This window comes from Saccostrea cucullata, unplaced genomic scaffold, assembly GCF_032062105.1.
Source record: "Saccostrea cucullata isolate Sc308-1 unplaced genomic scaffold, CSIRO_AGI_Scuc_v1 ctg1126, whole genome shotgun sequence".
NCBI classification, from domain to species: Eukaryota; Metazoa; Mollusca; class Bivalvia; order Ostreida; family Ostreidae; genus Saccostrea; species Saccostrea cuccullata.
In genome coordinates this window covers 144,782-212,828 of record NW_026923405.1, presented here as the reverse complement: position 1 = coordinate 212,828, position 68,047 = coordinate 144,782, and the positions used below count along the sequence as shown (strand labels likewise).

The following is a 68,047-nucleotide window of genomic DNA, read 5'->3' as shown; positions in this document are numbered from 1 at the left end:
GAAAGACACAAACAATAAAGTGCAAAAAGGTTTGTTATGTTAGTAATGTAAGTAAGAATGGGAAGGGTGGACAAGAGGAAAGGGAACAAAAAACACATAAAAAAGAACAAATACAGCTCACCTTATGTCTGGCTTATATGGTCAAAATACAACCTTTACTTGGACTCTCTGGGTACCACTGGCTCCATTCTGTCTAAATTACATTTGTAAAATATTTAAAAAAAACAAATAAATCTAATTTCTAAAAAAAAAAACGTTTCATTGTGCTTTAATATATGTTGAACCAACAAACTCATCTAGGTCAAAGTTTTGTTTTTATGAAGTTAAAGTTATTAAAAAAAAACACAGAGATTTTTATCACTTATATCTGTTCAAATTCCTGTTAATGTATGGTGTTTTTTTTGTCTTAGAACATCTAATGATACTATAATTTTAAACAGAGAATGTCTTGGAAAATTGTGTTTGTCACTGGTTAACCAGGTGCTTGTTGACAACATTAGTTCTAAGACTTTGTCAAATGGCAAAGTAAAACAAACTTTCAGAGAGTCAAAAAATAATTAAAAAAAATAAGTGTTTGCATCTTACCTTCCCTTCTAGGTAAAAATACAGTCTGTCCTCCTTCTTGGTTCTTTGGTCCAAGCATATTGACATCTCTAAAGCCTGGTAAGAAGCCAAGCCTAACCTTCTTTCCTGTCAACACAAGGTATAGAGATGTTAACAAAACAAAAAGTTATAATTATCAGAATTCATCTAATGGAAGTTATGAAATTTCTCAAAGTGAGTGCTTCACCCTGCACTAGAAGGAGGCTTGCAGTCAATCAATACTCATTCTTTGTGATGGCAAGTGATGCACTCTGGTTCAATAAAATCTTGAACATACACTTTAGTTCAGGTCATTAATCTGTTCACTATAAAAATGTAGGTAAGTAAATGTTTTTTTGAATCAAGTCTGAAAAAGAGTGATGCCACTGATTCATCATTTGAAAGAAGTTTGGCTTTTGTCTTACAGTTACCTGGGAATGATTCCAATAAAGGTCATCCAGCTCTGTGCTGGTAGTGTACATGAAAAGAGCTGCATCTTCAATTCAAGTTTGGTATATATTCCTTATGTTACTTGGGAAGGAAATTTTGGACCCACCCTCAGATCCAGCATCATGTTTGAACAAGTACTTAGTATCCATCTATGCAAGTTTCATCTTTCCTGTTCTGTAGAATTTTTACTTTTTCCTATATAGAAATCCTAAAATTTTGGCCATTTCTTCCACCCTTGCATCCGAAGCAAGTCTTGTAGTGTCCATCCCTGAGATGCATCCCATGAAATGGTTCAGTGGATTAAGTTTTTTGGGAGATTTTTCCTATATATTCAGCATGTAAGCAAGTCTGGTAGTGTCCATCCCTAGATGTTCATCCATGAAGTTTGGTTCAAAACTACCTGATAAAATTCAAATGAAAATATAGGTATAAGTGGTTCAAAGAAGAAGTGTTAAAGATTTTTCCTATATATTCATATGTAAAACTTTGGTTCAAGCAGGGATTATAGTTACTTTGCCCCGGGAATCTTGATTTAGAAAAACTTCCGAAGCAAATCTACACATTTTAGATGCATCATCCATACAAGTTTGGTTCAGGCAGGGCTTATAGTTACTTGGAGAAAATATGTTTAATCCAGATTTTTCCTATATAAGTTATATTTAAAACTAGATGCATCATCCATGCAAGTTTGGTTTGGGTAGGGCATATATTCCTTGAAAAACTTGAATCCTGCTCCAAAAACTTTAACCTGAGTCACATTTTCTGGAAAATGTAGGTTCAGAAGAAGCATTCATTTTTCCTATATATTCTTTCTATGTTCATCCCTAGATGCATTATCAGTGCAAGTTTGTATCAACATCATGAAATTTGATAACACTCATATTGAATGGTATGTTCAAATGAGCTTTCATAATTTAAGCCCAAAAGTGAAGGTTTTTCAAAGGAAAGGTCAATCCAATGTAAAAAAATTTGATGCAGTTGCATAGCTCTCATCAATATCTATTTATATGAAGTTTGATGAAAATATCTTGGATGTTTCCTTGAAACTTAGCATTAATCAAATAAATGCAAAGTGTGACGGAAGAAGAAGAGATGAAATTTACGGAAAAAATGGACAAATTTTGACAAATTCACTATATGCCCTGGCCATATTCATGGCGGGGCATAACAAAAAGTTATAATTATCAGAATTCATCTCATGGAAGTTATGAAATTTCTCAAAGTGAGTGTATCTTACCCTACGCTAGAAGGAGGCTTGCAGTCAATCAATACCCATAACTCTTCTATAATATTAGAAGCCTGACTCTTGAACATACACTGTAGGATCTAGAATTGCCTGTGAACAATGTAGTAAGTAAATGTTTTTTGAATCAAGTGATGAAAAAGAGTGATGCAACTGAAATACTAAAAGAAGTGCAGCTTTTGCAATACAGTTACCTGTAGAATAGCCTCACTCAATTTCAGCTCTGTTGTTATGGTGGATACCCTGTAATTTTAGTATGGGTATTGTCTCTGCATGGTTCTGCAAAATGCAAATTTAAGATCAAAAGAGGGTCATATCTATATTATGTATGAAAGCACAAAATAAATGGAGTCTGTACAAGAAAAAACGAGTAAATGTTTGCATTTCTTCTACAGTTGGATGCAGTTGATCCTTGCTTCCCTGAATCATGTTGACAAGTAATAAAGTCTTTTTTGTAGGTTCAAGGCTTGTCAAATTATTAATCTGTTAACACAGAAAATCAAGGGGTCAAAAGAGTCCTGCAGTTTCAAACAAGGATTACATATTAAAATTAAAATCTAGGTCAAAATAAAATGTATGTTTTAAAGGCATTTTTAGCCTTCGGACAGCCTTATCATAACTGCGTATATCATTTTGAACACAATGCAAAGTGAACAAGGAGCTATCATAAAATTGCAACCCCTCTTACATGTGTACAGAGGCAAATCCATGTTTTGCTATGGAAACCCCCAAATATTTGCACAACCAAAATGTAAAATAATCTTTATAATAAGGATTCTGTGGAAGTCTCAAATTTTATTTTTGGTTATAAGTAGCATTGTGAATCAGAGATGTGTTACTTCAAATATTAGGAAAGAAAGGCAGTGTCCTATGTGACCAATAAAAGGTGCATACTATAAACAGGGTTATTTTTGCCCCATGTTATTTTCTGTCTTTCACACTTACAAATTTGTACTATTTTAAATTCGCCAAGTCATAGAATTGTTAATTATACTGTATTCTTTGAACTCGCCATGTTTTAAATTTTGCCCAGATTATGTCAGGAAGGGCAAAAGGGTTGAATTTAAAATGGGGGCGAAAATTTCCCTGTATACAGTATAGCAAGACTCTCTGAAAGTCTTGCCGAATTTTACTAATTCAGAAATTATTAGAGGAGTTGCAAATAAGAGATAGCTTCCTCAATATGTAATGGATAGAAAAAAAGGATAGACATGATAAGCCTCACTTTTCAAGCTGTGGTTATAATAAGGAGGTTGTGGTACAAGAAAAGAGAGAATCTTACCAGGTCTTTCAAGGTAGGCCTCAGTTTATAGGGTAACTCTTCATCACTGCAGTGTCTATAGGCAATCCAACCTCTCCTCCTGCTAAGACAGATCAATAAATAATTATATTGCTGCAACTTTTGTCTTATAAACACAATGTGCAATAAATTACGGAAGAGATAAACAAGAACTAAACAATGTATATTACCCAAACATGGATGGTTGATGCAGTGGATCCTTCTGGTCTGGACTCTTTTTCTGTCTAACTGGCCAATGTAAAACTGGTAATGGAGGACAATTTAATACTCTAAAAAAATAAATGAAGGTTAATAAAAGAAAGGAAGATTTCAGTGAATGAAAAGAGAAATATAAAATCCCACACATAAACAGGTTGTTTTTCAAATACAGAAACCCAGTACAGGATAAATTTTTTAAATGTTGGTACCCAAAGAAAAGACCTTAACAAGGAGTACACGTGAAAAAAGAAAGCCCTGCTCCAACTGTTCACATATTATGACTAAAAATTCAGTTTTTCAAAAGAAAATCAAATTACAAGGTCAAGACTGGTCTAAAATATCCAGGAACTTAAAGAAAGGACTTAGCATAAGGAATTTACATGTGAAAATTAGAGCCCTAACTACAATCATTGAGAAACTATGGCTAAAGTTACAGTTTTTCTAAAGGATGTCAAATTCAAAGGTCAAAAGCATGAGGTTTTGCTTGGCATTAGAGAAAGGGATTTTGGCACAAGAAAAACAAATGTGTAATGTGGAAGCTATTGAACCAAGCATTCAGACATTATGGACAAGATTATTTTAAAAAGTTTTCAAATAAGCCACTCCAGGCCAACAGGTCAGAGATATTGATACCGTTAAAAAGGGCTCCTCACAAGAAATACAAATCAAATGCAAAGGCCATGGCACATACTTTTCAAAGTAAGAGTCAAGGTTCAAGTTTCTGCAGACAAACAGACAGAAGGATAGACAAGAAAGCAATTTACCCTGAATCTCAGAAAATGGGAACATTAAAAGAGAATTTTTGTGTCTTACCCTTACCATTAGGTCAGGCCACTGTTTATCCTTCCTCCTAGCACTCTAGTTGAAGCATGACAATCTGCTCTTAAACATGGTTTCCAGTCTTACTCTACCTGTTTAAACAAGAGGTAAAATCAGACTTAATCAAGTGAGAAAGTTCTTGAATCTCTCAGAGTGTATGGAGTAAAGAATGTAACTTAACTCTTTTCAGCTCTCTGTACTCTTGCTAACATCTTAATCCAAGTCTTTACTTAAATAGAATTGTTTGTTGATGGTCTCTGCATCTGTAGAATTAGGTGTTGCTCATCTCTGCTTCTGTAGAATTGTGTGTTGCTTGTCTCTGCATCTGTAGGATTGTGTGTTGCTTGTCTCTGCTTCTGTAGGATTGTGTGTTGCTTGTCTCTGCTTCTGTAGGATTGTGTGTTGCTTGTCTCTGCTTCTGTAGGATTGTGTGTTGCTCGTCTCTGCTTCTGTAGGATTGTGTGTTGCTCATCTCTGCTTCTGTAGGATTGAGTGTTGCTCAGAATTGGGTATTGCCTGCCTCTGCTTCAGTAGGATTGTGTGTTGCTTGTCTCTGCTTCTGTAGGATTATGTGTTGCTTGTCTCTGCTTCTGTAGGATTGTGTGCTGCTAATGTGTCTGCTCCTGTAGGATTGTGTGTTGTTTATTTCTGCTTCTGTAGGATTGTGTGTTGCTTGTCTTTGCTTCTGTAAGACTATGTGTTGCTTGTCTCTGCTTCTGTAGGATTGTGTGTTGCTTGTCTCTTCTTCTGTACGATTGTGTGTTGGTTGTTTCTGCTTCTGTAGGATTGTGTGTTGCTTGTCTCTTCTTCTGTGGGATTGTGTGTTGCTTGTTTCTGCTTCTGTGTGGATGGTGTGTTACTTGTCTGTTTCTGTGGGATTGTGTGTTGCTTGTCTCTGTTTCTGTATAGGATTGTGTGTTGCTTGTTTTTGCTTCAGCATAGGATTGTGTGTTGCTTGTTTTTGCTTCTGTATAGGATTGTGTGTTGCTTGTTTCTGCTTCTGTATAGGATTGTGTGTTGCTTGTCTCTGCTTCTGTATAGGATTGTGTGTTGCTTGTCTCTGCTTCTGTGGGATTGTGTGTTGCTTGTCTCTGCTTCTGTAGGATTGTGTGTTGCTTGTCTCTGCTTCTGTGGGATTGTGTGTTGCTTGTCTCTGTTTCTGTATAGGATTGTGTGTTGCTTGTCTCTGCTTCTGTAGAACTGTGTGTTGCTCATCTCTGCTTCTGTATAGGATTGTGTGTTGCTTGTCTCTGCTTCTGTGGGATTGTGTGTTGCTTGTCTCTGCTTCTGTGAGATTGTGTGTTGCTTGTCTCTGCTTCTGTATAGGATTGGTGTTGCTTGTCTCTGCCTCTGTAGGATTGTGTGTTGCTTGTCTCTGCTTCTGTAGGATTGTGTGTTGCTTGTCTCTGCTTCTGTAGAATTGTGTGTTGCTTGTCTCTGCTTCTGTAGGATTGTGTGTTGCTTGTCTCTGCTTCTGTAGGATTGTGTGTTGCTTGTCTCTGCTTCTGTAGAATTGTGTGTTGCTTGTCTCTGCTTCTGTATAGGATTGTGTGTTGCTTGTCTCCGCTTCTGTAGAATTGTGTGTTGCTTGTCTCTGCTTCTGTGAGATTGTGTGTTGCTTGTCTCTGCTTCTGTATAGGATTGTGTGTTGCTTGTCTCTGCTTCTGTATAGGATTGTGTGTTGCTTGTCTCTGCTTCTGTATAGGATTGTGTGTTGCTTGTCTCTGCTTCTGTATAGGATTGTGTGTTGCTTGTCTCTGCTTCTGTAGGATTGTGTGTTGCTTGTCTCTGCTTCTGTAGGATTGTGTGTTGCTTGTCTCTGCTTCTGTATGGATGGTGTGTTGCTTGTCTCTGCTTCTGTATGGATGGTGTGTTGCTTGTCTCTGTATCTTTAGGATTGTGTGTTGCTTGTCTGTCTGTAAGATTGGCTACTGCTTGTCCCTGTGTAAGATTTGTGTGTTGCTTGTCTCTGCTTCTGTAAAATTGGTGTTGCTTGTCTCTTTCAGATTCTGTAAAGATGTGTTGTGTAATTTCTTGGCTACTGCTTGTCCCTGCTTCTGTAAGATTAAATAAAGCTTGTCCATTAGATCAAATACTGCTTGTCCCTGCTTCTGTCACATTTCTTACTGCTTGTCCCTGCTTCTGTAAGATTAAATAAAGCTTGTTTGTTAGATTAAATACTGCTTGTCCCTGCTTCTGTAAGTTTGGTTACTGCTTGTACCTACTTCTGAAAAACTGAATAAAGCTTGTCCCTGCATCTATAAGATTGGCAACTGCTTGTCCTTGCTTCTGTAAGATTGGCTACTGCTTGTGCCTGCATCTGTAAGATTAAATAAAGCTTGTCCGTTAGATTAAATACTGCTTGTCCCTGCTTCTGTAAGATTTCTTACTGCCTGCCCCTGCTTCTGTAAGATTAAATAAAGCTTGTTTGTTAGATTAAATACTGCTTGTCCCTGCTTCTGTAAGATTTCTTACTGCTTTTCCCTGCTTCTGTAAGATTAAATAAAGCTTGTCCGTTAGATTAAATACTGCTTGTCCCTGCTTCTGTCAGATTTCTTACTGCTTTTCCCAGTGCTTCTGTAAGATTAAATAAAACTTGTTTGTTAGATTAAATACTGCTTGTCTCTGCTTCTGTCAGATTTCTTACTGCTTTTCCCAGTGCTTCTGTAAGATTAAATAAAGCTTGTTTGTTAGATTAAATACTGCTTGTCCCTGCTTCTGTCAGATTTCTTACTGCTTTTCCCAGTGCTTCTGTAAGATTAAATAAAGCTTGTTTGTTAGATTAAATACTGCTTGTCCCTGCTTCTGTCAGATTTCTTACTGCTTCTTACTGCTTTTCCCAGTGCTTCTGTAAGATTAAATAAAGCTTGTTCATTAGATTAAATACTGCTTGTCCCTGCTTCTGTCAGATTTCTTACTGCTTGTCCCTGCTTCTGTAAGATTAAATAAAGCTTGTCCGTAAGATTTTATACTGCTTGTCCCTGCATCTGTATGATTAAATACTGCTTGTACCTGCATCTGTAAAATTAAATAAAGCTTGTCCGTGCATCTGTAAGATTAAATAAATGTATATACATTAATATCTATACTGCCAAACCTCATAATCTCGAACTCATAGGGACAATGAAATTTTTAAAAAATAAGTTGGGATTCCAAATACTAGCATTCAGGGTACAATACTTTAAGAATAGGGGTTATAAAGGACTTCCAAATCACTTAAACTTATCCATGATATTCAAGATATTAATGTTCGAGATACCAAAGTTCAACTGCATATCTAATTGTTTTTGGTTTTTTGATTTTTGTATTTTTTTTTTTTTTTTTTTGTATTTTTCCCCATATAAGATGAATCCCAACAGCATGATGCTATATATACACCTAAACATCAATGAGTTGGTGCCCATCTCAAAGGGCCTCGCTATACCTAAAGGACATCAGGATGAGAGGGCATTGTAAAGGACCTTGATATTTGACTTGCACCTTCAATCCAAAGGCATCCTGGAAGATGTATGAGATGAAGCTAAAGGGAACACAAAATAATGACAATGATTTCACACCTCTCCTATGACCTTGAAACCTGACCAAAGACTTGGTTTGTACTAGCTGAAGTACACCTTTACACAAATATATTGGAATTCTATGGGTAACTGAGTAAATATAGGCTGAATAGAGCCAAGGCTTGGTTTTAAAAAAAAAACCTTTGGGTAAAAATTATATATCCAACCATAAACCCTAGGACATTTTATAAGGTAAACATGTGTTGTTTACTACTGACCTTTAGTTCAAGAACTCCGCAGAGGGGAGAGAAATATGCTCACAATGATAAAGATGACAAGACCTTGACTTCTGACCTAGAAGCTGTTCGTTACTGTACATCCTTTACCACTTGACACTATATAATAAATCTGCAGAGGGGAGAGAAATATGCTCACAATGATAAAGATGACAAGACCTTGACTTCTGACCTTAAAGCTGTTCGTTACTGCACATCCTTTACCACTTGACACTATATAAAATTACACAGAGGGGAGAAAATATGCTCACTCAATAATATGAAGATGACAAGACCTTGACTTTTGACCTAGATGCTGTTCGTTACTACACATCCTTTACCACTTGGCGCTAAATATATCTGCAGAGGGGAGAGAAATATCCTCACAAAGATAAAGATGACAAGACCTTGACTTCTGACCTTGAAGCTGTTCGTTACTTACATCCTTTACCACTTGGCACTATATATAGGTGAAACATAAGCCAGAAAGGGCCAAATTGAAGGAAAATATGCTCCAGATAAGGATTACATGCAGATGTGCTTTTTCCTTTGACCTTTTACTTAGAAAACTGGTTCATTGCAGGCAGCTGCAGTTTGAACCAGATTAAGCCAATGGGAGATATTCTGGTAACCAAAATCAGACAGACGGACAAACTGATCATTATCATAGCGAGGCCCCAAATATTGAAAACAAAACCACTCACTTTACATCTACGTCTGGACAGAGCTGCTGAGGCGAGGCAAGGGTTGTGGTGGACGGAAAAAACATAATGTGTGTGCAGATGGGAAATTCAAACATTATATTGAAAACAATAAACATTGAAAATTAGACATTGAACACAAAACAAATACATGCAAAATACAAAAAATGCACTTGACAGAGATGAAAAATACAAAAATTGTACATACATTCAAACAATGTATAGAGAATTCTTTTTATGTTAAAAGAAAAAAAAAGCACCTAAATCTTATCTTTCTCCTGATAACACCTAAATGTAGGTTAAATGTAGCATTATGCAGCAGATGCAACATTGTAAGAGGTAGCATGAGAGCAGACCAGGAGACTGTGCCAGGGATAGGCAATACACTGTACAAGTGTAAAATGTAGGTCAGGTGCAGCATCCAACTTAAGCATCAGAGTCAACATCCTAAGATACACGATAAAGAACTAGATCAGTTTGGAACCAATCTAAATAATGAAAATAATCTGAGCTCTGAGCCAGTAAAGCAAGAAATGTAGGTCATATACAGCATCCAAAGTAAGCATCAGAGTCAGCATCCTAAGATACACGATAAAGAACTAGATCAGTTTGGAACCAATCTAAATAATGAAAATAATCTGAGCTCTGAGCCAGAAAAACAAGAAATAATGGGCATATACAGCATCCAACATAAGCATCAGAGTCAGCATCCTAAGATACACGATAAAGAACTAGATCAGTTTGTAACTAATCTAAATAATGAAAATAATCTGAGCTCTGAGCAAGTCAAGAAATAAATCAAGAAATCCTAGGCATCGGATACAGATAACAGCATCAGAGTCAACATCCTATAAGATACACGATAAAGAACTAGATCAGTTTGTAACTAATCTAAATAATGAAAATAATCTGAGTCAATAAATCAAGACATGTACAGATACAGCATCAGAGGAAGCATCAAGTACAAATTTGGTTTAATCATTGCTTGTGAGAAACTGAGGATAAATCAAAATTTAAGTTCATTAACCAAAGTCACTAAAGCATGAAAATACTATTCATATATGCATAAGCAAAGGAATGCATCAAATGAAGGATTGGTATGGACTCAGACTGACACATACAGACATAGTGATCATAATGTTACACATCAATGCATATAAATACAAGTGTTGAACAATATGGAAATTTTCTGAATTGATCATCGCTTATAATCAGTAGATTTAAAGTGAACAATAATACGAAGCATCAGAATTCGTGGAAAATTCATGGCGAGCGAGCGCGATGCTGTGAGCAAATTGAAAGTACATACGAATTGTGTCCATTTTATTTTGGGAAAACAGGAACAAAACAACGCGTAAAGAAGTATTCATTATGCAAAGTAAGGACACTAAATTTCATTTTCTCTGCGATGGAATTCATAAAATTAAATCCTAACCAAAAATTTGAATCGGTAAGCGCATGTTGATGGTCTATAGCTATCAATTATCAGCGACAATCTTTACATAAATAATCATAACTCAGTACAAAATACATCAACCACAATTAAATCAAAAGTGAAAAGAAATGGGACCCCACCTGCAATCATTAACATTTCAATTTATTTAATTTTTACACTATTCATCTTACTCCTAATCAAAAGATTTTATGAGGGAAATTTAATTATGAAATTTATTTTCTGAAATTTATTATTGATGTCTTAGACTTAATTGTTTACACAAAGAAGAAAAAAGAACCTTTTAATGAGCGTTACTTAAATTACAGATAACAGTAAAGAGAGGGAAACTGATACCTGTTTATATTTAAACAATGACAAAATACTTATAATTACTTAAATCTTACAAAAATAATTAATTTATGAAATAATCTCAGTTAAACAAAATAAGCTTCAAATGTGAACTGAACCTTGGGGGTAAGAAAACTTTATAAGCTATAAATTATATATGGAAAATAAAATGAAGAAACTAAATTGAGTAAAAATTAGAAATTAGATTTAGATAATTCATAATTCTAAGATTTTAATTACTCTCACGAATGCATGTGGCTAAATAACGGTGTGTGCATGAGTTGAGATATTTAGCCACTAGCCTTCATGAGAAATTCGCGATAGAGGAAAGGGGCCTTATTTTTATCTTAATTAATTATAGATATCAAATTTAAAAATTTAAGGAACTGAAATAAGGAGAGGAAAAATCAGAATACCCCATGCATTTAAGAAATATGAAATTTTAATCTAATTTTCACAATTACAAGATCACAAGTCCTATTTAATAAACCAACAAAATACTTAGATTAACAGGGGATATACATAAAATGAATATACAGTACAAAATAACACAAATTACAAAACGTCCACACAAAAAAACTGAACCCATCATGCACACACAGGAAGTAATGAAAATAGAAAAGAACCTTTCTTTAAAATGAGAACAGATTTTACCTCTTTATAATATTTAAAGAATTTTAATTTAACTTTTAAGAAGATTTGAATAATTTTAATAACTTTACCATCTGAAAAATTTTAATTAATGGAAATTTAACCCTATTTATTAATGAAAATAAGAAAGGGGGGGGGGGCTTAATCTTAAAATCAATATAAGCTTTGATATTTACTTTTATCTTTCAAGCAAATTTAAATAATTTTAATTATTAATAACTTTATGTTTACCCTCTGAAATATTGAAATTAATGGGAAATAAACCCTATTTATCAACTATTTAACAAGAAAGAGGGGAGACTTCGTCTTGAAATGAATATAAGCTTCAATATTTACTTTTATCTTTTAAGAAAATTTAAATAATTTTAATTATTAATAACTTTATGTTTACCCTCTGAAATATTGAAATTAATGGGAAATAAACCCTATTTATCAACTATTTAACATTTAAATGAATATAAGCTTCAATATTTACTTTTATCTTTTAAGAAAATTTAAATATTTTTAATTACATTATTTTTAAATTACTATTTAAGAAATTTAAATTAATGGAAATTTAATGTACCTATTTATCAATTAAAACAAGAAAAAGGGGACACTTAGTCTTGAAATGAATATATAAGTTTATATCATTTTATTTAATATCTTAATTTACAGGAAAATTTCAAACTAATCACTAGTTACTATAGTTTTTTGTGAAAATCAAGCTTATCATTTAAATATTTTTGCTTAAGTAATTGAAAGTTTAATTTAATGCTAGTAACTCGAACAGTTGAATTTTTAGTTGCAGAAAAATTTAAACTTAATCACAAGTTATTGTAATTTAGGAAAATTCATAAGTTCATTAATCTCTCGTTTAATGTTAATTTTATTTTAAGCTTTATTTTTTGTTTATTTTATTTTATTTTTACTTTTAGATTTGTTTATATTTTTACTTAAGTTTTAGATTTGATTCAAATTAAAGTTTAGAGAGAAATGAAGCCCTCGGCCCTAATGATATACTAAATTAATATTTACTCTTAATTACTCTCTTGAATAACAACGTCTAAATAACGGTGTGTGCTTGCATTGAGATATTTAGACGAAGTATCCATGAGAAAATAAGGACAAATTTATTTAACTTATTTAAACTCTACTTAATATGGTTTTTAACAAAAGAAAATTGTAAAAAGTGTTTATATTTATGTTATTTACAAAATTCAGATTAACTTATTCCTTAATTATTATGTGTACTGAGATTCCTAGTTGCAAATTACAATATATTAAGTAATAAAGCTTTATTCAAGTTGTATCCTTTAGAAATTGAACTGAAAGGGGATGAATGTTTACATTTATAGTAACAAAATTTAGGAAATTTAGAGATAAATTAATCCTATTTAAACTTTAGTTTTATATTCACAAGAAACTTATAGAAAAGGGGGGATTTAAATTAGAGAAGAGAAAATAGGGAAAATAATACCACCTACTAAAGTGGCCTCCACATTCCTAAACAAATGCCACACCACCCCTTCTCCTAACGCTGCAAAGCCTCGCCTCAGAGGGTCCCTCATAGGTGATGGCTGCCTCACAGGTGATGGCTGCTCAGGAGGGATCTCTGCCACTGGTGACCCAATGCTAGAAAGCCGAGGATGACCCACAACAACCTGAGGAGACGGCAGTTCCACCTCCTCAGTCTGTCCAGCCTCCTCCTCAACTAGAACCTGAGCAGGCTGAGGCGATGGCAGCGCCATCTCCACAGTCTGGTCAAATTCTGGCCAAGGAAGGGCTATGACAGGCTCAGGGGATGGCAGACACTCTTCCTCAAGCTGAACAAGCTCTACCTCTGGATTGGCCATCACAGGTTGAGGAGATGACTCGGTCACCTCTTCAGCCTGCCTTAGCCTCTCCACAGGCAGCTCCTGTAGAGGCTCAGGAAGAGGCAGCACTGCCACCTTCTCAGGCTGCTGAGGAACATCATCAGCCTTCAACATCGGCTTCACCCTGGACTTTCGCACCTAAAAGAAAAAAAAAAGATCACATCAAAACCTACAATAGAAATATGATAAATATTTTTGAGATTTTAATGACATTTTCTGGATGATTATATGACTACCAGGCAGTTTGAAGTTTTTAGATTAGTCCATTCCAAAGTAACTGCAAGCCTTATTAGACCAAAATTGCCTAAATGTTGCATCTAGGGTGTAGAGACAGTCTAGATCTCACAAATATCCAATGCGCCACATAAGACATTTTTAAAATAAATCATGTCTTTCTAAAGTCATGCAATACAATACGTATTTAATTTTTTAAAAAAGACATAAAATCTAGATCTGAGAGATATTTAGAAGTGTGAAAATGGTGCAATCAGGTTGTCTTGTTTTCTGTAACATAGTTAGTCAAGTAATTCTCCCTATATTTTAGGACCTGCACAATAAAAATATTCCTAGATTCTCATCCCCGCCCACCCCAATTTATTTTGACAGCTAAAAAGACAGTTATTGCTGTAATATATATTAAACAAGGGTCATCGGTTGTGAAAGATTGGTGATGATGTGAAGTAAGAGATAAATGGACCTCTACTATGACTTTTATTCGGGTATTATAGATAAATCTACACCGAGTGACCAGGTCAATAAAAAATATGCTAAAATGGAAAAATATAAAATAAAAGCCGCCTGCCCACCTTGATTTTAAAAAAAATTTGGATGAGAATCTAGGAATTTTTTTATTATGGCCTAATTGGACATACATGTACATCATTCTTCAAAGTACACAATTAATTTTCCCTTAATTAATGTGTCTACAAGTTTTTATAAAAACCCTCATACATTACACAAATTCTTTTGTAATTCTTTTATTCAAATGAACTTGTAATGACATTATGTAAAGGGAGACAACTTCTTTCAGTAGAATAAAAATAGGGTCCTGTCGTCAAGCATGAGACCACTTAAGTGGTCCAAAATTCGCAATTACATGTAAAGTACACTCAAAAGAGAGTGGAATTATAACAAAATAACAATAAAGTAATTTATATTTATTCAGAGAGGGAGATGTACATCAAAGAGCAGTCTTATCCCAGCACTCTCTCTTTCTCCTTCCTTTCTTATAAAATTTGTTACAAGTGAATCTTTTATCACTTACAGGAAAGTCCACGACGTAGTCGGCGAACCAATGGGGGCGCTGTCGAACTCGTGTAGATCGTCTAGGCTCCATTCTATAATAATAAAAAAAACTTTATTACAAATCAAAGTTAACTTCCTTGAATTATAATATACAGTAAAACAATTAACCATAATTACCTTTCATATAATAACTTCTGTATAAGTGGAAATTTTAGTGAGACACAAAATTAGCGATTTGTCCTTAAAAATTGGTATTTTACAGAATTACAAGGGTAATATTTTTAGTGAGCTGTAATAATTTAAGTGATAAAAAAAAATCACTAAAGAAGTTATTACAATTAAAGTGCAATCAATTTTTAGCGATATTCAAGTTTACCTTTACAGGCACCCTCCCTAATAATGCCAAAAAACATAGGTACGAAGCTGAGACACCTCAATGAATGTTATCAGTGTAAGTAATGCAAATCTTACATCATATTTTCTTAATAGTTGGTATTTATCTCAACAACAATATTCTTGCAAGTTCTGTTTAACCCCTACATGGCATATACACATTTCCAGAGCTGCCAACATTCTGAAATGACAAATAGTAAGGCAGGGTCTAGGGACCACCTAGGCCCCCTGCCGCTGAAGATGTTTTGTAAATGGACATGCAATCTGAGGCATGTTTTCATTTTGTTTACTTTAAAACATTGACATGAATGTGATCGGCCTTCTAAAACCGAAACGATAATACAAGCAAGCGTTGTAAGAATTATGAAGATATTACAATAGTAGAAACTATAGACTGCCAGCTATGAAAATACTGGTATTATACACTTTTAACAAGAAAAACTGAAATCGGAAGAATATAGAGAGAAATCATTTTTGATACACGTAAGGGTTTCTGCATTTCTAAGCCTCTAGTGTGAAAAAGATGTATAGTGTAAACAAATATTCATAACTTTGTGAATACTACAGATATCTAGAACTACAAGTTCATTGGGATTGATCTGTTCAAAAAACTTTAACCTGGTCTCTTGTTTGGGAAAATATAGGTCAGATCTAGCATCCGAAGCAAGTCTGGTAGTGTCCATCCCTAGATGCATCATCCATGCAAGTTTGGTCTGGGTAGGGCTTAATTATAGTTCCTTGGGAATGGACCTGCTCCAAAAACTTTAACCAAGTCACTCATCTGTAAAATGTAGGTCAGATCCAGCATCTGAAGCAAGTCTCAGGTATTGTCCATTCCTAGATGCATCATCCATGCAAGTTTGGTCCGGGTATGGCTTAAATTCCGTGGGAATGGACCTGCTCCAAAAACTTAACCTGGTCACTCATCTGTAAAATGTAGGTCAGATCCAGCATCTGAAGCAAGTCTCAGGTATTGTCCATTCCTAGATGCATCATCCATGCAAGTTTGGTCCGGGTATGGCTTATAGTTCCTTGGGAATGGACCTGCTTCAAAAACTCTAACCTGGTCACTCATATGGAAAATGTAGATCAGATCCAGCATCCGAAGCAAGTCTGGTAGTGTCCATCCCTAGATGCACGTACTGGATCATCCATGCAAGTTTGGTCCAGGTATAGGGCTTATAGTTCCTTGGGAATGGACCTGCTCCAAAAACTTTAACCTGGGACGCCTGAACGTTGACGCCAATGCCAGGGGTATAGCATAAGCTCATCTCGACCTCGTCGAGATGAGCTTTAAATTATATCGTCGTTAAAAATTCTACGTATACGTTAATTACAATGAACTGATATTTTTACAACTTCTTATTCCATACTGCTTTAAAATTTTTTTTTTCAACTTAAAGGCTATAATGAGTTACATTTATAATGAAGGAAAATCTGCCTTGGTACTTCAATTCATAATAAGCCTGTATAATACCACATACATATATATATTGCTACATCAAACTTATATACACTAAGTTTTACCCTTGACTCCACAATTTTAGTGAAAGAACACAAATACCATATAACAGGTATTTTTTACGCCCTGCTAATTTTTACGAGTTTTATAAATTTGTAAAATTTAAATTAACACGTAAAATTTCACAGAAGTAAAAAACACCTGGCCTAAATTTTCAACATTGTACCGTATAGCGGGTTTTTTTAGCGGGGTGCTAATTTTGGCTTATTTTAGCGTTTTGATAGTAGCCCGCCAAAATTTTAATCGCTAAATTTGTACCCATCTGTATAGTACTGAACGCAAGAAAGATAACTCCGATCAGTCTGCCATAAAACTTATAGGGGAGTTATCCTTCCTGCGTATTTATCTGAACTCTCTAGTAAATAGGTATTCAGTCTGAGTGATATGTATTCACCACACAATACTACGTATCTGACACACAGTACTACGTGTGTGATAGAAGGATGAGCATTTTGAATTTTTTTAAGTTAAAGTCTCCTGTTCCAAAGGAAAAATCAGCAATCGCAGATCTGCTTGGACCAAGTGCATTAAATGAGGCTAACGAAAATGTTCGAGAACATTTGGTACAAAGTAGCGATTCGCCGAAATCAACTCCGAAAAAAAGAGGAAAATATATTTCCTATTCTCCAAAACATCGTGCCGACATAGGAAAGTATGCTCTCGAAAACGGCCCTGCAGCTACAGTTCGGAAATTCAAAAATGACTTCCCAACACTAAACGAAAGCACCGTGCGCGGTATGAGGCAGAAATATGAGGATTCTAAGAGATCTAGAAAACGCAAACTGGACTTGGATAGTGATGTTACAGAAATACATCCAAAGAAACGTGGTAGGCCATTCCTTGTCGGCAGTGATATAGATTCTAAGGTTAAAAAATACATTCATGTTTTACGGGAAAACGGAGCTGTAATAAACTCACAAATAGTATTAGCAGCGGCGAAAGGAATCATTAATGGCACAGATAAAACAATGCTCGCAGAGAATGGAGGGTCAATCGAGTTAACTAAAAACTGGGCAAAGTTTTCTAAATCGCATGAATTTTGTGAAACGGCGAGGTTCCACCGCATGCAAGAATGAAAAAGTAGAGAACTTTGAAGGTCTTAAAACAGAGTTTCTGGCACGGATTGAAAAAACAGTTACCGAGTATGATATCCCCTCGAACCTTATTATAAACTGGGACCATGCTGGTTTAAACATTGTACCAGTCTCTAATTGGACAATGGCTATGGAGGGATCCAAGCGCATTGAAATTTCAGGCTTGGGGGACAAACGACAGATTACCGCTGTTTTTGCCGGGACACTATCAGGTATGTTTTTTTTACGTCTATTTAAATTAATTACCTATTGATTAGTATCTACTGATCGAATCTAATTAGAAGTGTATATAATTTCAGGGGATTTCCTTCCACCACAGATTATTTACGCTGGTAAAACAGAAAAGTGCCACCCAAATTTCAAGTTCCCATCTGAATGGCACATCACGCATTCAGAAAATCATTGGGCCAATGCCGATACTCAAATGGATTATGTAAAAAATATCGTATTACCGTACATTAGAAAAATTAAAAAAAGTGAAGGTCTACCATCCGGACAGAAAAGTTTGTGTATTTTTGATGTCTTTCGCGCACAGATGGGTGAAAAGTTTCTTGAATACCTCGCGGAACACAATGTGAAAGTAGTATTCGTCCCAGCTTGCTGCACAGATCGTTTACAGCCACTTGATGTAAGCGTTCAAAAAGCGGTGAAGAATCATCTACGGATGTCTTTCGAGAATTGGTACTCCGAGGAAATTGTGTCACAGCTAAACGAAGTTGAGGACAGTGAAACAGTTGTTAATCCCGTCGATTTGTCACTTACTAAACTTAAGCCTCTATCTGCCAAGTGGCTTGTACAAATGTTTCAACATATCAAGAATAAACCTGAAATCATTCGCAGTGGCTTTAGTGAGGCGGGGATTACAAACGCACTGAAAACCCATCTTGAAGATGAGCTACCCCTGGCTACACTTACTGAAAATTGATGCCACATTAAACCACTACTAATGATGCCAGGCTTGTTTGAGATTTGAACTTGTTTGATATTAAATAAATATAGTTTCTTACATTGTGTTTTATTGCATGTCTAAGGTAAAAAATAGATAGCGCACTCTCTTACAAAAGGAGGTAATATTCCAGGCGCACTCTCTTATTAAAGGAGGTAAAAATCAGGTACTGTATGAAAGTTTAGAAAAATCTAGGTCCGCCAAAAAAAATTCCGCCAAAATTAATTGCATACCTTTGAACAGTCAAAACGCCAAATTTTACACCCGCTAAAAAAACCCGCTATGCGGTATTACATGTATGTATTGAGAGTATTTCAATGTTATTACTGCCATATAGCTTTTAACACCTGGAGGATAGCACTGACAACCGTTGGTATTTTGGGGGACTTTTTAATGGATCAACAATTATAGGATCAAACAAGTAAATCTCAATGCACAAATTATACAAGCATCATCAATTACCTGGTTACTCTTATGGGATGCATAATTTATGATAAGGCCATTCCAAGTTTTTTCTATGTTTTGCGGCCATGTGCGCCTTGGTTTTTGACACCCAATGTCAGAAAAAACAAACAGAATCAGAGGTCTGAAAATTGATTATTAATTAGTTCTGCAGCTATACAAAAATTTGAGTACTTTCAAAAAAGTTGTAAAAGATATTTTACTGCAGTAAAGGCGAATTTAACTACAATTGAAGTCTCCATGTGAACACTGCATAAGAAGAAATTATAATATTATCAATATCAGGTAAAAACAAGAGGCCCATGGGCCACATCACTCACCTAAGCACTGTGGCTAGGAAAAAAAGTAGAAATTAGTTTATTATTGAAAAGTTTAAATCCTAAAGTAAACCTTTGACCAGTTATGGTTTTGAAGAAGAAATTATAATATTATCAATATCAGGTAAAAACAAGAGGCCCATGGGCCACATCGCTCACCTAAGCACTGTGGCTAGGAAAAAAAGTAGAAATTAGTTTATTATTGAAAAGTTTAAATCCTAAAGTAAACCTTTGACCAGTTATGGTTTTGCTATTCTTGAGAAGATGATTTTTAAAGAATTTTCCTATATATTTCTATGTAAAACTTTGGTTGGCCATTGTGGCCCCGTCCTACCCCCGGGGGTCATGATTTGAATAAACTTGAATCGACACTACCTGAGGATGCTTCCATATAAATAGGATCAATTATGGCTTTGTTGTTCTTGAGAAGAAGATTTTTAAAGAGTTTTCCTATATATTTCTATGTAAAACTTTGGTCGGCCATTGTGGCCCGCCTTACCCCCTGGGGTCATGATTTGACAAACTTGAATCGACACTACCTGAGGATGCTTCCATACAAATATGATCAATTATGGCTTTGTTATTCTTGAGAAAAAGATTTTTAAAGAGTTTTGCTATACATTTCTATGTAAAACTTTGGTCGGCCATTGTGGCCCCGCCCTACCCCCGGGGGTAATGATTTGAACAATTTTGAATCTACACTACCTGAAGATGTTTCCCCATCAGTTTCATCTTTCCTGGCACAGTGGTTCTTGAGAAGAAGATTTTTAAAACATACCACCAAATTTTCATTAATTCCCAATTATCTCCCCTTGAATGAGGGCTCCGCCCTTCATTTGAAGAAACTTTAATCCCCTTCACCCAAGGATGCTTTGTGGCAAGTTTGGTTGAAATTGGCCCAGTGGTTCTTGAGAAGAAGTCAAAAATGTGAAAAGTTTACAGAGAGACGGACAGACAGACAGACGGACGCCGGACAAAATGTGATCAGAAAAGCTCACTTGAGCTAAAAAGGTCAAGATCAGACAAGAGGCCCATGGGCAACACCACTCACCTGTGCAATGTGGCTAAGAAAAAAGCAGAAATCACTTTATTATTGAAAGTTTAAACCCAATTATAAGTGGTCCCAACCAATCCTTAAAAGGGAGAGGGTATGATTTGAACTTGAATCTACATTAACTAAGGATGATTGCATAATATTCTTTGACTACCTGTGGTTTTATTGCCCTTTACATTTGAACTTACAATGTGGCCCCGCCCTACCCCCAGGGGTCATGACTTTCACAAAATTGAATCTACACTACCTGAGGATGCTTCCATATGAACAGGACTAACCATGGCTTTGCTATTCTTGAAAAGAATTTAAAAGATTTTTTCTACATATTTGTATGTAAAACTTGGATTCCATGTTGTTGCCCCACCCTACCCCCAGAGGTCATGATTTGAACAAACTAAATGAATCTCCACTACCTGAGGAGCTTCCATAAAAATATGATCATTCATGCCTTTGCTATTCTTGAGAAGAAGAATTTTAAAGAATTTCCCTATATATTTCTATGTAAAACTTTGATTGGCCATTGAAGTCCCGCCATACCCCAGGGGTCATTATTTGAACAAACTTGAATCTGCACTACCTGAGGATGCTTCCCTTTAAGTTTCATCTTTCCTGGCACAGTGGTTCTTGAGAAGAAGATTTTTAAAACATCATATTTTCATCATTTCTGAATTATCTCTCCTCCCTTACCAAAGTAAAATTATTGCAGCAATAATGCCGCAATATTGCTGCAACATTGCAGCAACACATTTTTGTCACCAGAAACAAGTTTTTTGGGTTAGTGAAATGTCACCGCTACCGGCAACAACTTCTGGTGACATTCTGGCAATACTGCCAGAAAAAAACTTTCTGGCAGTATTGCCAGAATGTCTCTGTTTTCATGGTAATTATATATCAAACTTGGTAATTGCTTGAATAAGGGTGTGGCCCTTCATTTGAAGAAACTTGAATCCCCTTTACCTAAGGATACTTTGTGCATTCTTTTTCCACTATGGAGGAGTTATAGTTCTTAGTGCTCTCTTTTGTGAAAAAGTCGGAGAATGTACAAATCTCGCGGGATTTCTGGGACAAACGTAACATAAACATGTAAACAACACGTTGAATGTCGATGAACAAATCCTAACAAAATGCATATGTCAGAAATATTTTATTGTTGTGGACCTTATTTAAGTCAGGTGTAGAGATGACAAGGATATTAATTTACATCTTTTGGTGGTCTTATATATCTATTTATCGTAATGGTACATTTAAAGCCAATACACATACCTCGGAAATGTCGTATTTTTAATAATGGACGATAAAGTTAGGGTTTTCGCTCTTTTTCATGTGTCTTTGAGTTCTTCTATTCTTTAGTTAGAATGACAAATGCACTTAACATTTAAAATTGGATTGATACTGGCATGTTTTTTATTATCCGCAATGCCATGCTGTCCCAGTCAGACAACCAAACGCGCCTCTAATTCTGAAGAGTTCACTAATGGAAATACAATGTATTGGCCCGCTGGTTCTTGAGATTTAAGAAGTCGAGAATTTGAAAAGTTAACGACAACAACGGCAACAACAACAGACAATGGACAAATTTTGATCAGAAATTATTTTAACTCACCTGAACCTTCGGCTCAGGTGAGCTAAAATTGTTATTGTCAGTGACTCTCATCAATATATATGTATCAGTATATGATATGTTTGTTATACTGTTTTTTTTTTTAAATTATAAGGCCAGCATTTTTTTTATTTTTAGGTTTACGAACATCAGAATGAAAAAGTCCCGTAGGAGGAGGAAATAAAAAAAAAGATTTTCGGATAAATTATCGACTTTTGTAATTATAATTTCTGCCTCTTTTTTGATGCTCTCCTAACATGCTCCTTGCCACTAAACACAAAGGGATAAATAGAACCATTAATTGTTTATTTCATCATCTGCCATTTGGGGCCAGTGATATAAATCTTGTGATGTTGGTCAAAATACAGATTTTAAAAAAAAAATCATTTTTAAAAAACTCTTTCAATATATCTTTATTTTTATTTTTAATATGTATTAGGTGAATGTGTATAAATTGTTTTCAAACATACTTGAAACCTAAAATAATAATTCCTTTCATAAAACAGACAGGGAGTATTTGGGAGTAGGGTTAAAAATTTTCAATTAAGTGTAAAATAATTTTTCTGGCTGTCACAAATAATACTACACGCCTGTATATATTTGTATATGCTTGTTTTTTAATAACTGAAATATTTTATTTCTTTAGGCTATTGTTTATTTCTTTCTCAAATGGACTTAATTTCTCCCATAGTTTTATTCATTACATCTGATGCATAAGCGACCCTTTTCTGAAGAATGATCCTTAGACTGTAAGCTATTAACAGAAACATAAACAATGTCTCTGACTATACCTACAATGGGCAGTTTAAACCTATGGGAGGAAAATAATTTACAGACAGACAGATACTTTTGAATATGGATGCATAATTATCTCACCAAGTCATTGTGCAACAAAGTCGTCAGCATTTTATTTGTCCTCTAATAGGGTGAAACATTTTGAATGGCATTCCTATCGATAAATATTTACATGAAACCAAGCTTTGGTGCTGCTATGGACTTTGCAATTCATTTACCCGCCATGTTCTTTTAAACCGGAAGTACGAGTTCGTAAATTTGAAATCTCGATCCCGACTCAAATTTGACATCAGAAAGAAAAAATTCTGTTTTTCTCAATTTTATTTTTTTTTTCTGAAAATTCAAAAACTTGAGCGGCGGGTTTGTAAACCTAAAAATAAAAAAATGCTGGCCTAAACTGCTCTTCTATAAGTAGGGCGAGAATAAAATGGGGTCGAAAATTTCCCTGTATACAGTAGAACTTCCAAAAGTTACCCCCCTTAAGTTGTTTACAAGGAGAGAAAATTTTTAATCAATGAACTACTTAAACCTTGATTTTCAAAAAAGCCAGGTTAGATATAAATGTCAAATTTCATTGACTTATTCCTTTAACCATTTAACACAAAAACATAGTCATCTTTTTGATATACATATCATCAAAACAATTTTTGAAGACCTAGCTTAAACTGAAAAACTATGAATTATCTAAGCCTTGAAAATTGTGTATTTTTCAAATTCAAAATTTTTTTGTGAAAAAACCTGTCGTTTAATTTTGGTAAAAAACTTTTTTTAGGTAGCTGGTAGTAAAAATAGTCTTCATAATTTTTTGCATAATTTTTGTATGACCAGTTTTGATTTCATAACGGAAAATTACCCCCTCCCCCTTTCTCAATAAATCACGTTCCCGTGCGTCTTTCAGATGGGGGTCGATCACTTTGCTATGAATCTACAAATACAAATTAAAAAAAATCAAATTGGAATATTGCTTTTGTTTCAAAAATATATTAACTTACAAATTTAAAAGTTCTTATATGTAAAGCGTATTTAAATGTAGATTTTTAGGCAATTTTTAATACTCCTACTACCCCCACCCCTTCCTTTTTTGCATCGCAGACCATTAGCGTTTGACGAAACGTAGTTTACAGTGCAAATATACTAGTATTTTGTCATTTGAATCCCGGAGGTATGCATTAGTTTTTAAATTCATGAATGCAGAATAAATATTGACTACTGTTTTTATATGTATCAGGAAAAAATTACTAAAGGGTTTTTGTGTCTGGTCCATATATGTATGTGTTATGCATTCCATATCACATGAAACCTGGATACGAATTCAAGTGTTGAACTTGAATATGTTGATTTTTAATTTTATTTCTTTAATTTTATATATATAAAAGAAATGGTGTATGTTCAACTCTCCTGTGATATAAATGGAATAATTGTAGTTTCTTTCATGTCATTATTTCAAACGAGACAGTATGTGGCCGTGGGGATACATCGACATTTGCATAGATGTACACCCCTCATGATATTGTACGCATTCTTTCAATGTCGTTGCTTCTAAAGTTAAAATGAAAATTCCGTATTCGTCCACATTAACTTCAAAATATCAAACATTAAACTCTTCATCTATATCAATTTATATCAAATCGCACATTGATGTTTTTAAAAATCTTATAATCTACGTTTTGTTTTGATTAGAGGAAATGCGAACCGACTTTGTTGACAGTGACAAAAAGTCAAACGATTTGTAAATAAATATTATTCATAAATGCAGATAATTTCAGTACTAGTGAACAATTCTTTTCAATTCTATACTTACATTGTGTAACTATATGAGGTCTATATTATTCAATTCTCGGATTTATCAGGTCTTGCTGTAAATGTATCTTATTCTGTGGAAAACCTTGAATAAAGGGAGGAAAACAAACATCTCCTACACTTTGTCTTTCAGAGTTGTTCCTCTTTGATCAGTAAGGGAACAACATCGATTTTACATTGTAAAAAGTTTTTTGTTTGTTTATTGTTGTTTTATTTAATTAAAGAAGAAAAACGATATTTATATCAAAAATGCACAAATTGTAATGAAGACCATTAATTGGAATGTTATATGGCTCTAGCCAATTGTACATAATGAGAATTTCGGCAAGGTAAAATAAAATTTTCAGAATAAAAAAAAAAATGCTGCGTTTTGATCAAGAATACAATTTATTCAATTGTATATGAAATGAAATGAAATAAACATTAAGGGATGGTATTTTATGTCTTGCTTTTTACGGAGTTTAATCGGGTTAATTAAAAAAAAATACTTATTAATTAAATGAGTATGGTATGCATAATCACAGCCAAGCCCCATATCGCATTTTTTTTAAAATGATTGATACATCGGGATCGTTTTACTCGTCATTTTGACGCTTTATTTTCGATGTTAAATTTGACGTCACGTCAAACATTCAATTGAAATCACAAGAGTTATCTCCCCCAGTGTGTTGTACGTGTTTCAATTGTTTCTTTAAAAGTAAGCAAAATGAATATTAAAAAGAGGTGAGGTCAATGTCACAGGAAAGTGCAAGGTCAAAAAATATTAATACCATATTGATGATGTCTTTTTTTTTGGAAAAAAAATTCCATTAATGTTTTATTTAAAAACTGATCAAGATTTAAAAAAAAAAAATAAGAAGAAAAGTTAAGGGTTAAGGAAAAAGCATTAACCTGAATGGCTTCTTTAAAACTGAACTTAATTAACTCTAATTTGAGAATAGTGCAGTCAAAGTCAAAGGAAAGGTAAAAAAAATGTTCATACAATTGCAAATTTATGTCAGTATGTACCAGAATTTAAAGTTAAATTACACTACCTTGAATTGTTTCTTGAAAAACGGAACTATAAACACTAATTTAAGAAAAGTAAGGTCATGGTAAAAATATTGATTCAGTTGATTAGTTCTCATAAGTATCTAATAGCATAAGAAGTGTAATAAAAATATCTTGAATAGTTTCTTCGAATCTGAGCTTTGAAATTAGCTAAACTCAACGCACAGCAGATGGACAGACAACAGAGAAGATGGACATGACAAACTCTCACAGTATGCCCTGGTCATTTCATGGCTGGGCATAAAATTCTTCTTCTTTAGAACCACTGGGACAGAAAAGATGTAACTTATGGGGAAGAATCCTGGGGTATTTTAGATTCTAAATTAATAAAATCATGGCCCCAAGGGGTAAGAATATTAGGGCCACAAAGGGGGCGGGGGAGTACTCAGATAAGCGTTGTGGTACCATGGGCCTCCTTTATTTATTAATATTTTGTATAATTATTGTGGTTTTTCACTATTTATCAAGAAAGTTTTTTTCTTGCCCCCATCGCTTTCCACGATTATCTTCATAAGTTCATCTCCCCCAGGCGCCATGGGCATGCGCAGTCAAAATTAAGCATGAAGACATTTCCCGCTATAACTGCACCTTTATTTAAAATGTATAAATAACAAACTTATGTATTTTAACTTCCATTGTATAGATACAATGTAAACAGATATTTCATATACCAATCTAGTGACCAGAAATGGCGGCAGGAACGAGTACTCACCGATGTTCAGGTTTTCAACAAAAACGTATAAAGTAAAAAAAAAAACAACAACAACAAACAAATATAACCTTACCTCAGTCTGCAGTAGTCTTCTTCTGTATCTTTGGTGATGAATGAACGCTTTGATATATCGTTTGGAAGGCTTTGCAAGAGCAATGCGAAATAACTGCTATTCGATGTAAATCAAATATCAGTCTGATGAATTCTCATCAAGGTCACGTGATCATTCTGGTCGACAGAGCATGAAAACCGTGGAGAGAGAGAGAGAGAGAGAGAGAGAGAGAGAGAGTAAATTGTTTGTAATAATTACTGTATTATGTATTGCAAACTTTATAAAGAGCAATTTTAAATTGTTTGAAATATAATGAGGAGTTGGATATGTTGGAGACAAAGTTTTTCAGAGACACACCTTTATATTCATGGAGCTCAGAATTAAAATAAACTCAACTTATTTTAAACCCTTTTTGCTTTTAAAAGATATCATGAACTCAATATCCATGTAAACTTCGAAAGGAAAGGAAAAGGACCCGGGAACAAATAATTCAAATAAACAAAGTGAAAATAAAGGAAAGAGTATTGTAATATCGTTTATTACCAAGAACCATACAGTTCATAGGTTAAACATACATATATATATATGCATAAATCAGTTTGAACAATATATGTATAAATATTTCCATTTCTAATTTTTTTCTCTGTGATATTCTGCACTGATTTAGATTCTTTTTCTGGTAAGTTTCATTTTCCTTTAAAAATTTGAAGTTATGATTGTTTAGTAAACAGTGGGGGGGGGGGGGCATTTGAAAGTTAGCGGAGTTGATTTCTCGATAATTCTACCGGAATGTAAATAAGCCAGGTCGATTGGTCAGGAGTTAAAGAGGCCTAATACATGTAATATGCATGCAAATCTCATGCGCATGTCTCTGTGTCTGACGCTATGGAGGCCGAATGTGCATGTAATTCTCATGCAGCTGCCTTTGTGTTTGACGTCAGTGGGCGTGGACTGTTGAATTAGCAAGACAGTCATCGTGTAAATTAAATCTACATTTTAAAAGTCTAAATCTTCAATTTTATTTCAAGATGAAATAGAAATGTAAGGAATCACTGTCTAGTTAGTATAGTATGCCAGGGACATCAACGATAGTGGGAAACATGGGATAATTTATGCATAACGGGCTTCCCCTTTTTTCAAACATAACTTTTTAATTACTATTTAAAATGTTCATTGAGGGCCGCCCCACTTTTTGTTACAGTAAGGTCAAATACGGGCAATGTAGTATTATATATTATAGGTTACATCATAGATGCCCAGTGTAGTATATAATATATTATATTGGTTATATCGTTTTCATGGGGCGTGGACATCAAGGGCGCGGAGCGCCCGAGATTTCACTAACTCTAACCAAGAAGAACATCGTATACGTGTTCAATTAAACAATAAAATGCTTTCTTTGTTTGTTATTACTGGAATTAACGGAAGCAGCTGTTGCAGAAAAAATAAAAATTTTTCTGCAATACCTGCGATCCTTAATTCCAGTAATAACAAACAAAGAAAGACATTTTATTGTTTATATTTATATCTGTTTAAATAATCATTTAAGTAGGATTAAAAAGATTAATTATTGTATTAATGATGGGAACATCTTTATACGTTTCATTGATGGAACAGCCACTGATCAAGAAATCTGTACAGGCGACATGCCAACTGTAGTTCATGCAGTGATTAACGCAATGGGTTTTTTTTAAAGAAATAAAGGAGAAAATATTCAGCGGATGTAAATGTTAAAAAATGCTCGTACATTGAGCGGAAGGACCAATCCGCAGGGGATGCTTACTCCTATAGGCACCTGATCCAACAACTCATGAGCTGCTGTGTCTTTGTGGTCTTATATTTTCCCTGTTCATGATTTAAATTTTGTTCACTGGATTCATGAGATAAATCAATGTTTATGATCTTCAAAGAACAAGAGCCACGAAGCATCAAAATCCGCACCGTATTCAAACTTTATGAATTTTTGTCAAATGATAGTCTAGTATGTGAACGTTGTAAAACAGTTTTAACAATATCATTTATAGTTTTCTTTTTACAGATGTTTAAAATAAGCATTGTTTTTTTGGAATGAAATACTATGACGTCATGACGTTGACGTTAAATTCATGACGTTGAAATTATTTATAAGAGGTAACAAATTTACACTGATGGAAAATAATCCACAAAAGTAGGATTAGAATAAAAAATTGAATAATTTGTAGAGTGTTTTAGGGGTGGTGAGGTTGGGGTGGTGTTGTTTTTGTTGTGAAAAAAGAAAGTGCACCTGTACTAAGCTGAAATTTCCAGAAATTGTTTAGATGATGTCATTTTTCATTCAAAATTATTTTTCTTAAATAAAATAAATTATCCGATATATTAAGGACTTTATTCCGCTTAGTATTTTCCTATGGCGAGAAACAAAATCCACAAAAAATAGTTAATATAAATAAAGGGAAAAAAGCAATCAAAAAGGTTTCACCCGAGAACAGTCAGAATACTTATAGAATACATATATAAACATCAAATAAAAATCAGGTTGAAAAGTGGTTATAGTTTAAAGACGTCATTTATCGGGTCGTCAATTTGAATGCACTTCAAGTTTTAAGCAGTTTCCGAGTCATCTCCACTGAAATAGTGTAGCATAATAAACGGAACTGATGACGTTTTGGTGCATCAGAGAGCAATTAATCTTAAACCTTGCCCCCTCCCCCAATAATTTTGCCGATATATAGAATACTATAGAAAACATAGGTAGTATATGCTTGTGTCCCTTCAATATAGACGTCTGATGACTTTTTTTGCTTGTCGAAGAAATTTCGGAAGTTGGTAGTGACCCCAGCTGAAGAAATGTGACTGTGCCCCCCCCCCCCAATTTGAAATTGCTTCCTACACGCCTAAACTAAGAAGAGTTCTACTTGGATCCTGTCTCCTTATAGACAAAACATACGGACAAACATCTCGATCTGTTGTTAAAATTGAGTGCAAGATGTCATCTAAAGACGATACAGAGACTAATTTTTAAATCAAAGTACAGAGTGTACTCAGAAGTACAGAGAGCCGGGCTTATTTACAGAGTAGAATGAATTTCTTACATGAATCACGTTTATATTCTGGTGAAAAAAAATATTTTAAAACTATCAATATAAATGATAAGACACTAACAGTGAGTTTTTCAATCCTACGGTCCAATTTTGTCAGAATCAGAATTAATCTGGTACCGCAGCTGAATGTAAACAAACAGGCTAGTCTGGTTCCCTCTCCTTCTTTACCTCGTATGTGTAGAGAACTACGATAACACTGATTATCAAAAATCCGTGTAAGTTTACACGCTAATGAACTATGTTCTTTGACTTAGGACAGAAGTTTTTAAAGTCATTACTACTAATGTTTATTTATAAAAATAAAACTTCGTTTTATTTTTGATGCTTCATTTAGCGTTTGTATTATCTCAAAAGCGGTTGAGAGGAAGAACTATACTTTTGTACATAACTTAAAAATGGCGACTATGGGGTTGACTTCCTGCCTTGAACAGGATGACATAAGCCGGCAATTGCTCTTTGAGCAATTAGCCCGGCTAAAAATCATATTACTTAGGAATGATATTAATATAATTTTTCATTTTAATCCCTGGTGAAAATAGCGTTGTTTTGAGAGAGAGAAAAATTGAACATGCATACTCGTCGTGGTAGCACTTTTTACATGTCCTAATGCATTGTACAGATGCCTCTCGTAAATTACCCGGTATATACTTGTATGTAGAAATGATTATGTGTTTGTTAATTTATTCAATAATTGGATATAACCCTTTAAATCTGAAGTCCCCCCACTCTAAATTGGCGCATATACATGTAACGTCACATGTATCATGAGGTCTAGGTTCTTAAAAAGTCTTCAACTATAAATATACATGTAGAGGAATGTCGAATGTCAGATATTCTCGGTAATTTTTAAAACGCTAATTGGTATGCTCCTTTTTTAAATTAAGCCAATTTATAATACCGGTATTTGTAATGTTGGCGATGCAGATGTCATGAAGTTATTTGCGTTTTTAGTCGCCAAACATTTAATTTCAATTGATATATAGGACCTTTTTGCTGGTAGTTTTATCCGTTGTAGGCTGTTTCACGAGTAATCTCCCTTTGATTACATAGTGATCATGGCGACGAGGCGTTGGGATCGAGTTGTAAACAGGAATTCACACAAAGAAATACAAAAAGAGTATAAATCATTTTTTAAAGACATATTATAAATACAAGAAATTGAATTAATAAATCAGCTACGTCAAGAAAAAGTCTAGGGTCAGAACCACAGTACGGGTACAAAAAAATCGAAAATACTACAGCAATGCATGCTGGAATATTTTGTAAAGCACATGGTTTTCGTTTTCCTTTTTCCTACCACAACACAAAATACAATATATTTCAAACTAGACAATTCAATTGGATACATTTTTAAAGTAGAAAGCACAAAAAAATTGTTTGATAATATCATGAAATATTCCCGAAAATCCGCTTCAAATGGTGGTGGGTTTTCAGAGGTTTGATATGGAAAGAAAAGTTAAGTTTTCGATGTGGCCACACGTGACAAACAAAACAAAAATATGCCCTATGTATTTACTTTTTTATCCTCTTTTTAATGACATAAATTTTATTTTGTTTGTAGGGTGTGGCCAAGGTTAAATTTTGAGTTAAAGATGTGAAAAATGGTTGAGTTTGCTAAAAAATCAGCAAAGTGCACGTGTTTAGACGTTTACTGTACAAATATGACGTCATCAAATGAAAAATGTGACGTGAACCTTTTGAGTTCAAGACTAATAGATAATTCATTCATAATGACTTTTCCCTTTTACTTCAGTTAAAATTTCCTTAAAAATGTAGGCCGATTTTGCACCTTCGTGGCTTTACTTCTTTAAATTCAGCATCTACTCTGTTCCTCTGAAGACGATTTACAGAATGATGATGTTAGTGATAGTGATGGATCTGAGTACATGGAATCTGACCAGGAAGCTGTGAGTGATGAGAGTTCCGAGTCCAAAAATGTAACTAGCGATAAAATATCGGTTCAATCATCCTCACAAACCATGGGCCCAAAACGACAAGTGAACTAAGGTTCCTGACTTTGTGAGAAATTCTATAAAAACAATTTTATCATTTACTAATTGTTCGTAATGTTCATTTTTAGACGGTGGCTATATATAGCCACAGGCTATTGCTGCTGGACTGGGCTATGAATAAACAACATGTAAACACACGGGGACTCTAGCGGAGATTTTTCCAGAGTCAAAATAATGAAAGTAGACTTGTTTCGATGTTTGAAAATAAAATGTACATAGTTAACAAATACTTTCAAGTTATTTCAAAGGCATTTAGTTGATGGACACAAAGCCTAATTCCTGATATTTTCCGTTATCAACATTTATCGCCTCATGAATATTCATTGAGTTACGCCGAACTACAACTAACTCGTTCACCAAACGACTCGTATATTCGTATGCAGACCATAGAAGTCAATTCGTGCATATTTTTATATGCAATAAAACTTAAGTAGTTTATTATAATTTAACTAAGTCTTTTGGTTGTTTGAATTAATTTCTAATATCTATTTACAATGCTATAATATTAGAAAAACGAATAAATGTATTTTCAGAAAAAAGAAAAAAAAATCACCACATCTTAATCAATAAATAAAAGGGTTGTTTGGGGGTATATACGTTGCAATAAAATTTGCCTAGTTTACTACCATTCTATTTTTAAAATATAAGACTTTGCTTGATTATTTCCAATACAAAAACGACTTAGAGGACAATGCCAGTAATTTGTCAAGGCTATAATTACAAAGACTGTAACGGACAAAAGTTACACATACGAGGGGTGATCAAAAAGTTCGCGAACTATCTCTATATCTACAAAACCAAAATTCAGATTACAATGAAATTCGGTACACACATAGCCATAAACAAGGTCTATAAATAGCATATGCTGAATAAAGTTTTTCTCCTTGTTTGTGACGTCACAATTTGAAAATGACGTCACTTGTGAAGAAGAATGGTTTGCTCAGTCGAACTCGTTCAACAAACGACTGTACAATTTATTGTATATCTTAGAAATTCCTCTGCAGTATCGTATAATAATTTCACAGTTTAAGGAGATAAATGAGTTCCTATAAATTCAATTAATGATTGGATTGATCGTTTTAGTGAAGAAAGGCAGATGGTTAAATATGATACTTGTCATCTTGCCCAGTGAAAGCAAGTTTGAACAGATATGTATTTTTAATTAAGCAATTTGCTATCAAAGACCTCCAATTAACACTTTGAAAAATAGTTGAATATTTGAACAATAATATAAGTAGTAAATACCTAAGATATCGTTTACTTTAGATTTTAAACATATTAGATATGACAAAAAGGAAGCACCCATTCTCTATCCACCTTGAATAAAGGTCTCTCCCGAGATAGAAGATTTGTGTTTTTATGGTCGCCATGCTTATTTTTGGAAAGAATATTCTTGTCCACCCATTCTGTTGCCAAGATATGTCCATTTCTGACAAATGAACTGTTCTTAAAAAGTAACTCACATGGAAAGAAATATAAAACTCAGAAAAATCTTTCAATTTTTGTGACAGAACGCTTCGGAGGGGGTCATGTGACCGCTAATATCACGTGATTCACGCATGCACAGAACGGTGGTTGATGTGCATTAAAATCGGGGAGGATTAATTTAAAATGCAATCAACATTAAAACCAAATATTGTTTCTTTTATGGAAGTTATTCAATTAGTTCGCGAACTTTTTGATCACCCCTCGTATATTAATTTTTCATTCCTATTTAGAAACTCTATCGTGCCTCTAATAAAATTTATCTTTTAAAAGGTGTACAAAAAAGGTATTCAAATACATGTGCATGAAATGCTACTAGCGATAGGATTAATACGATTTTATTGGACTGAATTTAGGTCAGTTTTCTGCGTGTGTTCACAAAGCTATATGTATTGTACAATGACTGTTACAGTATTTGAAGAATTAAGGGAAACTCAATTATGTGCATCAGTGAAATTCCTTAATTTAAGAGGGAGTTATCCAATTTGTTATTAGCATAGAGGAAAAGACACTTTGACATTATCATCCGTGTGTCATAAGGCGACACAATACATTATATAAAATCTTATAATTTAATTGTTTATTTGTGCATATTTCAGTTTGAAGTTTGGTATGGGTTTTTTTACTTAAAAATGCCCTCAAGAAAAATTTTATAGCACAGTGAGAATTTATAACTCTTTACTTTTTGGTACAAAAAGAAAATAACTTTATAAATTGAAATACATGTACACATGTACATGTATTGTGAAAACAATGAAATAAACCTTTATAATTTCCAAATCTTTTTACAAATTATTACAACATTTTATCTAATTTAATGCAAGTCACCATTTGACGTAGCGGGTTTGCTCTGGAGTCACGGACCTGAAGGAATCCATCCTTACGTTGCGGATTCGACTCCCACTGCGGGACACCCCCTAAATTCAGATCGCGTGTCGCAGTAATTGCTAGCCAGAAAAATATCCCTCACTGCTCAAAATTTATTCTCAAAAGGGACGTTAAAAATACAAAATCATTCATGCCACCGTCTTTCAGTACTAATAGTACTTTGATTCATATTAATTGTTAAACCATTATACACATACAGAATCGTTGACGGATTTGCCGTTATTTTACGATCATGACAAGGAGCACACGGCGAGTGTTACCGGTATGCTCACTCCTCCATGGCATCTGATCCCTCCTCTGATGTTTTGGAGTACCGTGTTTGCTCTGCTCCTATTTTGTATTGTTAAATGGACTTTTAAGCTTGAACAATTCTCTTTATCTTCATAAATTTTATCCTGATGAAAATGTAAAGATCCCGGCCAATGATTGTTCTCATTAATTTTTTAAATAATGAAAAAGAAGATGGGGGAATAAGGCGGGCAGGATGCCTATAGTGCGACAGATAAGATTGATTGATTGTATACTGTTTAACGTTCCTCACCAGAATATTTCACTGATATGGAGACGTCACCATTGCCGGTGAAGAGCTGCAAATTTAGGCTTTTGCTCGGCACTTACGGCTTTTCAGCAGGGAGGGATCTTTATAGTGCCACACCTGCTGTGACACGGGGCCTCGGTTTATACGGTCTCATCCGAAGGACCGCCCCATTTAGTCGCCTTTTACGACAAGCAAGGTGGTACTGAGGACATATTCTAACCCGGATCCCCACGTGGCGCGACAGATAAGAAGTGAAAATTTTAATCTCAACTGAATCCAAATTTTACTTGATATTTCATCTAATATTAAAGTATACTTTATGTAAAATCTCTACAATTTACAAAAAATCTCACAAAGACTGAAAATATTTGCCTATGAAAAAGCTTACACACACTAAAACGAACAAAAACGATCATTTTCTTATACTTAAACAAAATTTTTCAGTATGGGTGGGTCTTCTCTCCATTCTTTTGAAAGATGATCCTAAAAGTGTACAATGAAATACACATTTTTTTGGTTTTCAAAAACATGGAGCAAAGACCCACTATACCTTAAAAGATGATCCTAAAAGTGTACAATGAAATACACATTTTTTTGGTTTTCAAAAACATGGAGCAAAGACCCACTATACCTTAAAAGTACACTTTTATGACACAACATTACCATCTTTCCGAGAAATACTTCAAGTCCATTAAGTCGCGGGTCATATCACAAACATGATTTAAATGCCTAAAATCACTATGCATAGTATGGCAAGCCCTTTTACTATTTATTCGGAAAATAAATTTCATCTGAAAATTACAGAGATATCTCTCATTTTAGAGAGATATCTCTTAAAAATAAGAGATATCTCTCAACTTAAAGAGATATCTCTTATTCTAAAGAGATATCTCTATAAGAAAGAGATATCTCTTAAAGTTAGAGAGATATCTCTTATACTTAGAGAGATATCTCTTTTTCTTTGAGAGATATCTCTTTCTCCTTGAGAGATATCTCTTTCGTAATAAGAGATATCTCTGAACGTTAAAGAGATATCTCTGATCGTTAGAGAGATATCTCTTTCAACTAGAGAGATATCTCTTTCACCTAGAGAGATATCTCTTTCACTTAGAGAGATATCTTTCCAAGTTAAAGAGATATCTCTTTAAGTAAAAGAGATATCTCTCTAAGTTTATCTTAAGAGATATCTCTCAAAGTGAAAGAGATATCTTTCAAAAGGGTCTAAAAGAGATATCTCTGAAGCAAAAAGAGATATCTCTTTATTGCAAAGAGATATCTCTCTTCATTATGTTTATTTAAATTCCATTTGAAATGACTTCTCCCTTAACCGGAAGTGAACTTTTTATTCATTATTTCAAAAGCTGAGAAAATTCGGTCCAGAGTCTGTAAGTCTCGTCACGTGACTCGCGAGATTTTACGACAATTTTCACTTCCTCGCACATGGTCATGGTGAATGTGTATTGAGTTCAGCATGTTTCTGGTTTACACACAGCTTTCAGGGGGAAATTAAATAGTTTTACAAAGCCGAAGGGTTAACGTTGTCCGACTTACGATGTATGAATTTCATGTCATAAGAAATTGGGTGCGAGCGTCCACCAGGAATATTTCGATCGAAATACAGGTAAACAAATCAGAAAGTGTCATACGTTTCTTGTTTATTTTGAGGGAAAACGAAGTGTTTTATTCTTAACCGAATGAAATAATTTCAAAATTATCTTTTGCCTTAATTTGTTAACAGATTTCTCTTGAATCCGAGATGTTATTCATCAGCTGATTATAGAGGAGTTTTGTCATTGATGGGAACCAACGTCATATTTATGATATTGTGGCTGCATCACTTTTGTTTGGGTAATTTTTTAATATACCTTTTATGCCCCCGTAAACGGAGTTTCGGGGGTAATTAGTTTTTGTCGTGTCCGTCTGTCTGTCTGTCTCTCTGTTTGTCCGCAAAAACTTTCACCTTGCCAATAACTTTTGATTTAGTGGAGCTATGACTTTCATATTTCATATGTATATTCCTTGTGTAAAGACCTTTCTTTGGGTACCACCAAATTTGACCTTTTGACCTTGACCTTGGAGTTTGACCCACTTTAAAAATACAACATTGACAGAAATTTTTGAAGGGTTAGGACTAGGGCATTCATACTTCACAAATTTAATCCGTGTGACAAGACATTTCATTTGATTTCAAGAACCTTGACCATCTGACCTTGACCTTGGTGTTTGAGCTACTTTTTACAAACTTTAACCTTGACCATAACTTCTGAATAGTTGGGGCTAGAGCTTTCATATTTCACATGTGTAATCCTTGTGACAATACCTTTCATTGGATATCAAGAATCTTGACCCTTTGACCTTGACCTTAAAGTTTGACCTACTTTTTACAAACTTAACCTTGGCCATAACTTTTGAACGGTAAGGGCCAGTGCTTTCATACTTCCCATACATAATCTTTGAGACTAGGCCTTTCTTTAGAACACAACAACCTTGACCCTTTGACCTTGACCCGGAATTTGTCCTATCTTTTAAGATGTTAACATTGGTCATAACCCTGGAGCAGGTGTAGTTAGTGTTTACATTTCTCATTTCTTGTGAAAAGACCTTACTTTGGTACAATTAACATATTTGATTTGCATTTGAGAAAGCTTAACTGTCGCTAAATTGCCGTACGGGGGCATCAGTGTTTCACAAACACATCTTGTCTTTCAGTAAATTTTAACCTGCTTTGTATTAATGGATTATTTTTTTGAGCATTAAATGTTTGTAGCAATTTAGATCTATTTCACAAGGATAAGATGTTCATATATTTTGCCATCTCTCTGCATTAAATAAAATTTAGATGACCATATTTCTCACTTTAGAGAGTATGTTTCCTGTTTATAGAACATGGTTTATGGATTTTGGTAAACTTTTCTGTCTGTTTAAATTCGCCTGCATGGCACAGTGGTTAGAGTGTCTGCTCTAGTAGAGTCGCGAAATAAGGTGTTGATCCTTACATCATGAGTTTGAATCCCACTGTGGGATGTGGAGACCTGTCCTTGGGATGATACAGTATAACTGTGGCCCCTTGTTGCAGTAGGTCAGGTGTTGGCACAAAAAAGATCCCTTCCTGCTCAATCAGTCAATGGCCCTGAGTGCTGAGTATAGGTCATTAGGACAAAATTTGCAGCTCTCCACTGTCGTTTCCATATGAGTGAAAAATTCTTGAGAGGAACGATAAACAATAAACAATCAATCTGTCTGTTCAATTTATTCACTGATATTACACAACTGTAAACTTATTTTATAGCAGAGGTACAAGAGAACCAGTAACACAGATAAAAGATGCAGTTCCTAAGAGATCCAAAGTCAGCAGCACCTAAGACTATACTGACTTTGAATTATCAGCATCCAAAACAATGCAAATCAAATACAGGTATGAAATTGATGCAACAAAATAAGTTCTAAGACAAATATAAACTTTATTTTTTATAAGACATAGCATATCAAAATGACTAATATACTAGTCAACAACTGGCCAGCTTTAAAAATATATTTGTTTGATGTACTCCTACCCACTTTTATCAAGGTTGGCAGGTAGGTTGGTAGGTACCGGTAGTTTTTTTATGCCCCACCATGATTATGGCCTGGGCATATAGTGTTTGTCATGACTGTCTTCTGTCTTTCTGTCCATGCGTCACACTTTGCGTTTAGCTCAGTTCAAAGCCCAGTTTCAAAGAAACTATACAAGATATTTCATCAAACTTTGCTGATAGATATTGATAAGAGCTATGCAACTGCATCAACATTTTCTGTCCTTGACCTTTCCTTTGACCTTGACCTCACTTTTCTTAAATTAGTGTTTAACTTAGTTTTAAACATACCATTCAAGATGGTGTTACAGCAAAACTCGGTTATAACAAAGTTGCTGGGACCTATGAAATTACTTCGCTATATCCATAATTCATTATAATCGTATAAGAAATTCATTGAAATTTTATAGCTGGGAATCCAAGATGACTTCGCTATACCCATGAATTCGTATCAAACTTACCATACTGATGAGAGCTTTTCAACTGAAACAAACATTTTTTGTCCTTGGCCTTTCTTTTGACTTTGACCTCAATTTTCCTAAGTTAGTGTCAAACTTCATATGGTGATGCATTCTGATGTAAGCAATTCAACTGCATCAACATGACGTTGACCTTTTATTTGACCATGACCTCACATCTCTGAAATTAGTGTCAAACTTCATATGCTGATACATACTGATGTAAGCAATTCAACTGTAACATTTTTCAAGATATTCTGATCAAATTTCATACAAATTTTCATTTTGCATGACTAATATACCCTTGGCGGGCATTCCTGTCCTGTGGACATATTTCTAGTTTTTTTTCTTATGTCTTACAGCATTGAATAAATTGATAACTGTCATATTTAAAACCACAGACTCAGAAATCTGTTAATGTTTTTATTTAGTTACAAAGACTTTGTATTTATAAATTAAAAAGCATCCTAAAAAAAAAATATGATACCTTATCTTTAAAACATCTATGGAAATTAAGGGGGGTGTTAAAAAAATTTAAGTGCCCCTAAGAAATGAATGCAAATGGGTAGGGGCTATTTTAACAGGTCGGTCAGAGTACATCAAACAAATCATTTTTTTTATTGTTGGCCTAGGAAGGGTACCCTAAATATGAAAATGCAACAAATATTTTTAAATAAAAAGATTTTAAATGAAAATATTTTTTATGTATAAAAAGGACAATTTTTATTCTGATTTTCTTGTAAAATCATTGATAAAATTTAATGAAGAAAGTTAAGATTTGTATCAAATAAATGGATATTTGTAAGATTTATAACTCATTATTTGTCAGGCACCTTAGTCCTACATCATTATCAGTTGCACATACAACTATGGCCTTTGTAATAATTCAATATTACAGAAGCTTGCTAAATTACAGGTTTTGTCTGTACATCTGGCAATCTTGGGGCAATACTGGATGGTTTTAACTAAGAACTGATCCAGCATGAAGACCAGCCATGTGCCTCACCTGTCATGACATTATTAAAGGTAAGTGTCCCTATAAGCAAAGAATCTGACAAAGCAAAACCTTCATCTTAGAAGATTTACATTTAATACTTATTTGATTGGTAGTTTTAATAATTTTTTTTTCTTCTACGCAGCCTTTTATTTAGCATTTCTGAGTACTGCATGGTATATGATTGCCATACTTTCCAAAAATTTTTTTTAAATGCTTTATTTTGAAGCATTTTCCATATCCATATATACACTGTACAAACACAAGACAATTTTCACCCACTCACCACCAAAATTGCACACACTCACACAGTGCACTTTCTAAAATTAAAAATAATGAGATGTTTGTAAAATACTTATGCCCCCCTCCCCCCACATTGGAATTTTTTATCTAAGTCCAAAAAGGCATTACTCTGTCAAAAATGGTGCAAGGATACCCAAAAGAGAACTTGACCTAGATATTCATGATCATCTGATAAATCTGTATACTAAATTGCATTTCACTATGTGCAACCTCTGCAAAGGAAATGAACAGAAACTGCAAGTAATTGGAATTTTTCTAAGGCCAAGGGGTATAACTCTGTCAAAAATGGCGCGATGATCATACCCAAAACAGAACTTGACCTAGACATTCATCTGATATACCTGTAAGGCTGTATACCAAATTTCATTTCAGTGCAATGGTTGTGAAGAAAATGAATGGAAACTAAATGGACTGACAGACAGCCGCAAAGCGATATGCCCTCCTTTCTTCAAAGGGGGGGGCATAATAAATGTACATATATGTAAACATATGACAGTTAAACATACAATTTATCCAAAAACAAAACAGATGTACCCAAATGTGTAGATATAAATTAATAAAAAACAAGTATATACTGACAAAACGTCAGAGATACTCAAGCTGTAGAAAGTCAGCTAGGAAGTGTCATTAATTAATATCCTAAAATGGTATAAGATGAGGGCTATTAAGTTCAATCTTCTGTTGAATAAAATACAGGTAATTGAAACAAAATTCATTTATTGAATATTGAATATAATTAATCGTACTACTTTTTAAGATGAACTTACATTCTACACTTTCAGGAATATTTTATAGGGGATAGTTGCCGTTTCTCAATTTAATGAAATATTTGTTTATTTAGACATTTAATATACTTCAAACTCATGCGCGGATCTAGAGGGGGGGTCGGTGGGGGGGGTCTGGACCCCCCCTGGAATTTACCAGGTTAAAAATGTATATACTAAAACAAGAAAAAAGTTACCATGGACCCCTCTTGGAAAATGCAGACCCCCCCTGGTAAACACGAATATCAATATGTGTAAAATGGGTTTGAAAAGTACTACCCCCCCTCCCCCCCTCCCCCCCCCCCCCCCCCCCCCCCCCCCCCCCTCATGAAATAGGTTTTTGACGTTTAGGCAAGTTTTACTCTTGTTTTTTTGGCTTGTCAAGAAATTTCTGGGATAGGATTTTTTTTTTGACTGAGCTGGAAAAAATTCTGGATCCGCGCCTGAAACTATAGACAGTTTTTGAATTTTTTGCTTAATAACGTACATCACAACCATAGGCGTCGGAACTGGCATTGAAAATTGGGGTTTACGTAATTTTGTTGGTTTAGCCCCCCCCCCTTTCAGTTAGGCCCCCACCCACTTTCAGTTTGCTTCCGACGCCTATGACAACATTTAATATACATCAATCCAAACAGCTTGTTACAAGCCTGTAGAAAAGTTTTTTCAAAGAGGGGGGGGCGGGGGGGGCGGGCTGCAACTAATCTACGTGACTACGGATTCATCCAGCTGTGCGACATGTCCAATACATATTCCGTACGAATCCAAAAGAAGTTATATAGGTTCCATTACCAAACTGACGATAATGCTATTTTTTAGAAAAACAAACGTACGTATGAGGGAGAATTTATCATTAATAAATTTATTTTGTGCTATTATTTTATTGTCACTCAAAGTACACATCATTTACAGGCAAGTGAGTTACAATATCAGTTGGGGGGGGGGGGCATTTTCTGGCCATGCATATTGTAGAATTTGTTAACGATGGGGTAACCTGCCGTCACCTTTCAGAGTCACCAGTGTACTCGTCCATGGATGCTTTGTCGGCGACTGAAAGTTACCTGAGATTCCTACGCTAAGGAAAGCGCAAAATCTCTGTATAGAAGCTGTTGCGGCTGCGGGGCTTCACTCGTTGTTCATACGCCATAGAAAAGAATCCAACATTAAACACTTAATATCTATGAATATACAAAAGTTTTCAAGATAAGCTTCATTTTTGTTTCTAGAAATATTTTTCTCTACCTTGAAATACTATATTTTCGTGTTTTAAAACTTAATATATCGATGACCTAGCATCGTTTTAGATAACTCAAGCCCCTCTAGGGCTTGAGTAATTACAATTTTGATTTTTGCATCACTTGTTGTACACATTATCATACAGGACCCATTTACTGAGTATTTTGTCCTTACATCATGTACATTGAAAAACTTTTTCACAACATTTTCCATGTTTCTGTAATACTTGAATAACTTTACTGCATCAATAAATAATGGTTTACTATCTTGTGATCTTGAATAGTAAATAAAATTTTTTGCAACTAATAAAAGAAAATTTTCTAAACAACTTCCTTCTATATTAACAAGTAAAACAGTTCTTTTGGATATTTTGTAATCTTTTTCAATGACACTAAACCTTTGTACAAATTGATTCCAAAATTCAGTCACATTAATATACACAATCATAAAATAAGTGAATTATTGTCTATTGTTTATATCCTGTTTCTATGTCTGTTTGTCTTTTGTCAACTTTAACCTCCACCATAACTTTTGAACCATGAGAGATACAGACTTCATATTTAATATGCCTACTCCACTAATTAAATTCTTTCAAAAGACACCAAGGTCAATGACCTTGTGACCTATATGCTAAAAATAGCTTTTTTTTTAAACTTTCGCCTTAACTTTTGATACATTAAGATAGAGAAATCATATTTGGAATGCCTTCTTCATTAATTATGCTCTTTCAAATGACACCAAGGCCAGTGAACTTTTGACCTTTAATGTGACTTTAATGCTATAAATACCATTTTGAACTTTCACCATACCTTTTGTACCGTTAAAGATAGAGACTTCATATTTGATTTGCATACTCCACTAATTAAGCTCTTTCAAATGACACCAAGGCCAATGACCTTGTGACCTTGACTATGACCTATATGCTCAAAAAAACTTGTTTGAATTTGTTGCCGCCTGGTGCATATTGTTTCACAAACACATCTTGTTTTGAAGTAGTTTTAATATTTGAATTTCTGTAGAATTTTATGTTACATATAAAAACCAAAAATTTTTAAAATCAAAATCATTTTTATTTCAGTACTTTGTGACAGTGGGATGATGGAATATTAAAGAATGGACATGGCTCTATATTACTGCATCAGAGATCAATCCAGGTTTACTTATAAATCAAAGAAAAACACTTAAACAGTCAAGCATCATTTGAAGCTACATGTGTCACCGCTTTAACAATATGCCTGCTTATATAACCAAGAAAGCACAGTGACCAGTTGTACCTATGATGTCGGACAAGATCCCGAAAAAACTTCCAGTACACTCATCTCTACCTGCAAAGAATTGAAAATTCTAAATGACTTGTATCAACACTTTTGTACTTTATCTGGCTTGTATTTTCAATACTCATTAGCTTTTAGCTTCCTGCAAACAAAATTTCATAAGTACTAACTTGCAGGTGTAAAATATTTGAAACAGTTTGCTTGTCCAAAAGGAAATTCTGCCAATTAGCAGTGGCATGAGCAGTTGATTGATGTCACAGTTCCACCGGCAAAGTATTTGTAGCTGAATGGTGCCATGTAAAACACTTTTCACAAGAACATGGAAAAATCCTAGAAGTGAGGATCTACAAGAAATTAAGAGAATACTTTCTTGAATATTTTCAATGTTATAAAATGCTTGTGTACATCCTTTATATGTAAAACTAATTACGCATGTAACTACCAAATATACAAATTAAACTTCAATCCTTAAATTTGTTCTTAAGTTTATTTATATTGTATTAATTAAAATAAGCATGCAATATTTGTCTTGTTATACTGAAGGATTCAATGTTAAGAAAATGTCGTTCATTGAAAAAATGTGCAACCATTCTGCACAGTTAGCAATTTTCATGGAGAACCTATCGATGTGCATTTGCAATTGTTGGGATGACAGGCACACAGTAGAAGAATTGTACTTGTTAATAAATGTTTTTTACCAATCAAATTTCAAATTGATAATTTAATAAGAAAGCATATGACAAATTTAACTATCATTATGGCCCATTGATTCACCATGGTGTTTGAGCTTTTGTGGACTTGATACTTAACTAGTAAGTTTGAAATATTGAAGTAAAGAAAAGTGCAGCCCAAAAAATTATCCTGTACCTGATTTAAAATGAGTGCCATCCTTAACTACTTGGGAGTTGCCGCACTCTTCATGAGTATAAGAATTATTGGATATGCCTCATTAACAGGTCTATACTGGTACATGGATGACACATTCAGTCGAAGCATTGTCCCTTTTTCAGTACCTCCTGGATCTCTATAAAATATGACAAATGTAGATAAAATGTTCTACCATTGAATGATGAATGTCTTATGGACCCAGTGCAGACCTGTTTGGTGACAACATTGGATTAATTGGGGATTGTTCTAGCTAAGACAAATAAGAAAATTCCTATTTCTAATGCCTATAAGTAAAATGTCTTTCTCATAATTGTAAGAGTATTTGGGAACACGGGCACCTGAAGTATGGATGATACCCCCCCTTTTTTTTTTGTTAAATTAAAAAAAATATATTTTTAAAAAAGGGGGGGGGGGCTATTATCCATACTTCAGGTGCCTGTGTTTGGGAAGGGGGTCATAAGGCTTTACAGTTAATATATTGATCGTACATGTATGTCGTTTAACGTCCTACAGTTAATATTGAAGTTGAATATATACATCCCTGTTTACATGAAAGAAGTAATGTTGGACGTTTTTATTTTCGGAGCATTAATTAATTAAAAAAGAACATTAATTCTATCAGGATTATGTTTAATCGATGTAGTAATCAATGCTGTATTCCCGTGATCGATGAAATTGGGTGCATGTAGGCCTATTTCGAATTTGTTTTTATTGACTTCGCATTCTATATCCCCGGCTCAGCTGTCCTGTGAGCTAAATAAATGAAATAAATATAATATGGAACCAATCTTTGGGGGACGTTTTGGTTTGAAATCCTGTTTCTTTCGCTTAAAACAATAAAGCAATTAAACGTTGTTTACCTGTATCAATCAGTCCATTTTATCCTCTTCTTTTCAATAACCAGAAAACGAACGACTTAACAGACATTACTTCCTGTATCGCTTTCGTTTTTAACGGGAGAATTAGTTATTTTATTTTAAGGGTGATTGGAAAAGAGATATCTCTTTCATTAAAAGAGATATCTCTTTAGCGTAGAAAGATATCTCTTTTTGAAAATCTAAAGAGATATCTCTCTAATTAAGAGAGATATCTCTTTTAAACTTGTTAAAGAGATATCTCTCTAACTTTAAGAGATATCTCTCTCGTTTAAAGAGATATCTCTCTAGCTTATAAAGATATCTCTCTTACTAAAAGAGATATCTCTCTTTCAAAAAGAGATATCTCTTTTGTTGAAAGAGATATCTCTCTAAAGTATTAAGATATCTCTATTAGTCAAAGAGATATCTCTATAAGCTAAAGAGATATCTCCATAAGCTAAAGAGATATCTCTCTATGCTAGAGAGATATCTCTCATTTTGAAAGAAAAATTTATTTTACGAATAAATAGTAAAAGGGCTTGCCATATATGAGTCGTGCAGCATAGTGGTTAACGCGTTAGTCTCAAAACAGTATGCTATTGATACTTCCGATTTTTATTGCTAGGGTTCGAATCCCACGAATACCATCTAATAATTTTATGAAAGATAATTTCAATAATAAGAAGTTAATTTAAATACTCAATTCACATACTGAATATGATTTCTTAATATCTGACGCTATAGGCATTCTGCCCGCCTTGTTCGCCAATCTTCTTAAAATAAAAAGAAGAACAAAGAAATCACGGACCCTTGGAAACGCCAAAGGTGGGATAGGTGCCTGTGAGAAGTAAATTCGGGAGGTCAACATTACCGCTACATTGCTAAAATTTTCAACTCATTACCGCTACATTCTTTCAGATTTTCGACCGATCATTACCGCTACATTTTCAGGGACGTAGCAACAGGGGGGCCTGCCCCCCACTTTTTTCCCAACATTACCTTTACTATTGAAAATGCCTATTGAAAGGTTGGTTGCCCCCCCTTCTTACCATAGTATAATGATATCATTATACCAAGGCATTTGACCTGGTCAGTAGGCAAGGTCTCTTTACCCTGCTACAGAGGATTGGATGCCCTCCAAAGCTCCTGAGGATAATCTCGTCTTTTTATGAAGACATGCAAGGCACCGTCCAGTATGATGGTTTATCCTCAGATCCCTTCCCCATCAAAAGCGGCGTAAACAAGGATGCGTACTAGCCCCAACGCTTTTTGGCATATTCTTTTCCCTGCTGCTGTCATACGCATTTGATCAATCAGATGACGGCGTGTATCTTCACACCAGAAGTGACGGAAGCCTCTTCAACCTTGCGCGTCTCCGAGCAAAAACCAAAGTACGCAAGGTCCTAATCAGAGAGATGCTCTTTGAAGCTGATGATGCCGCCTTGACTGCACACACAGAGCAGGCACTACAACGACTCATCGACCGCTTTTCTAATGCATGCGATGAGTTTGCTCTCACCATCAGCTTCAAAAAGACCAACATTATGGGCCAGGACGTCTGCTGCACTCCCAAAATCTCCATCGACGAACATATCCTTGAAGTTCTGGATTCATTCACCTACCTTGAGTCCACCATATCAAGTAACCTGTCCTTGGATACAGAGCTAAATAAACGCATTGGAAGAGCAGCATCAGTAATGGCTCGGCTGGGAAAACGTATATGGGACAACGCCATGCTGACAACAAACACCAGGATAGTGGTATACAAGGCCTGCGTACTCAGCACGCTCCTGTACGGCAGCGAAGCCTGGACCCTGTACTCTCGCCAAAAGCGTCGATTCAACACGTACCTTCCACATGCGTTGCCTCAGAAGAATTTTAGGCATCAGCTGGCAGGATCATGTCACCAACAAGGACGTATTGAGACAGTCAGGGTTACCCAGTTTGTTTGCCTTGCTTAGCCAGAGGCCCATTGAGATGGCTTGGTCACGTAAGCCGCATGGACAACGGCCATATACCGAAGGACGTGCTGTACGGAGAGCTGGCAACTGGATCAAGACCTACAGGAAGGCCTGTTCTTCGCTACAAGGATGTCCTAAAACGTGACATGAGGGCCGGAGACATCGACCCGGCGTGTTGGGAAGCAGTGGCTGCTGACCGAAATCGATGGAGGCATGCTGTCAAGGCAGGCCTCCAACTCAGTGAAAAGAGGAGGGAAGAACACTGGGATGAGAGAAGACAGCGCAGACGACAAAGAGTAGCTTCAGTCCCGGTACAGCCAAGCGAGCAATTCATCTGTGCGAACTGCAACAAAGCATGCCGCTTCAAAATCGGACTTTACAGCCACAGTCGGCGCTGTCACTCGACCACAGACTGATCCTGATCCTTGGCACGATCTCCATTGTCTCCTGAGACAGAAGGATGCCAACAATAATGATATCAAGGATATGTAGTGTTGTATGGAAAAAAATGTAAGAGAAAGGAAGATGGCCTTGAGAAAAAGTTAGCCACTACCCTCCGCCCCCCAGGAAATAGGATTTTCGAGTTTGGGCTATTTCCTTTTTTTTTTTACTTGTCAACTTTTCAGGTAAGTAATTTTTTTTTCTCTGGTTGCCCCCCCCTTTCAAAAACGATGCTACGTGCCTGATTTTTCCGACCAAAAACAACTCATTACTGCTACATATGGCACGCCAAATTCACAAAAATGAGCTAAACCTAGTTTCACAATTGATAAACTAGGTTTATCGACTGTAAACTATAGTTTACAAATTGTAAACTATAGTTAACGATTCGTTAAGTATAGTTTTCATCTGTAAAACTATATTTAACGGTTGTTAACTATAGTTTACGAATGCTAATATAAGTTTATCTGTCTGTAATAAAACGTAAACAATAGATTTTGTTGATAAACATAGATTCACGTCTGTAAACTATAGTTTACGATCGTTAACTATAGTTAAGAGTTGTAAACCATAATTTACAAATCGTGAAACTGTATTTATCAGATAATTATGGCACGCCAAATTCACAAAATATGAGACAAACCTAGTTTCACATTTGATAAACTAGGTTTGTCGACTGTAAACTATAGTTTACAAACCGTGAACTATAGCTAACGATTCGTTAAGTATAGTTTTCATCTGTAAAACTATATTTAACGGTTGTTAACTATAGTTTACGAATGCTAGTATAAGTTTATCTGTCTGTAATAAAACGTAAACAATATATTTTGTTGATAAACATAGATTCACGTTTGTAAACTATAGTTTACGATCGTTAACTATAGTTAAGAGTTGTAAACCATAATTTACAAATCGTGAAACTGTATTTATCAGATAATTATGGCACGCCAAATTCACAAAAATAAGACAAACCTAGTTTCACATTTGATAAACTAGGTTTGTCGACTGTAAACTATAGTTTACAAACCGTGAACTATAGCTAACGATTCGTTAAGTATAGTTTTCATCTGTAAAACTATATTTAACGGTTGTTAACTATAGTTTACGAATGCTAGTATAAGTTTATCTGTCTGTAATAAAACGTAAACAATAGATTTTGTTGATAAACATAGATTCACGTCTGTAAACTATAGTTTACGATCGTTAACTATAGTTAAGAGTTGTAAACCATAATTTACAAATCGTGAAACTGTATTTATCAGATAATTATCGCACGCCAAATTCACAAAAATGAGACAAACCTAGTTTCACATTTGATAAACTAGTTTTATCGACTGTAAACTATAGTTTACAAACCGTGAATTATAGTTAACGATTCGTTAAGTATAGTTTTCATCTGTAAAACTATATTTAACGGTTGTTAACTATAGTTTACGAATGATAATCTAAGTTTATCTGTCTGTAACAAGCGTTAACAATAGATTTTGTTGATAAACATAGATTCACGTTTGTAAACTATAGTTTACAATCGTAAACTATAGTTAAGAGTTGTTAATCATAGTTTCACAAATCGTGAAACTATATTTATCAGATCGTTAACTATAGTTAACGGTTTGTAAACCATAGTTTACAAATCGTGAAACTGTATTTATCAGATAATCTATGTTTTGCAATCGCAAATGATAGTTTTCGGTGTTAAGTATAGTTTACGGTTGTGAAACATAGATTATCGCGTTTAGGGACTCCGACCCTCAGCCAGGAAGGACAACTCTTTAATTTAATTCAAAAAGTCTTAAAATAAAGCTTAAAAATTAAATATTTTCATGCAATAATTTTCATTACATGCCTCTCAATGTGCTTCAAGGTTCTTTGCAAAGCTCCATAAATCACTTCTAATTTCATATCATGTTAATAAACATTGGTATCTAAAAATGCTTTTTCGGGATAAAAATTTCTACTCTTAATTAGACCTTTCTAGGAAGTTCAAAGAACCTTGAAGCACATTGAGAGGCGTATAATGAAAATTGTTGCATGAAAAGATTTAATTTTCAAGCTTCATTTAAAGACTTTTTGAATTAAATCATAAATTAAAGAGTTGTCTTTCCTAGATGAGGGTCGGATGTAAAATATAGATTCCATAGCTACATATTGAATCAGCCCAAAACAACTCATTAGGTACCGCTACATATCGATTTAGCCAGGTATGGTTCTATGTTGTCCTTACAGAACAGTTATGTTTGCTGCAGACCTGCTGCAAATTTGCCGCAAGTCTGCGACAAACAAATTTGTTTGCAGGAAGAAAAAAAATCATGTTCGCAGCTAGCTGCAACCTTTCTGCGAACATTGTGGCTTTTTGCTGCAAGCTTGCTGCAAATTCGCAGAAACTTGTCTCTTCGCAGAAAGCTTGCAGGAAACTTAAACCATCAGATATTGTTCGCAAGAAGCTTGCAGGAAACTTTGACCATCAGATATTGTTTGCAAGAAGCTTGCAGGAAACTTTAACCATCAGATATTGTTCGCGAAAAGCTTGCAGGAAACTTAAACCATCAGATATTGTTCGCGAAAAGCTTGCAGGAAACTTAAACCATCAGATATTGTTCGCGAGAAGCTTGCAGGAAATGACCACATTCACTCACCGTGAGCTTTCTTTTCTCAAAATGATATTAAATGATAGCTTAATAATTGGTTTAGTCAAAATATTATTCATCCTCGCTATGACAGGGGTCTATCTGCAGAAACTGGTTTTATGTATAATCTTTGACCATAGACCAAATTATAAAATCATGACGCTGTAAAATTTCTGCAGCTACTAGGCGTCCCGAGTCGACATTTCAACGCATTGACAGTGAGAGGATAAATGTTATGCAGCAATAAGTTGCACATTATGTATGCAAACAAGGTCTCTACAATTTATATCAACTGTAGAGAAATCACGTCTTTATTATTCGTGTTGAGGTTACATAATATTAGCTGGAGTTAGTGCAAGTCACGTAAGTATTCTATTAAGATTTGCAAAAGAAAATAGAGTGAAGTGAGACGACCATTGAATTGACCGAAATATCTTAGATCAACAGAATTGAACTAGCCTAGTGAGGGTCAATTGGTTTAAGGCCGAAAATACACGATGTCCAGTGTACAAATACACATTGCCCTGGGAGCTTATATCTAGTTCTGTGGTATCTCCAGGCTTCGTTAAAATATCGTTTTTAATCCAGTGATAAATTATTAGAACAATTGGTAAATATGTACAATCATGTAGATTAGAATTGTAAAATTAAAATCTTTAGCACGTGAAGTAATTAACAGATAGATGCTTGCTTTTAAAAGTAGGTCATGAGCTGGAAAGTGAAAGTATATATATTTAAAAGTAACAAAATGATGTCTCATATAATATTATGAAGAAAAGGCGTTTCCCTTTCTTTGTTGACTTACTCTGAATAGATATATGAATTAGAAGTCAATGATAACAGGATAATTAAGGCTTTAATGAAAAGATGGGTTAAAGATCTATACTAGTAACCCATTTTCAATACAAATACATAAACATCTGTACATGTACTGATCGGTGTAGTTCTCTTTTAAAACGTATTCACATATACGAGGGTTGATCCAAAAGTAATGTCACAGTGTCCATATCTTTCATATTTTGCGTCATATTATCAATTTAAATACAATATACCAAAATATGCACAAATATAAATCTTATTAACTTTTAAATTTTTCTTTGCATGTAATAATGTTTATTTGAATTTATTTTATAAGTGTTTAAAACATAGAGCATATAGGGGGTGTCGCCGCGTCACAACCGAACGTCACGTTTTAAAGTGTATTTTTCTTAGAATGAAAAGAACAAACACATTATAAAGATTCTAATAATACACATTATCTCCCAATTTTTTAAAAGAGACAATTCACGTCGTTTTCTAGTCTTTAATTGAAAATTAAATGGCAGCATTGGTATTTGTGATCATAAACATTGATGTTTTACTCTGTTGAATTGAATTAAGGAATTGTCGAAATCGGAAAAAACGGATCGACGAGTTGTACTGCATTTTTGCTTCAAAATATGGGAATCATCACTAGCGACAGTTACGTTAATTAATCAGACTCACAGAATAAAGAATGTAAGATACTTATTTATAGATGGTTTCAGCAATTTTGGGCGGGTGATGGGTCATTGAATGATCAGCAGAGGACAAGAAGACCGAAAGATAGGAGATCGGACGGAAACGTTCAATGGTGTCTGACGTTGTCAAAAAAGACAGACTGATATAGTAACATGCATGTGAAATTTTAATTTTGTCTTATGCTACTGTTCAAACAATTTGACAGACGGCTTATTTATGAAAAGAGTGAGTGTACCAAGAATTCTTAAAGAAAGTGAAATTGGTGAAAGCGTTTGCGAATCACAAATACGGCTTATTTATGAAAAGAGTGAGTGTACCAAGAATTCTTAAAGAAAGTGAAATTGGTGAAAGCGTTTGCGAATCACAAATATTTTAATGAAACGAAGGGGAAACGCTTAAAAGTATGACGGCATGTATCCGTCATATGACGTTATATTTATGTGCGGCGACTACCATAAACGCACATTGTTTAAAATCCGATATTTTGGAAAGGATACATCATATTCCTTTGATTTTTTTCAGGTCTGATTTGAAATGAATAAAACTTCCATCACATATAATTTTGTTGTTTTACGTCGATTGATAGCAATTTTATCAAAGTTGTGACATTACTTTTGGATCAACCCTCGTACATGTAGGAGATTTGCATGAGTTCAAAAGTCCTCAAAACTTGAGTCAAAATTAAACCTTGTCAATTTTAAGATGCTTTGGAATATTTACTGATCTCATCTTTCTTTTAATTTTTAGGGATATTAGTCCACGAGTCATTCATTAGTTCTGACAATGAGCAATATAACAGACTACAATGAGGTTTGTAAGACGTACGACAAGAGGAGAAGAGCAGCGGACGCCTACGTTCACAAATCCCTGATGGAGAATTTTACTGGAAAGAGTATTCGTGTAAGATATAATGAATAGATTTGCATTGGAAGTTTTGTAATGTTTATATATACACCTTCAAAACGAACATATGAAAAGAATGGCTTAACTCAATTCCTGTTTACAATTTTGCAGACTTTATTGCAGCCCGGAGGACCGGGCTGCTCTATACATATAAGATTAAGTGTTGGTTTATGGGGATTGAGGTGGGAGAAGTTATTCAGAATTAAAGGTTTTCTAAACATAAAAAGATTGTTAATCAGAATGTTCTTTCCCATTATAAATTACGAGATACATAATATATTTACTTCCATAAAGTGAATCTGTAAAAATATACATGTTTTTCATATTTAATATATAAAGTTGCTTATCATTTACTTTCGAAAAAACGACAGGTCCCTCTTTTTAGAACATCGATTTTACACGACCGCTTCAGCAAACGCTCAGCGCCAAATAGTGACTGCAAATAATAAGGAGTAATTTGAAGTCATGGATTATGTTGTATGATTGATTGATTGTATATTGTTTAACGTCCCTCTCGAGAATTTTTCACTCATATGGAGACGCCACCATATGCCGGTGGAGAGCTGCAAATTTTGTCTTTTACTTGGCTATAAGGGGTATTGAACAGGGAGGGATCTTTTTTTCGTGCCAGCACCTACTGCGACATTGGACCTCGGTTTATACAGTCTCATCCGAAGCTCTAACCACTATACGCCACATTGGCGACTATGTTGTATGTAATAAACGTATAATTATTTTTCGTAAACGTCACTTCCGAGGTAATGTGAATAGTACTACGCAGCCGCCAAGTCATTGAACTGCAAGTAGCCGGAGCGAGTAGACGTGGTCTTACTTGCTCGATCATTGTTGATATATTTTTACATATTGACGAGATCAATATATTCTTAGAACTTTATCAGAGTTCATTATCGTTTCTGACGTGGTCAGATCAGTATTCGGGGGCGATTTTGTCTGACGTGGTCAGATATTTTTTCATCGGTTTTGAAAGTTCAAACCACGTGCGTCATGGCGGACGTTCCTATCCCTGACGATGATAAAGCACCGGTCAAGGGAAAGAAAAAAGCCCCGAACAAATCATCGTCTTCGGAGAAGACACCGTCTAACTTACGTTCGTCGTCGAGTTCGTCGACTTCGACTGGCACTTCCACGTGTTCTCGTGGTCATGGCGGAGAACATGATAGTTCCGCGCCAAATAACGAGAATGAGATTCTCAACATATTAAAAGCGATTCAAGAGAATCAAAAGAAACAAGACGATCGTATGACAGAGCTTGAACATCTGTATGATTATGATTACCAAGAATATGAAGATCATCAGGACGATACCCCGGACGAACCGGGTACTTCCGGTGAAGCGGCTTCGAGGAAGCGCGCATTAGACGAGATTCTGACTGATACGGAAAACAAGTACGTCAATGCCGGTAAGAAACTTAAAGTTAAAGAGACTTGTGATAAACCGATTGATGATGAACTAGCTAATCTCGTGACAGACTGGTTCCGAGAGGGAATCGAGGAAGAACGATATAATGAGCTTCTAAAAACGACAAATCGTCCTGAAAACTGTTCAGCATTAGTGACTGTGAAAACTAACCAAATGGTTTGGAATTTTTTGAGCCCAACTACAAAATCTTCCGATAAGAAGATGCAAAATGTTCAGACTTCGTTGATCAAGGGTGCTTGTGCACTCACTAAAATGACTTATTTGCTCGGTAAGTGTGACATTCCCGAGATTTTGGACCTTTTGGGAAATGCTATGGAATCATTGGCATTGCTGGGGCATGCTAACAGACAGTTGTGTATGTTGCGTAGAGAATTTATGAAACCTGATATGAAGGGTGAATATACTCACCTTTGTAGTCATAATTTAAAGTATACAGACTATTTGTTTGGTGACGATGTCCCTAAAACTGTAAAAGACATCACAGATTGTTCCAAAATCAGCAACAAAATTGGTATCGGATATAGAGGGAGCTTCCGTGGTCGCTTTATGAGAGGACGATCACGTGGACGCTTTTTCCGAGGAGCTGCAAGGGGTCGTGGATCCTACTCGAATGCTGCATCCTTCTCATCTGATTCAAAAAACTACCAGCGAAGAGGCTTGCAGAGTCGCCTCCAGAAGTAGTTGAAAAGGTATGTGAATTTAGAGCAGGTGTACTAAAAATTTCATTTCTGAATGGAAAGAGTTAACATCAGATAAAAGTATACCGTATAATCCCTATTAACCGCCCCGGGCGCTTACAAAATTGCGGAAAGGGGGCAGTTATTTTTATATTCTAGTTAAAATTTTGAATGTCATATTTTAACTTCAAGAAATCTTTTGAAAAAAAAAAACAAGTAACAGAGAACCACTAAAAACTGTCTATCCTTCCTTTAAATTACAATATGCTATATGACTCATTTTCCCACTTCGAAATTAGGGAATCGACAAGGAGAAGAAATTTTGTACTTGTATTTTTAACTTTCACTTTCAGAAATACATGATTAGGTCGTTCTAAAAATCTTTTACTTTCAAGAATATTTGATGTATGAGTTACCTAATAACAAAGTTTCATTTTCACTTTCTTCATTATGGCGGACTTTTGATACGATTCTGGATGATTTTGATCACTGTACAGGGGGCCCTTATTTCCTGACAATTGAAAAAGACCCAGGGGGGGGGGGGGCGCTTATAGGGGTAGGGGCGGTTAATAGGGATTATACGGTATTAGATATTGTGAAAGGTTGTCACTTGGAATTTAAAGATGATAAAATTCCTGTACAAAATTCAAAACCTTTTGAGCCACGTTTTAGTTCAGCTGAATCATGTGTGATTGACAAAGAAATTAAATCTTTATTAGATATGAATGTAACTGAAGAATTGTCTAAAAATGTAGACCTTAGTGATGGTTTCATTTCCACTGTTTTCACTAGACCTAAAAAGAATGGTAGTTATAGAGTCATTTTGAACCTGAAAGAATTTAACAAAAACATTGTGTATCACCATTTTAAAATGGATACTTTTGAGAGTGCTCTTGATTTGGTGACTCAAGGTTGTTATTTTGCTAGTGTTGACTTTAGCAATGCATACTATAGTGTCAGTGTGGCAGAGGAACATAGAAAGTTTCTTAGATTCATATGGAAAAATAAGATTTATCAGTATACTTGTCTCGCTCAAGGGTTAGCTAGTGCACCTAGACTCTTTACAAAACTACTGAAGCCTGTTTTTGCAACACTTAGAAGATTAGGACATGTCATTATTGGGTATATTGATGACTCGTTACTGATTGGCAATTGTATTAAAGAGTGTTTAGATCATGTTTCTGAAACTTTAGCCCTAGTAGAGAGTTTAGGGTTTGTAGTCAATTATGAGAAGTCTGTTCTCACACCTAGCACAAAAATCATTTTCTTAGGAAATGTTATTGATTCTGAATTGATGATAGTTTATCTTACTGAAGAAAGAAAGGAATCTATTTTAGAGGCATGTAAAAAATTACAAACAAAATCAAGAGAAAAAATTAGAGAAGTTGCAAAGGTCATTGGACTGGTCGAGGCTAGTTTTTCAGCCGTAGAATTTGGTCAGCTGTTTTATCGTGATATGGAAAGAGCAAAAACTGATGCACTTGTACAATCACAACATGACTATGATGCTTTCATGATTATAACAAAAGAAATGAAATTAGAATTAGATTGGTGGATTTCTAATATTTCTTCATCAGTAAGAAGAATTTTGCATGAACCCTATGATCTTACAATAACTTCTGATGCTTCTCATCTTGGATGGGGTGCTGTTATGAATGAATTGAAATCAGGGGGTAGATGGACAACAGATGAATCTGAAAATCATATCAATTACTTGGAATTATTAGCCTGCTTTTTTGGGTTAAAGTGCTTTTGTTCTGATGTAACAAATAAAAATGTCAAATTATTTATGGACAATACCACAGCTATTTCCTACATCAATAACATGGGTGGTATTAGTTCTAAAAAATGTGATAAACTTGCAAAAGAAATTTGGCTATGGAGTATGAGTAGGGATCTGTGGTTAAGTGCATGGCACATTCCTGGTAAAGATAATTTGATAGCAGATATGATGTCGCGCAAATTTGATGATCAAATAGAATGGATGTTGAACAAATCTGTGTTCCATAAAATTGTTTTAAGATGGGAACAACCTGAAATTGATTTGTTTGCTACAAGGATGAATAAGCAAATTGATGTATATTGTTCTTGGCATCCAGATCCAGATGCCCGTTATGTTAATGCATTTAGTTTTTCATGGGCAAACATTTATGGTTATCTTAATCCTCCTTTCAGCCTGATTGGACGTGTGGTGAGGAAGATTTGTCAGGACCAAGCAGAGTGTGTACTGGTGGCTCCAGTGTGGCCAACGCAGCCATGGTTCAATCGTGTGTTAGAAAAACTGGTGGATCATCCGGTGATTTTACCTGTGATGGACAATCTGTTGACACTTCCAGGCACAGATGTGCAGCATCCTCTGAAAGACTCGTTAGTGCTGATGGCATGTCGATTGTCCGGTTGCAGTACCAAAAACGAGGAATTTCTCATCAAGCAGCCTCGATCCTTTTGGCATCATGGAAGTCGGGAACCAAGAAACAATATAAAACATTTTATACGAGATGGTTTCAGTACTGTAGTGAAAAATCGATTGATCCATTTTGTACAACTATAGAAACTGTTATTGAATTTTTAGCACATCTTTTTAGCTTAGGTTTAGGGTATAGTGCTATTAATACTGCCCGAGGGGCTTTATCTTCTGTTGGACTGATTTTTGATGGGTTTACTGTTGGATGTCATCCACTTGTTATACGATTTATGAAGGGTGTTTTTAATTTGAGACCATCAAAATCCCGATGTGTACATACTTGGGATGCATCTATTGTTATCAAGTATTTGAGAAAATTGTCACCTGTAAAATAAGTTTGAAAGATTTGACACTGAAGTTAGTTATGTTAATTAGTTTAATTTGTGCAAGTCGAGTACAAACTATTTCATGCATGAAACTTAGTAATATGACGAGAAGAAAAAATAGCTTTGTTTTTACTTTTAGTGATTTATTGAAAACATGTAGACCAAACAGTAGTATGTCTGACTTGGTTTTGAAATCATATCCTCCAGATAGGAGGCTTTGTGTATATATTGTTTTATGTGAATACTTATCAAGGACTGCAAGAATTAGAAATAAGTGTGATTCACTTTTTATCAGTTATGTACAACCACACAAGGAAGTATCAAGAGATACTGTTGCCCGTTGGATAAGAACAGTGATGTGTTCTGCAGGTGTTGATACTACTATTTTTAAGGCTCATAGTGTTAGATCTGCATCAGCATCTAAAGCAAAAGAGAACTTTGTTCCTGTCGATGATATTTTGTCCAAAGTAGGCTGGTCTAATGTCGAAACCTTAAGAAAGTTTTATGACAAACCTGTGCTGAATGATGATAAATATGCAAATGCTGTTTTAAAATTAAAATAAAGAATTTGATTTCAGTTTAAAAAATTTTTTGTTTTGTGCTTTAAAGATTCACATTATCTCGGAAGTGACGTTTACGAAAAATAATTAGGAAATTAAACGAGACTTACCTTGGTAAAGGCGAAGTTTGATTCCAATTATTGGAGTAAGTAAAAGGCACTGTAGAGATAAGGTGCCTCCCTCCCACCCTGCAGGTGGTGAATGTATTATTTGAAATTATTAGTGAAATGAATTTGGGTTTGATGTTTTGTTGCAAATCGATCAACCCAAAAAATTTTAGCTTTGAAGCAATGACTTGGCGGCTGCGCAGTACTATTCACCTTATCTCTACAGTGCCTTTTATTTACTCCAATAATTGGAATCAAACTTCGCCTTTACCAAGGTAAGTCTCGTTTAATTTCCTAATTTTTTCTCATTTTACAGGACATGGATATTCTTGACGCTGGCTGTGGGACAGGAAACTACGCGAGATATTTCCTGGACCACGAACCCCGCAGTTTTACTCTTGTTGACGCCAGTGACGGGATGCTTAGCGTGGCCAGAGAGAAACTACAGTCCCCAAATCTGAAGACCAAGCTTAGCTTCAAAACAGGAGTGCTTCCGAATATTCCTTTTGAAGATAATTCTTTTGACAGCGTTATGATGAATATGGTACTTAAAAATAGTTTTTCTTATTCTTGTATTTGTTCCTTAAATGAACTTCTTAGGCATTCTTAACATACTGCTCAATATTTTCCTAAAAAATTGAAGCTATTTCATATTTTTCTTCGAGATACCGTATTTGGAATTATGTTATCACTCATTGAAATCTTTTCCAAGTCTTTCGTCGTTTATCTCAGCAATACAAAAGTCATCAGCATTATAAACTGAATAATCCTCAACACGTCAATATATTCTCCATTATTAAAAAAATACTTTTTTTTCCTAATATTATATTAGGTACTTCATCATTTAGAGATAAATCCTGATGGAAAATCGTATCCAAACATAGCTAAAACGTTGAAAGAAGATTATCGAGTTTTAAAACCAAGAGGTGTGTTGACCGTTACCACTGTAACTCCTGAGCAAGTAGAGGCCCACTGGTTTGCTCATTTGGTTCCAGGACCATTGAAACAATACGCCAAGAAATTCCCCTATCATAAGCAGATGAAAGACATGTTGAACGAGGCTGGGTTTACACTGAAGGCGGCTCTCAACACGTTAACAACAGATTATCACCCCGGACACGATAACTTGGAGGGACCGTTACAAGAAGATTGGAGGAAGGATTTGTCATTTTGGGACACGTGCTCTGAGACCGAAATTCAAGACATGGTGCAGAGGGTGCAGAAAATGAAGGAGGAAGGAACTCTGCGTGACTTTTATGACACTCACGAGAAAATTCACATATTCGGGGCATTGCAAATTCTTGCCGCCCAAAAATAAATGTTAAATGGTTATGTAGTTGAGCTATATAGTTTGTCGATGAGCATGCACTGTAAGATCCTCTTGAATTTTTATAAATGGGTATATTGTATAATAAAAAACACATTATTGATTTCAGCTTTGAATTATAAAAACGTGTAATTTTTTTTACATGATAAGGACATACTGTTCGGATGCGTGTATTCAAAAGACATTTACAGGTTTACAGTGTATTTCTTGATGATGGCAGCGATTTTCACAAACACTGGTAAAAGGTGAAAGGAATCTGGGGTATTATTGTTGCATAATATTGCCATTTAGTACGAGTAGCAAGCAATGTGGAAGCGTGGGGTACATAAACTTAAAAAAAACAATGGTTTAAAATTTCAGTCTGATGAATGCTTGAACAACAGTACAAAGCAAATAAGGTATCTATAAAAATGGGAATACCATACTAGTAATTAATTTTTCTATTACAAATAACTCTGAACATTGAATTTTCTTCATCTTCAAAGCAAATTTTTATAAATTTATTTGATCTACTTAGATAAAACTACTTGTAACTGAAAAGACTAGATTGCATTTCTGGAAGCGTAACTGTCGAGGGCAAGAATGATGTGCTTACTAGGGAAGTTTTACATGGTTTCAGATGACGACAGAAGAATTCATCAATCTGATATTAAAGACACTGCAGACAAGAATTCATGAGACTTGAAATGAATTAAAAAATGGATGCAGTGCTAGATCTTTAATATGTAACACCACCCCTAAAAAACGACAAGAAAAATCCCTATATAGTTGTTTATCGGAAGGAAGCATGTAGACACAAACATGTAAATGCCCAAACAATTCTATGTATTTGGATGATAGCATCACTTTTGTCAGGAAGTCGAATAGTGTAAGGGGTATTTGAGGTAGGTTTGTATGACTTTTTTCATATAATTTGAAAATAAATATAATAGACAATCTCAGCGTATGATAAACGAAGACAGAAATATCCATAAGGCATGTAGTAAATACAGAACACTTAAAAGTGGGAAATAATGATTGCTTTTTTTAAAAAAATAAGTTCACCTAACATTATATCCTAAAATCTCTAGGATGATAGAAGTCATTAACAATTTAGGAAAGGTTGCGGAAAGCGGCGAATAGTATATGGTATGAAGTATTTCTCATTTAACATGTATCTATTGATTTTTCACCGTGGAACAATAAAATTCATTTCTAAGAAATTTGTTAATGTAAAAAAGTTACCGTTTATTTGACCATTTTCAAAATTATATGAAAAATTCCAGAATATGGACCATGAAGACAGAAAGGCGTTTGAAGCCAACGCCCGAGTTTTCTCTGGCGGTCTAAATAAACAAATCATCGACTACTACAACAACTGGGAAGATTACGAAATGGTAACTATACATTAACAAATTTCTTAGAAATGAATTTTATTGTTCCACAGTGAAAAAAAATTGTTTGTAGATTTTCTATTGGTAAAGTCATATTAGCCAAAGATCATAAATATATTAAATTTACAACCAATTTGAGACATTTGAATCCAATAATGTAATTTGGTAAAAGTTTTTTGCTAAGCAATGCGAAGCAATTTGAAGTAATTGCTTTTCAGAATCAATTATTTGACCTTTCTGCACTCACAAAATGTGAGTTTTCTGGCATTGAAAATTTAATAAGCAAGAAAATTCTTTAAAGTCTTCAACTTTTGCTGAATTTAAGGTATCACACCGGTAATTGTTTTCACTATATAATTCTATATAGCATAAAAAATCGTTAAAAATCAGGTATTTGTTTACATGAAAAAATATTTAGCAGGAGGTGTTAAACATTACCTGTCACATTAGCTGACACCAAAAAACAGGGTACCCACACGGCATTTTCGGACTTTTTCCATCTGCAAACAGGGCTACCCTCAAATCCATGTGTTTTCACTTTGTTTATAAACACCTCGAGTGCATCACAGGAAGTAGCCTCCTATGCCCTGAAAAAAATAGTTCCTGTCAAAAACCTTTATTTATTCACAAAGTACATAAAATTTACTTGGCACAGGTACCAAAGTTGTAAAAATGGCTTGGAAGAAAATAGAAAAACGCCTCAAAAGAAAAGAAAAATAATTTTATATGTATGGACCTACATTTGACTAAGTTCATTTTGATTGGTCAATTACCGGTGTGATACCTTAAACAGAAAAGAACATCAAAGGTGGGGGTATATGAATTTAATTTTTAGATATTACTAAAAACGTGTCAATTTTGGATCAATTTTTCTGGACTTTCAGTATATATTTACTATATTTGTGACAATTCGCTGAAAGAATTCATAAGAAATAATTTAAAAGATATTTCAGAACTAGCATAACACATTTCACTGCAAAAAACAGCTTTGTGTGCAACCAGCATGGAAAATAGGAATCTAAAATTAACATTACTGTATCTATATTTCAAAAGGGAAATATTGATCATTTTCTTCTAAAAAAACCTTCCGCCACAAAAATAGTTCCTGGCTTAATCCTACTTAAATGGAATTTAATCACGGTTCTTTCCTTGAATATAGTTCAATTTGCATTGTATAATCCAGATTCAATCTTAGAATTTAAAAATGATGCAGATTTTTAGAAATAAAGGTCCAGACCAAAATCTGCTCAAAAGCTCAGGACCGTACCTCCTTAAGTAGCATTCTAAATTTATGTAAGAAAAAATAGGTGTGTTCTCCTTAAAACAGATTATATCAAGGTTCTCTATCTTTTAAGCACCTGCAGCCTGGTAGGTACAATGGACCGCTATACGCAGCTGAGGCCGCTGACCGAAGCTTTCCAAGCAACAAAGATACGATTCAAATCTTAGACGTGGCAGCAGGCACGGGTTTGGTAGCCGAAGAGGTGACATTGGGTCTTCTTATAATGGGGCGCAATTAGTACCCATGAAAATTCCAACAGATTATCGGATACATTGAAATTGTCAATCAAAAATTCACGCATCTTTTAAACATCATTCTTGGAGTACTCGAGTGTACAATCAAAATGTTTTTTAATTCCAGATTGCAATGACCAAGATATATAAATTGACGACTTTCATTTTTTTGTTAAAAAGGCAGCTGTTTCTGGTATCAAAACTCCGAGAAGTGTTGAAAAAAAATGATGCTGTAGAGTTTGATTAAAAAATCAGAGTGTCAAGTTTTAAGGTCTAAATTTGAAGCCCTTCACCCGTGTATGGTAATATCTCTATATGAGTGAAGAATTGTCGAATTGGACGTAAAACACCATGCAAACAATCAATCAAATGTTGTTTTTTTTTCTTACAGTGAGTTTAACCCCGATTAAATAATCTTTCGTTAATGTGGGTATTCTTCTCAATCAAAAAAAGCTGAACTTGTTTGTCCATTAGAAAATTTTGTATCGATTGTTTCGATGAGACAAGTTTTGAGAGACTGTACAGTATGATTCATTCTTCCACACCTAAATATTTGCATATCCATTGCTCACTCCCACTATGAACATGTAGCCATCAACTGCGTTCATAGCACTATAGACGCAATTGCTCCTGCTATGAGTGCATTTGCTCTATCACAGTCATGTAGATAAAGCTCTACTACAGTTATATAAAGAGTTGAGAAGTATATATATAAAATGTTTCGTAAAAGGAATAAATATAAGTTTTTAATAATATTTTTTGGAAAAAAAAGAAATTCAGAACAATTCAAAATTGCTGATTGATATCTTTAAAAATTTAATTTTGGTCAATGTATTTAATTGTAATATAAAACTTTTTAAAAATTGAAGACAACACCATATTTTTATTTTTTTCTTATCATATTTTTGCATATTTGTACAAAGAACGATAACTCTTCACACTTGGGTAATGACACATTCAGAAAGAGAAGTATATGTCTATTTCAAGAACGATCTCAGCTCTTAAAAATAAATAGAAAAACCTTTAAAAATCATAGAAAAGCATTTTGGAGTTATGATCATTATTAAAGCATTCTCTTTTTTCAACATAAGGTTAAATTATTGATTTTTGTCAGAGGGTTTCAATCACGTTGATCGATGACGTCACAACTGAATCAAAACAAAAATTAGATGGGATGTGACGACGGCGCAGCTTGTATCCAGATAACTGTGTTTAAGAGGCAAATACTCTATAAATTGTTTGTGATTATTAGAGAAAAGGTGCAGTGATCAGATATACTAATTTTATAGCCGTGTGTTTTTCATTACTGAAGACAACAAGCCACATCCATATGTAAGCCAGGATTTCCTCTGATATTCTTGACAACATCAAAGAATGCAAATATAAGTAATAAACAACGATTATTTAGTGAACATGGCATTATGAACAACAATAGCTCTGCAAGCAATTGCAATTCATAACGCCATGTTCACTAAATAACGTTGTTTATTTCTTAATTAGCTGTAGTAAAACAAATACTACGTTTAAGTATTCGGCCAGATGATATCTCTAAACTAAAAACTTCTGTTTTTCTCTCCAAATTTACAGTTTTACAAATTATTACAACATTTTATCTTATTTAATGCCAGTCGCCATTTGACGTAGCGGGTTTGCACTGGAATCACGGACCTGACGTCTTCGCAAACCACGGCCTAAATGTACGATTCTCTTCCATTCTGGCCGTGGTTGAACGAGTAGATAATTTTTCGTAGCTCATTAAAAAATTGACCAATGCGAGTAAAGCATAGTCGGATGATGAACTTTATCGCGACCTTTCAATGTCCAATCACAGTATAGGAAATATTTCTTGTATACTGTTGACGTCAGTTGTTGATTTCAATTGCGATGGAAACAAAAACTTGCCACTGACTGAATTTGACGTCACAATAGAGAGGCGTAAATATTCAAGACTGATACTTTTTGTGATCAAGCAGCCACGGGTAGGAGAGAGCTATATGCGGACTCCGGACCGTGGCTTGAGACGATGCGGACCTGAAGGAATCAATCCTTACGTTGCGGATTCGACTCCCACTGCGGGACACCCCCTTTATTTAGATCCCGTGTCGCAGTAATTGCTAGCCAGAAAAATAGCCCTCGCCGCTCAAAATTTATTTTCAAAAGGGACGTTAAACAAACAAAATCATTCATGCCACCGTCTTTCAGTACTCACAGTACTTTGATTCATATTAATTGTTAAACCATTATACACATACAGAATTTTTGACGGATTTGCCGTTATTTTCCGATCATGACAAGGAGCACACAGCGAGTGTTACCGATATGCTCACGCCTCCATGGGCACCTGATCCCTCCTCTAATGTTTTGGAGTTTCGTGTTTGCTCTGATCCTATTTTGTATTGTTAAATGGACCTTTGAGCTTGAAAAATTCTCTTTATCTTCATAAATTTAATCGTGATGAAAATGTAAAGATCCCGGTCAATGATTGTTCTCATTAATTCTTTAAATAATGAAAAATTAAAATAAAAAGAAGAACGAAGAAAACCCGGACCCTTGGAAACGCCAAAGGTGGGATAGGTGCCTGTGAGAAGTAAATTCGGGAGGTCAACATTACCGCTACATTGCCAAAATTTTCAACTCATTACCGCTACATTCTTCCATATTTTCGACCGATTATTACCGCTACATTTTCAGGGACGTGGCAACAGGGGGGGGGCAGCCCCCCTCACACTTTTTTCCCAAAATTACTATTGATTGGTTGGTTGCCCCCCCCCCCACTTCTTACCATAGTATTATGATAATAAGGATATGTAGTGTTGTATGGAAAAAATGTAAGTGAAAGGAAGTTGGCCTTGAAAAAAAGTTAGCCACTACCCCCACTCCTCCCACCCCCACGAAATAGGATTTTCGAGTTTGGGCTATTTCCTTCTTTTTTATGCGCCCGGATCGATAGATACGGGGCGTATATTGTTTTTGTGTTGTCTGTCTGTTTGTTTGTTCTGTCTGTCTGTCTGTTTGTCTGCAAACTTTAACCTTCTCCATAACCTTTGAACCATGAAAGATAGGGACTTCATATTTGGTAGGCATACTCTTCTAATTAAGCTCTTTCAAATGACACCAAGGGCAATGACGTTGTGACCTTGACTGTGACCTATATGCTTAAAATATATTTTTTCTGCAAACTTTAACCTTCGCTGTAACTTTTGAACCATGAAAGATAGAGACTTAGATTTAGTATGGATACTCCACTAATAAAATTCTTTCCAATGATACCAATGTCAATGAATTGTGACCTTTACTGTGACCTACATGCTAAAAATCGCTTTTTGTCTTCAAACTTTAACCTTCGCCATAACTTTTGAACCTTGAAAAATAGAGACTTCATATTTGGTATATACTTACTTCGCTTATTAAGTTCTTTTGAATGACACCAAGGTCATTGACCTTGTGACCTTGACTGTGACCTATATGCTACTAAATAAAGCTTTTTTGAACTTTAACTTTAACTTTTGAACTATGAGAGATAGAGCATTCATATTGAGTATGCATACTCCAATAATCAGGTTCTTTCAAATGATACCAAGGTCAATGACCTTGTGACCTTGACCTTTATGCTTAAAAAAGCTTTTTTCGAACTTTGTGCCGCCGGGCGCATAGTGTTTCACAAACAAATCTTGTTTTTTTTTTGCTTGTCAACTTTTTCAGGTAAGTAAATTTTTTTTCTCTGGTTGGCCCCCCACTTTCAAAAACGATGCTACGTGCCTGATTTTTCCGACTAAAAACAACTCATTACCGCTACATATTGAATCAGCCCAAAACAACTCATTACCGCTACACATCGATTTAGCCAGTTATGGTTCTTTGTTGACCACACTCACTCACCGTGAGCTCTCTGTTCTCAAAATGATATTAAATGATTGCCTAATAATTGGTTTAGTCAAAATATTATTCATCCTCGCTATGACAGGGGTCTATCTGCAGAAACTGGTGTTATGTATAATCTTTGACCATAGACCAAATAATTAAATCATGTAAAGTTTCTGCAGCTACTAGGCGTCCCAAGTCGACATTTCAACATGTTTTCTCAGGACCATTGACAATGAGAGGATAAATGTTATGCAGCAATAAGTTGCATATTATGTAACAATGCAAACGAGGTCTGTATATAAAGTGTATATCAACCGTAGAGAAATTACGTCTTTATTTTTCGTATTGAGAGGACAAAATAAGCTGGAGTTAGTGTAAGTCACGTAAGTATTCCATTAAGATTTGCAAAAGAAAAATAGAGTGAAGTGAGGCGACCATTGAATTGACCGATATGTCTTATATCAACATTACTGAACTAGTGAGGGTCAATTGGTTTAAGGCCGAAAATACAGGATGTCCAGTATACAAATACGTACTGCCCTGGGAGCACATACTAGTATCTAGTTCTATGGTATTCCGGGCTTCGTTAAAATGTTGTTTTTAATCCAGTGATAAACCATTAGAACAATTAAATTTTGTGGGAACGAAATAAAATTCGTGACCACGAAATAAAATTCGTGGCCACGAAATAAAATTCGTGGGAACGAAATAAAATTCGTGGCTGAAAAAATCTTGAAACTCTTTTTTACTATGGGCTATTCTATTGCCACTTTAGGAATTTTAACTACAATGCATGCACTGAATAATGATGTAAATGAAAGAAATGGTTATGGGTATTTGACTATTTTTCAAAAAAAAAAATTAATTTGATGGACATTATTTTTTATTTTACCCTAATGTGATTTATTGTTCCTCCTGAAAAATATTTACAAAGGACTTTATCTATGTGTGTTAACTTGTAACTGCTGCACAATATTCTTATCGGAATTCTTAACCTATTATTGATAAGTCAGATTTTGTATCTTTATTGAGCTACAGTTATGTCGCCTACGTGGCGCAATCGTCGCGGATTCGAATCCTACGGCGTGACATTGAGAAAGGCTATTCGAATGGGACCAAATACACCGATGTCCTGTGTCGAATAGATGCTAGCATGTGAGAAATCTCTCGCAGGTTTAAAGGTGCCGAGTGCCGAGCGAAGTTTTAATTTCCATTCCTCCAGCATCAATGTAGGGTGACTCCATATTAGTGAAAAATTCTCTAGAGGGACCTTAATTTTACAACAAACAAACGGTTTCAGGGACTTTTGTCATAACATTTTTTCTAAACACAAGTAGCCAATTGAAAAAACAAGATTTAGTTTTTTGAAAATAATTAATCAATTATGACCGCCAATCAATGTTCGTCGTTTTTTCGTCTGTGTTAGACATTTTTCGAAAGAAAAGAAAGACGAACATTAACTGACGGATTAAGAATGTATTGTTTACAATAAGTGTATGGATGGAGTTTTAAAGAACAGTGCGTTTTTGAAGTCTTTTTTAAAATCAAAACAAAAGGCGTTCTGATTACCACTCTTTCAATACCTAACTAGAGTTGTAACTAGAATATGATATATATTCTTCTTCTCTCCTGGTCATGTCAGCAACTAGTTGATTTTAAAGGGGAGTGATTGGGTGTTCATTATAGCTACTAAGCTCAGCAGTGTCGCAACAAGGACTTATATTTACATTCAGTGTAATTTTCCTTATGAAATCCATTAGAAATACACGACGTTCAAATTTCTATAACACACGCGAAACCTTGTCACCGTGCGTTAGAATACACAGTAAGAACTACATGCATTTTCAATACTCTAGGAACACCAAAATGTAAAATGTTTTATTTCAATTTAATGAAAAACTATAACCCTGAAAAATTAACGTAAAAATTAACGTAATGTGCATTAAGAATTAATTTGTCACTTTTTTCCTCGCAATGTTTGTTTGCGTTATTTAACTTTGCAACGTCATTTAACGACATTTGACGTCACAAACGGCTCTTACATCTATTAACCACGGCAGTTTTGAAGGGCGCTAAATTCACATCTAATGCCCTGTTCACACGGAGAGTTTAATTCGCAGTAAATTAATGCGAAGTAAACTAATGCGAATTAAAATAATGCGAATTAAATTGCGTTCACACGACAGCTAATTCGAAGCAAACTAATGCGAATTAAA

The 68,047-nt window shown here is 34.7% G+C and overlaps 3 protein-coding genes and 3 long non-coding RNA genes across 10 annotated transcripts; 2 read left to right on the top strand and 4 right to left on the bottom strand.

Moving 5' to 3' along the window:
* Positions 1-3,576: 3,576 nt before the first annotated feature.
* Positions 3,577-4,678, bottom strand: LOC134263915 (uncharacterized). The gene is made up of 3 exons (XR_009991374.1): positions 4,593-4,678; positions 3,746-3,844; positions 3,577-3,639 (listed from the first exon to the last, which is right to left on the bottom strand). It is a non-coding gene; the product is annotated as an uncharacterized LOC134263915 (long non-coding RNA).
* A 185-nt stretch (positions 4,679-4,863) lies between these two features.
* On the bottom strand, positions 4,864-9,133 carry LOC134263917 (uncharacterized protein DDB_G0283697-like). The gene is made up of 6 exons (XM_062746271.1): positions 9,069-9,133; positions 8,017-8,112; positions 7,511-7,641; positions 5,581-6,649; positions 5,297-5,493; positions 4,864-5,072 (listed from the first exon to the last, which is right to left on the bottom strand). The coding sequence occupies exons 1-6, from the start codon at positions 9,131-9,133 to the stop codon at positions 4,864-4,866; spliced, it is 1,767 nt and encodes a 588-aa protein (XP_062602255.1).
* A 3,689-nt stretch (positions 9,134-12,822) lies between these two features.
* LOC134263916 (magnetosome-associated protein MamJ-like) lies at positions 12,823-26,514 on the bottom strand. Its single transcript, XM_062746270.1, has 3 exons — positions 26,419-26,514; positions 14,620-14,692; positions 12,823-13,493 (listed from the first exon to the last, which is right to left on the bottom strand). Exons 2-3 carry the CDS (start codon positions 14,689-14,691, stop codon positions 12,924-12,926), a joined length of 642 nt encoding a protein of 213 aa, XP_062602254.1. The 5' UTR covers position 14,692; positions 26,419-26,514; the 3' UTR covers positions 12,823-12,923.
* A 9,320-nt stretch (positions 26,515-35,834) lies between these two features.
* LOC134263919 (uncharacterized) lies at positions 35,835-43,522 on the top strand. 4 transcript variants are annotated; one of them, XR_009991376.1, is made up of 5 exons: positions 35,835-36,021; positions 36,139-36,248; positions 37,693-37,815; positions 39,347-39,456; positions 42,806-43,522. It is a non-coding gene; the product is annotated as an uncharacterized LOC134263919 (long non-coding RNA). The 4 variants fall into 4 exon arrangements; XR_009991375.1 differs by having other exon boundaries at positions 37,690-37,815; XR_009991378.1 differs by lacking the exon at positions 36,139-36,248 and having other exon boundaries at positions 35,836-36,021.
* On the bottom strand, positions 42,776-44,811 carry LOC134263920 (uncharacterized). The gene is made up of 4 exons (XR_009991379.1): positions 44,750-44,811; positions 43,869-44,025; positions 43,172-43,345; positions 42,776-43,052 (listed from the first exon to the last, which is right to left on the bottom strand). It is a non-coding gene; the product is annotated as an uncharacterized LOC134263920 (long non-coding RNA).
* A 5,273-nt stretch (positions 44,812-50,084) lies between these two features.
* On the top strand, positions 50,085-59,183 carry LOC134263913 (ubiquinone/menaquinone biosynthesis C-methyltransferase UbiE-like). 2 transcript variants are annotated; one of them, XM_062746268.1, is made up of 4 exons: positions 50,085-50,138; positions 52,023-52,175; positions 58,069-58,296; positions 58,585-59,183. In XM_062746268.1, the coding sequence occupies exons 2-4, from the start codon at positions 52,059-52,061 to the stop codon at positions 59,068-59,070; spliced, it is 831 nt and encodes a 276-aa protein (XP_062602252.1). In that variant the 5' UTR covers positions 50,085-50,138; positions 52,023-52,058; the 3' UTR covers positions 59,071-59,183. The 2 variants fall into 2 exon arrangements, with proteins under 2 accessions (XP_062602252.1, XP_062602253.1); XM_062746269.1 differs by lacking the exon at positions 50,085-50,138 and adding an exon at positions 50,281-50,385.
* Positions 59,184-68,047: the final 8,864 nt, after the last annotated feature.

What these genes read in the sequence shown, in the direction of transcription:
- LOC134263917 (XM_062746271.1), bottom strand. Translation starts at nt 9,133, where the DNA reads ATGTTTTTTCCGTCCACCACAACCCTTGCCTCGCCTCAGCAGCTCTGT. An exon ending in CTCATCCTGATGTCCTTTAG is followed by an intron (nt 7,642 to 8,016) that starts GTATAGCGAGGC and finishes TTAATCTTACAG; the next exon opens with ATGCACGGACAAGCTTTATT. An exon ending in CTATACAGAAGCAGAAACAA is followed by an intron (nt 5,494 to 5,580) that starts GCAACACACAAT and finishes AATCCTATACAG; the next exon opens with AAACAGAGACAAGCAACACA.
- LOC134263916 (XM_062746270.1), bottom strand. Translation starts at nt 14,691, where the DNA reads ATGGAGCCTAGACGATCTACACGAGTTCGACAGCGCCCCCATTGGTTC. An exon ending in ACTACGTCGTGGACTTTCCT is followed by an intron (nt 13,494 to 14,619) that starts GTAAGTGATAAA and finishes TTTTTCTTTTAG; the next exon opens with GTGCGAAAGTCCAGGGTGAA.
- LOC134263913 (XM_062746268.1), top strand. Translation starts at nt 52,059, where the DNA reads ATGAGCAATATAACAGACTACAATGAGGTTTGTAAGACGTACGACAAG. An exon ending in TTACTGGAAAGAGTATTCGT is followed by an intron (nt 52,176 to 58,068) that starts GTAAGATATAAT and finishes CTCATTTTACAG; the next exon opens with GACATGGATATTCTTGACGC. An exon ending in ACAGCGTTATGATGAATATG is followed by an intron (nt 58,297 to 58,584) that starts GTACTTAAAAAT and finishes ATATTATATTAG; the next exon opens with GTACTTCATCATTTAGAGAT.